Source organism: Vitis vinifera, chromosome 5 (genome assembly GCF_030704535.1).
Source record: "Vitis vinifera cultivar Pinot Noir 40024 chromosome 5, ASM3070453v1".
NCBI lineage: Eukaryota > Viridiplantae > Streptophyta > Magnoliopsida > Vitales > Vitaceae > Vitis > Vitis vinifera.
This window is the reverse complement of record NC_081809.1, coordinates 5,195,202-5,256,149: the sequence shown is the minus strand read 5'-3', so window position 1 is coordinate 5,256,149 and position 60,948 is coordinate 5,195,202. Positions and strand designations below refer to the sequence as shown.

At 36.3% G+C, this 60,948-nt stretch overlaps 3 protein-coding genes and 1 pseudogene across 3 annotated transcripts; 2 read left to right on the top strand and 2 right to left on the bottom strand.

The window, feature by feature from the left end:
* The first annotated feature begins 2,321 nt into the window (after window positions 1–2,321).
* LOC100254587 (G-type lectin S-receptor-like serine/threonine-protein kinase LECRK4) lies at window positions 2,322–4,895 on the top strand. Its single transcript, XM_002278162.4, has one exon. It carries the CDS (start codon window positions 2,476–2,478, stop codon window positions 4,837–4,839), a length of 2,364 nt encoding a protein of 787 aa, XP_002278198.1. The 5' UTR covers window positions 2,322–2,475; the 3' UTR covers window positions 4,840–4,895.
* A 3,478-nt stretch (window positions 4,896–8,373) lies between these two features.
* On the bottom strand, window positions 8,374–11,849 carry LOC100259696 (amine oxidase [copper-containing] alpha 2, peroxisomal). Its single transcript, XM_002278146.2, has 5 exons — window positions 11,045–11,849; window positions 9,693–10,077; window positions 9,487–9,600; window positions 8,738–9,276; window positions 8,374–8,633 (listed from the first exon to the last, which is right to left on the bottom strand). The coding sequence occupies exons 1-5, from the start codon at window positions 11,809–11,811 to the stop codon at window positions 8,435–8,437; spliced, it is 2,004 nt and encodes a 667-aa protein (XP_002278182.1). The 5' UTR covers window positions 11,812–11,849; the 3' UTR covers window positions 8,374–8,434.
* Window positions 11,850–22,838: 10,989 nt separating this feature from the next.
* On the bottom strand, window positions 22,839–27,307 carry LOC104878597 (uncharacterized; annotated as a pseudogene).
* A 20,401-nt stretch (window positions 27,308–47,708) lies between these two features.
* On the top strand, window positions 47,709–50,249 carry LOC100263125 (G-type lectin S-receptor-like serine/threonine-protein kinase LECRK4). Its single transcript, XM_002278035.5, has one exon. It carries the CDS (start codon window positions 47,814–47,816, stop codon window positions 50,160–50,162), a length of 2,349 nt encoding a protein of 782 aa, XP_002278071.1. The 5' UTR covers window positions 47,709–47,813; the 3' UTR covers window positions 50,163–50,249.
* Window positions 50,250–60,948: the final 10,699 nt, after the last annotated feature.

Below are 60,948 nucleotides of genomic sequence, written 5' to 3'. Positions count from 1 at the left end.
ATCAATTAAGTCAACACCTTTCCAAAATAGTAACAATGTTATTTTGTGTAAAATAAGTCCACAATAGATAGAATACTATAGAACTTATGTTAAGAAAAAGTAAGTTAATCCAAAATAACACAAGTATAAATATACATTCGAGTATTTATCCAAAATAATGATATGCAAAATACTAACAATATCCAAAATACAAGTCATATGTAGTAACATCTTCAATGTGTACCGCACGAAGGAGTCTTCTTTTTCCGTTGTGGACGTCCATGATATGCATGCTCCACTATTGGCTCTATGGGGCTAACATGTACCCCTCTAGGAGCTCGACAACCACGTCTCCTATCACGTCCTCGACCACGATCATTCTTTTGTCCTTGTTGATCATCATTTGCTATATGAACTAACTCATCATCAACCAATGTAGCCTCTATAGATTGTGGTGATAATGCAACAAGTAGTACTATAGGTGGGGTGGATGACACCTCCATAAGTGTAATAGGAGTCTCCTCAATAGGTGGCAAGCTAATGTCTATCGATGGTGCATCTCTAAGAACATATGTATGCCTAGTCCATTCATGTGCCTAAAAAGAATCAAATAAAAGATATATAAGATTGAATCAAATGAAATTTATTTTAATTTATCAAAATCAATTTAATGTATTAATTTAATACAAGATAAACTATTTAATTTTAACAAATAAAAAGATAGAATATCCATTTTCATATATGATAAATGATTTGAATATTAATTAAATTTAAATATCGCTAATTAAATATAATAATAATAATTGTTTAATTAAAATAATCCAATACTTCATTATGTCCCAAGCCAAACCTAACCCATATTCGATTGGGTTAGTTTCATTGTTTTCTAAACCCAACCCAAATTACACCATCCATAATCTCCAAAATCTTGTTGGATTTGGTTCCAAGTTGCAACCTAGTGAAGAATCCCATTTTGCCCCATGAAATTGAATTTGCCACCGTTGGTAGCATTTCCTTCACTACATTGGCAACAAGCTTCACCCAATGAAGAATCCCATTTTACCCTCTTGAAAAAGGCCCTATTTTCCTTTGCCACTCTCAATCCTCGCAGGTACTGATCTAATCAGGTTATTATTTTTTATTTTTTTTGCAACCCCAGTTTGATTCCCAAGAAAATCCATCCCCCATTCGATTTCCAGGAAAATTCATCCTCGTTTGATTTCTGAGAAAATCCATGCAAAACCCCCAATGAAAACAAAAAAAAAAAATTGTTTTTTTTTTTTTGCTCCATGTGCTTTCTGGATCTATTCTAGGGGTATTTTTGCTTTTGTGACATTGGATGTAAATTTCACGAACCCTAAATCCATGATTTTTGAGCCAGGCTGAAAAACACAATCTTTCCCTACAAATCATGATCAGATTACCAAATAGCATCTTATGTTTTTTTATAAAAAAAAAAAAAAAAATTAGATAGATTTTGTATCCTGTGCATGGGCTGGACTGGTAGGAAATATCAGGAAATTTCCCGAAAATTACTAAAATTTCCTTCGACTGATAATCGGTGACGAATATTGTGTCAGAGTCGGTCGATAAAAAAATGAAAACAAAATTTTCAACTTTCCCACACTTTCTTGGTAACCAAACAGAATCAAAATAAGTTGAACCACAAAAAAAAAAAAAATGAAAACTCTCCATAATTTTTAGTCTACTTGGTTTCATTGTAAAAAAAAAAAAAAAAACGAAAACTTTATTTTTTTTTTTTCAACTTTCCCGCACTTTCTCGGTGACCAAACACAACCACACCACCAAATATAACCACAAAACTTATAGAAAACACCCAAGGGCAATGGTGTCTCAGATCTGCACTTCACTTCCTTCCTGTTGGCGTTGAGGCAAGGATCTCTACTCCATGATCAGTGTGCGAGAAAATGGGTTTTTGGGCAGAAGACAAAATGAGTTTTGAGGCAGAGAAAAAAACGGGCTAGGGGAAATGGGTTTCCACTTCTTTTCAAATATAAAATAGTATTTTTTTTCCACTCTCATCCTTCGTGTTAAAAAGTGCCGTAGAATTGAAATTATTTCCCGAACTATAACATTTTAAAAATTACTTTCCCCAATAGCCCATACATTTATCAAAAGTTTAGTGGGCTGTGGGGAACCTGCAATTAAAGGTCAACCTGTTTTGGTTCTTATCTAACCAATACCTACCCAAAAGAAAAAGGATTCTCAAGGGACCCAGAGACGGGATGATCAACATCAATACAAAGTTTCCAGGCAATTGCGCTACCATCACGACGAACTTTCAATTTCTATGGAGACCAAGACTTTTAATTTACTTGGAAATTATATTTGGGTTCCGAGAACGATGGATACCCATTCTTTCTCTACAAGTATCCATGAATTAATCAATGAGTTGTATTGGCAAGTCTTTCCCATGTGATAATCATCCTTCTCTTTCTGTTGTTTTAAAATTTGTCCATCTCTCCCAGGCTCAGCATGACAGTGGCAGCTACCATTCTTCTTTTGTTGTCTCTTCTACTGGTATACTCCTTGCTTGGCTCCCATGCCCAAACACCTGAAAACATATCCTTGGGATCTGGCCTCACCACCACCACTGATTCAACTTGGCTCTCACCTTCAGGGGATTTTGCATTTGGATTCTATCCCCTTGATAGCGGCCTCTTCCTTCTTGGAATTTGGTTCAATAAAATCCCTGAAGAAACCCTCGTTTGGTCAGCTAATCGAGATAATCCCGCTCCAGAGGGATCCACTATCAACCTAACAGCATCTGGCTATCTCTTGCTGACATACCCCAATGGATCATTAGATCACATCTACGAGGACGCTGCTGCAAGCTCAGCTTCCATGTTAGACAACGGCAACTTTGTCTTATGGAGCTCTGTTTCGAGGGTCCTCTGGCAGAGCTTCGAACATCCAACAGACACCCTCTTACCGGGACAAACGATTCCTGCCGGAGACACCAGGCTTTTCTCCAACACGAATGGAACCGTGGACTACTCAAAGGGAAATTTCCAGCTGGAGGTGCAGTCCGTCGATGGAAATATGGGGCTGTTTGCATTCCGATTCTCAGATAGTGGTTACTGGTGGTCTAATACAACTCAACAGACAAACGTCAGTCTTGTTTTTAACGAGACTACCGCGTCAATGTATATGACCAATTTAACTTCAATCATCTTCCGGATGACTCGAGATGTGCCTACACCAGTTAACATCTACTACCACCGAGCAACCATTGAAGATACTGGGAATTTCCAGCAATACGTTTACAATAAGGTAAATGGCACAGGGTGGAGAAGCATCTGGAGAGCAATTGAAGAACCTTGCACCGTTAATGGTATTTGCGGTGTTTATGGATACTGCACTTCTCCCCGTAATCAAAACGCTACTTGCAGCTGCCTTCCTGGTTATTCTCTTATTGATCCCAATATCCCTTCCAAAGGATGCCGCCCAGATGTTCCTGTGGAACAGTGCGCAAACACCCCATCTGAGACAGAGTATCGTGTAGAAGTGATCGATGATGCTGATATTAAAAACGATATATTTGCAGAGTTGACTCGATTGTATGGTTATGATTTAGATGGATGCATAAAGGCAGTCCAGGATGATTGCTATTGCGTGGCAGCTACGTATACAACCGACAATGTTTGTCGCAAGAAAAGGATTCCTTTCATGAATGCCAGAAAGAGCATCCCTTCTACTACAGGGATAAAGGCCATCATCAAGGTGCCAGTGAAGATAGAGGATCCAATAAAGGGGACAAACAATTCAAGGCCTCAGGTTGTTGTGTTAGTATGCCTTTCAGTAGTCTCCTTTCTAGCTCTACTATTCGCTACAATTATCATCTATCAGAACCTTGTAGTGCCACGATTCGGATTAAGCAAACTAGCTCCAAGTACACAATCAGCAGACATCAACTTGAGGACATTCACATACCAGGAGCTGCATAAAGCGACAGATGGATTCAGAAACAGACTTGGAAGAGGAGCATCAGGGTCAGTTTACAGTGGGACTCTGCGCTTCGAAGATAAGGAGATGGAGATTGCTGTGAAGAAGCTGGAAAGAGTGATTGAACAGGGCGACAGAGAATTTTTGGCTGAGGTAAGGGCAATTGGCCAAACTCATCACAGAAATCTCGTCCGGCTGTTGGGATTCTGTAATGAGCAAAGCCACCGACTTCTGGTCTATGAGTTAATGAAAAATGGACCTCTGTCTAGTTTCCTATTCAGTAAGGGGGAGAAACCCTGCTGGGATCATAGAGCTGAGATAGTGCTTGCAATTGCAAGAGGCCTGCTATATCTGCATGAGGAATGTGAAACTCGGATCATCCACTGTGACATAAAGCCCCAGAATGTGTTACTCGATCAACACTACAATGCTAAGATTGCAGACTTCGGCCTCGCAAAGCTATTGAGGAAAGACCAGACCAGGACAAGCACCAACGCCAGAGGAACAATGGGATACATGGCACCGGAATGGCTCAAATGTGCTCCTGTTACAGCCAAAGTGGATGTCCACAGTTTTGGGGTGATGCTGCTGGAGATTATATGCTGCAGAAGGCACATAGAGTTGGACCGGATTGAGGAAGAGACTGAAGATGATGACCTCATCCTAACAGATTGGGTGCTAAATTGTCTGAGATTGGGAAAGCTAGAGGTGGTGGTGAAGCATGATCCAGAAGTACTGGGTGATTTCAAAAGGTTTGAGAGAATGGCAATGGTGGGGTTATGGTGTGTTAATCCCGACCCAATTCTCCGTCCAACAATGAAGAGGGTGATACAAATGTTAGAAGGAACAATAGAAGCTGGTGTCCCACCCCTGGTCACTGCCCAATCATTATAAAAACTGTGTATTGTTATCATGTTTAAAATAAATTTCATCATACATCGTGTTTCCAAGTCTTGTTTTAACAACCTTCATAATTGAAAATATTCTTTCGATAGTTGTCATTAATATCAGAAATATCGATATTAGACAAATCAATCTATCAATGAGATGATGGGCCTTTGATTTTCTTGTTTCCACCAATCTTGACATGATTCATAGATTCTAGACATATTTTGAAATCTTGGATCATTTGGTAAATTCAATTTCCAATGTTGCAATTGATATCTCAAATGAATTCTTCTTGATCTGTAAAATCTCGAGGATAAAAATATTCTACATTACTGCAAATTTTATTGATGTTAGATGACCTAAAACCATCCTTAGGGTCCAAAGCAGAGCTAAGAGTTAGTAAATTCATTGGGTGAAAAGATTTATACAATAATGTTAGTGAAATCTTTTTGAAATAATAAAATATTATGAATCATTAAATATACTCAAATCCAATGAAAAGATTTATTTTATTCTTCAATTTTGATTGCTTTCAATACCTCAATTTTCTTGCAATAAATTCACTCTCAAATAAACTTTTGTATTTATTCTTTTGTTAAAAATTATTTTCCAAATTTTCTCTTTTTTCTTTATATAATAAAAAACCTTTCAGTTTATAAGTGTTTTTTTTTAGATATATTATGAGTAATTTGGACTTCAAACTGTTGCTAATGTTCTATAATGTATTAATGTATTATCCAAAAACTGTTAATAATAATCTCAATATATAGTTTAAAATTTATTAATTTTAAATTAACTAAGGTTATGTTTGATTCTCGAAAAAATATTAAAGAAAGAAAAACAAATATAATTAAAATTAATTATAAATTTATATATTTTAAAATTATTTAATGTTTATACCATGAATGAAAATAAATTAAATAAGTTTGAAGAAATATATAAAAATAATTTATTAACTTTAAATTTATTTTTTATTTTTCTTTAATTTTTTTTCCTTCTACTTTTTTTCTCTATTTTCTTTTCCTCACATTTTACCTCAAATTTTTGAAGAACCAAACATAGTGTATGTGTTTTATATAAACTACACTTTTATATATGATATATTGTTAGACTTATATATACAAGTGAGAAGTGAGTTTTTTGGATTGAGAAGTCTGAATCAGTTTTGTTGTACTTCGCTCGAGATGTCGGGAGTCAAGTTGTCCAATTAGATCACGGGTGTCGAGCTCCCTAGTGAGTTCATAGGGATCAAGTTGTCTGATTTGCTTGTAGGGGTTGAAGGGGATAGCAACCCTTGGAGATTTTTTTTTTTTTTTTTTAAATGAGATGAATGACGAGTTTACCCTTATTATATATACCATTTTATGTTTTAGGGTTTTTTTTTTTTTTAAAAAAAAAAAGCGTGGTTACAAATGAGAAATGTTTTCAAAAGTTTCACTATTGTAACTCTTTTTGTTCCTTTTGATTATGGATTATTGAGTGTTGATACATTCTGTGGGCGTAGGGATCAATTAATAGTCGAATCATGTTAAAATTTTTATGTTCTTTTTTATTTTTTATTCATGTATGTACGTGATTTGGTTAATAAGGTCATGATACTAGAATTGTGGAAGTTTGGACAATGCTCACTTACTTTGAAAATATAGAAACTCCCTTAACGGTTGCCTTGCCCCTTTACCCTTGCATTTTTAAAAATAAAAAATAAAATAAAATCTTTTTTCACTTTTGCTTATCATTTTATGCCTTTCTTTACACAAATAACAACTTGAACTTGAACTTCACTTTTTTGTGTCATTTTTTTTCCCACTTTTTGAATTATTATTTTATTTTTGGCATTAAATATTGGAACAGCCCACTTAAAACCATGATATGAGGGAATAATAAAATAAATTTATTATTATTTATATTATGATTTTGATTTTCTCTTTCACTATTTTATTTATGCAATTGTGAATTATGAACATTTAAATCTACATCATTTGCATTATATATGATTTGAGTGTATTAGGAATTGTATAGAAGATTTAAGTTACGGATCCCTGACAAGTTGATATTTCTTTACAACTAGTTCATATAAATATGTAATCTATCTTAAATTGTAGTGTATTACCTCATAATTTGAAAAATGATTTGATTTGATCATCAAGATGAGTTTTTTATAGTGAATATGCACTAATGTGTATAATTAGATATATGATATAACCTTTAGTGAGTCATGACATTTGGCATCCGGTGGTCACAACTTCATTAAACTATTATATTGCATGAATTCTTGACTTTAAGAGAGTATTAAAATAATACTAAAGTTTTCTGTGATTTTGACTTACGGATGAAATCTTAAGGTGGTCATATGTTTCCTATTAATTATGTTATTATTGATTAAAGTAGGTAACAACATGTATTCTCAAGATAAACTAGTACCATGATATTTCATGGATTTGAGACAATGTATTCCCTTGAATGATCCTGAGGACATTCTGATAATGATGATAATTCTTTAAGGGGATTTGATATATGTTTTTCGAAAGCTAAAGTATGTACTCAATCAATCACATAATAAAAAGATTTGATACTTAAAAATTGTAGAAGTAATATTAAGAAATTGATAATGTTTACTTTGTTAGATTATAAACACCAATTCAATAGGAATTTGTATATAATTATTATTAGGTCACAGACCTAAATTTTCTGTCTCGATCTAATATCATAAGATTCTAGAGTATAGTTGATTTATGGTAATAGAATGTTGATTCAACTTTAGAATTGAATTTGAACTAATCCAGTATTATTATTATTATTATTATTATTATTTATGGGTCTTTGTAGTTCTCACTCGAACTCATATTTCTTGGTGATACATTATATTTTCATTATCATATACTAGGAATGGCAACGGGGCGGGTTTGGGATGGGTCGCCCCCATCCCAACCCTGCACCATCCCATTTAACTCTTTTTATTTATTTTTATTTTTTATTTTTAAATTACTTTTAAATTTTTTAATTACATTAAAATAAATATATTTTATAAATAATAAAATTATTATATTTTTTATAACTTATTTTATTAAATTTTTTTATTATTATCTATATATTAAAAATAGTAAAATAAAATTTTAAATTAAATTAATTTTAAAATTTAAATTAAATTAATTTTATTTGTACATGGGGCGGGTTAAGGTTAAGGTTAAAAATATTAAAAGTAATAAATTGAAAAGGAAAACAAAAACAAAAATAAATAAATAAAAAGGGGCATACCGAGGAGGGTTAAGGTTAATCCATCTAAACCCATGTGTCCTGAGAAAACATAGTCTTGGAATTTTCAAAAAAAAATTTAGGAAAAATCTATAATTTTCAATTTTTTTGGGGAGACTATTCTTTAGCCAACCTTCGAAAATTACGTTAAAAATTTTAACATAATTTTAAAATTTCTAAAATAATTATTAAAAAAAAAAGGATTAAAAGTATTAGTAATAGTCATATTTATTCATACCATGAGGGTACTAAATGCAAAATGCAAAACATTTGTCAAGACTTACGAAAGTAGCTGAATTTTTCATATTGCCAACAAGAGTAGCATTCTTGTGCATATTCCATCTATGACCTAGTGGGTGCAATTAGGCCAAGACACAGGAGTAGGCGGTTTTGTTTTCAACACAGGATTGTTCTCAAAGAAATTGGTGGGTCGGAGCTCAAATCCACCACTCAATGTTGGCATGACTGGAAAATCTTCTTGGCAAGGAACATGGTGAAATCCTATTGTGTACCACAACACAATGTCTTTGTTTTCAATCTCCCTATTCCTGTGCATATTAGCAAGAAGTTTGGAAATAATTAATACCAATTAACAACCAACCTCTTAAAATGTCGGTAACACAGCTAACAAATTGAACTAGCAAATATATACCTCTGGCTCCAAACAGCTAAGGTGTCATCCCCTCGACTCTGGTCCATATACAACCCTCCTGCCCATTTTTCAGACTTGTTATATGGAGTGATCCAAACATCATACTTCGTGAAGGCACCACGAATTTGCGGGTAGTCATCATCTGACAGAAGCGGACTAGATAATGACCCTGGAATTAGGCGATAACCAACATAGTTCCCAAGCTTGGTTTTCTTATTAGGATTCACCACTATTTGCTCAACTGGCTTCAATCGTAGTTGAATTTGTGCATCAGATTCAGTTTTAGCAGTCTCACTCACAACCGTCCAATAACTCTTCCTCGGTGAACTATTGTCTGTTACTCTCTTTGTTTCCAAATTGGCCTTGACAAAGGAGTTGGCATCCCCATCTACATCGAGATCAAGACGGTATGTGAAGAAGTGATCATGGTTTACACCAATAGCGTTAGGTGCCAACAGTGTGCCATAAACATCCTCCTTTATCTGATCTGTGTGAGTGTATGATACCCCTTTCACTGCCGGTATACCAGTTAACCCCACCTGTGAGAGGCATAAAATGATATATCATTAAAACTACAACTGACCATATCAATGTTAATGTATTAATAGTTTTTCTACCAAGCTTCAAACTTATATGCCCACTCATTTTGGATCTAAAACTTCCAAACCCAAAACATTACTTCGGTAGAATGTTTAACTTTCATATCATTATCTGACGACAATGGTAAGGTGTGTGTAGGCATACTATACCCCAAATTTGATGGAGCCGCTAGGCTTGAATTCCCAATCAAGTATATAGTCATAGTTGGTGAGTGCCACGACCATCCTTACTACTAGGCTCACTTCTGGCCTCACCTCCTTTATCTGAGACAAATACATATGTATATATAATTCCTATTCAATATAAACCATAATTACATGCTAAAAACATTAAAACATGTTGGAAAATTGTTTACCTCTTCTCCTGGAATGTCAGTCTCAGTATGACGCCACATGATTCTTCCTGCTTCTTGTTCATATACGCAAAAAGCATTTGATATACTCATTGGTTTGCCGTCTTGGCTAGCATAATACCCATCCGTGAATACTGCATTCGGAGGGCAATCTAGCATTGGTTGAAGTGGGACTGTGCATATACCCAACCCAAATTCACCTTCATCGAAATAGGTTCTATAGTACCATTCCTCAGTTGGATCCATATATGGTACAAAGAGCTCGGATACGTGTCCTCTATATAACACTTGACGAAATGTGCCCTTCTGGAGATCATAAATTGATGCAAGTGATATGATTAGACCCGCTCGTGCATCAAAGCTTATATGGAAGTCCCAGTTAGCCCACCTACACATAATCAAATTGAACATTCTTATGTAAGGGTGTAGAAATATTGAAGAGTGAGATTCTTTTTAAAGCCCATGACCCATAAGAATTATATAATTTTAAAATTCAAATTAGACCAAATGGTTGGATCAGTTTTATCCTTCGAGTAAGACCAAATTAGAGTAATGATTTTAATTTTATATAATTTTAACAAATAAGAACCTATTTGATCTGTGTGATTCAAAAACAGTTTTTTATTTTTAAAAATAGAAAATTGTTTTTAAAAATACTTAAGATTGTTTAGTTGTTATTTTATGAAAATAATTTTTAAAAATAACCTATTTGGTCATATTTTTTAAATTTGTTTTTAGAAAATATTTTTTTTTAAAACTTGGAAATAGTTTTTTAAAATAAGTTTCAGAAAACATGATCAAATAAACCCTATTTTTTCAAGACATAAGTTAAGTGTATTCTTTTTATATGAAAATATGCTATATTGCTTATTTTTCTTAGAAATTAAACTTAAATATGAACAAGATATTCAATATATATCCAACCGTTTTCATTTATGTTATGTTTAGTTCCTAAAAAATTTAAGGGAAAATGTAAGAGAAAGAAAACAAAAAAGAAAAGTATAATGAAAAAAAATGATAAAAAAATAATAATAAAATATTTTTATTTGTTACTTTAAACTCATTTTATTTATTTTAACTCATTGATATAAAAATTAAATAATTTAAAATTATATAAATTTTAATTATATTTAATTTTTTATATCTTCTGGTGGTAAAAAAAAAAAAAAAAATCATTTTCTTTTATATTTTTTTTCTTTCCTCGTTATTTTCGGAGAAATAAAAGTAAGCCTGTAATATGTTATACGATCTATGCGAGTCACCAAAGCTACTTCTGACTTTTGAGCAGACGTAGCATGAAGTCCATGAATTCACCCAAAACAAAAAAATACAATGAACAATTAAGCTACACAAACCTGACATTGTGCCCATCGATCTTGAATCCAGGTCCATCTGGTGGCATGGCCGACACACCGTTTAGGGGAGGACCAAATGGGGGATTCTGCTTGGACAATCGGCACTCCGTTCCTTCCGCTTCCGGCACCGGAACCATTAATCTGTCATAGTATTCGATTATCTTCATATCATCAAGATCAACTACTATTGTTACCCCTTCTATCGGTCTCATGTATAAATTAGCTGTCCCGTCCGTGTAAAAACACGGTATTTTCAACACTCTTCTGCTCTTATCTTCTCCAAACCACCCCACTGTAAAGGTAGAACAAACAACATCGGATAACTTGAGACTTCTCTTCGTAATTGAAGCTATAAATGGTGGATAAGTTAGAGGCAGTACGGATGCAGCCGTTTGTTCCTCGCTGGTCAGCAAAGGGTAGCCGTGTCCACCGTAGACTTCGTCGGAGATGATGGACTGAGTTGACAAGTCAACGATGATTTCGTGGGTTTGGCTGTGGAGTCGAGTGATAACAAAGGCTCGGCGAGGTGGAGGTGGGGTTGTAGAGTTGGGGTTCGAGAGCCATGAGAGGACGATGGACTTGTCTGGCTCGTCCAGCCCAACATACTGGAAGGTCATGTTGAGGCTGGAGCCAGGGTTCGACCCCTTGACAATGGCTTGAACTTGGTGGAACTCAGATGGGGTTAGAGAGTCTAGTGGGTGGTACTGGCTGTGGCAAGAGACGAAGAAAAGCAAGAAGAGCCCCAGATGCTGTAACAGAGAAGCCATGGCTTTGTGCTAAGCTATTGCTTCGTTGTACCGTTTATACAGATGCTGTAACAGAGAAGTGGCTTTGTGCTAAGCAATTGCTTCGTGGTACCGTTTATAATAGTGGTACGCAGAGAATTCAATGGAATATTTGGTACACAGAGAATTCAATTGAATATTTGGTACACAGAGAAATTGATTGAATATATGGTACACAGAGAAATGGAGAATTTAATTGAATATTTAATCGAGGTGTCATAGGCCCATGCAGCGCGAATGTAGAAAATTATAAGTTTCAAAGTAGTATTATTTCTGTAGTTTTTTCATAGCTAATTTATTTTCCACGTGATTTATTTTTACCACTATTAGGGGTGTTTGGTATACGAGAATACGAAATAGAAATGAATATTTTATTTCTATTCCTATTTTTTGATAAATCAAAATAAATTTAGTAATTTAATTTCTAGTGTTCGGATGAAATATGAACTTAGAAATTCAATATTTGAATATTGATTATTTGTTTATAATATAATGTTTGATAATAATAAAAAGGAGAATGAAAATGAAATTATACATAGTTTAAAATAATTTTTTATTTTCATTTTAAAAATAATTGAGAGTTTTTTTTTTTTTCTAAATAATAAGACTAGATGAGGAGACATCGAGCTTTGATGAATGAAATCTAAGAGTAAAATAGTAATTTTAAATTATTTTATATTTTCTTATGGTATGAATGTATGGAAATACCACCTGCTTATGATAAATTGAAATCTCAATTATGAGTAGAATTTGATTTCTAATATAATAATTTTATATTGCATTTCTATCTTCGTAAAATTTATTCAAATATAGGAATAAAGGAAAGAAAAAATAAGATGTTTATTCTCACTCCTCGTTCTCACATACCAAACACCTCAGATTTTTCATTGGTCCCAAATTTTTTTATTGATGTCTACTAACTATAAATAACAAATATAACATTAATAATTAAAACAAAAATCATGATTTTGCTTTCATTTTTAGTTTAAACATGATTACATCATGAAGTGAAGAGAAGGATGAATATTTTTTGCAATTATGATTTTAAATTAAATATTTAAAAAAATGAAGAAAAGATTGGAAGTATTATTTTAAGTTCTAGTTACATTACAGGGTATTTTTATATCCTAATGCTATTGAGTTATATCCCTATATTTAAATTTCATTCATTTATATTCTTATTCAATTCTTACCATATATATTGAACCGTCTAAAATTTTGCTACATCGGTACGTACACCATTGGTTGGAATGATGGATTAATTTTCAACTCATTGGCTTGGAAGAATATTGGATGAATAAATAAACAAAAGGGATTTTATTCTACCAATAGCAGAAAAAAGTTTACACCAACCTTTTCAACCACCATCACCTCCTATTACATTGACCAGCCTGTATCGGACGGCTAGAGAGCTTTTGGTATGAATGATAGTAAAATGTTCATCCTCCATTGATGTATGTGCTAAATATTGTAGTGTTTCTAGTCTATCATGCTGGTGCTAGAGAAATTTACTTTTCATGATTACTTGGATAATAGAAATTCCATCACAAAGGGAGGATAAAAACTCTTGGCCTCAACTTTGCAAGGATGGTGCATTCATAATCAATTCATCGATTTGAACCCAAGGATATGAACAAATGGGATATGGCTTCCCCATTGATGAGACTGTGACTAACCTAAGCTAAAGCTATTTTACTGAACCCAATGAAAATCAATACAATATACAACCAAATAAAAAACATTTTATAATACAAAATATAATGGTGAGAATTGCCCTAAAAATTATCATGAATGTATTGGAATTGTAATGGGGCGGGCTTTTTGCTTACCCGTCTCACCTCGTCCCTAATGAGACGAGTTTGAAATTTAAATAAACGAATTTAAGATTTTTTTTTTCTAAAAACTTGGGTCAAGTTCGGGATGGGTTTGGGTATTGTCATTATATATAAATTAATTTAATTTAATTTTTGTTTTCCTATTTTTAATACGTAGATAATAATAATAATAAATATATTTTAATAAAATGAATTATAAAAAATATAATAATTTAATTATTTATAAGAAATATTCATTTTAGTGTAATTAAAAATTTTTAAATAAAAAAATAAAAAAAGTTAAAAAGTAGGGCGGGCAAGTAAAGAATTTCTCTTGTCTATCCCACCTCACCCCACCTTATTTAATTTTTTTAATGGGATGAAGATAAAAATTATTTTGAGTAAACAAGAGAAGATTGAGATGTGACGATCTATCCTGAATCCATTTCATTATCATTCTTATAAATATCATTTAAACTTATAATGAATCTAGACAAGAGAGATAAAAACTTTTAGGGTAAATAATTCTCACAAACTCTTCACAAGATTATTACACAATTGAAAAGCTATTACTTCCAAAAGAATTCGAATTTTCTATGTACAAACAGATTTACTAAGTTGGTAAAAAATTCTTTACTTCTTCTATAAACAGAATTTTCTCCTACCTCTTCCTAAGTTTGATCTTTCTTTTGTAATTGCTCCCCACATTACTACATTACATTCTGCAAGCCTTTTCCCTGCCTTATGTCTGGTGCGCCCAGTTTTTTCCTGCCACGCTATTTTCCTTTTGGCTAAAGTTGTTAGGTTGGGTAAGATTATGGGTTGTGGGGCGGATGGTGCCTCTAATTGCCCGAGGTGGAGGTCACCTAATTTTATGCACCTCTAATGATAATATAAGAAGCCTTCCCCTCAATTGTGCAAGGACACAACCCTCCTAATCAATTCAATGAATTCATTGATATGGTTTTCTATTAATGAAACTATGACTAACCTAAGTTACCCTAGTCCCAATGAAAAATGAAAAAAAAGTCATAATTGGCAACAAGAGGATAAATTGCACAAGAAGGTAAAGAATTTGTTGTTGTTGGATTATCCCTCCTTCCTTCAACATTTCCCCTATTCATATCATGTAAGACCCCCACGATACCTTGCTTTTAGGGTCTGAAATCAACCCATAATCCCAAACTGCCATGTTATATATGTTTCATAGTTAAGAATTTAAGGCTAGTTTGAAAAGACTTTTCAAAAAATCATTCTTAAAAATAATTTTCAAAAGTCTATTTGAAAACTTCAGATATTATTAATTTATTTTCTATATTTTTAATTATTCAATAATTATCCAACGACCTTCAACCTTCATGCTATTTTTTAGGAGCATTATTTCCATATTTTGAACCCTAAAGCAAATTCTCCAACTATTTCCTTAGCTATTGTGGTCTTCTTAGTTTATTCTAAGGTAATTAAATTTTGCTAAAATTCTACTTGGCCCACTCTTCTTTTCCCTTAAAATTTTTTAGGTAATTTATTGCAAATTAACCAAATTACCCTCTTCCTTTTATCTTCTTTACTAACAAAGTGACCTACTTAGTTAAAGCCAACTAAGCTCCCTACCCTATAGCTTTATCAAATTAATCACATAAATTTCCAATAGAGTCACGCTATTTTAGAAGGGGCAATTTGGCCAATTTTGTATTTTGACATTTTTATTTATCCCAAGAAACTATAAAGCAAAGTGTCTATAAATTTAATTTAAAGATGACTCACAATAATCTTTAAAATCAAACTTTGTAACATCTTTGGGAGAATATGATATTCAAATGATAGATTTTATATTACAAATATCTTTTTTAACCAAATAATTTGTTGTTCTATTTGATTTTTTATAAATATGATAGATAATTGTAGATATTTAAATCTTGAGTTAACTTTCAAATACCCTCCATTAATAACATAATAAAAATAGGAATGTTATTTTTTTTTTATTATGAAATATATTACTATTTTTGAGTCACTTTCGATCTCTAGGTTTAAAAACCCTTTGTGCTTTGTTGCTAACACATTATCTCTTAAAGTCATGCATTCTGCAATAATTATTGATGTATTATTATCCACATGTCTACTTGTAATTATTTTTATAATTTCATTAAAAACTCTAATAACCCATCATAATACACTTTTATTTTTTATCCTTGAACTATTAAAATTTAATTTAAATATACCATTAATTAGAAGAACCCAATGAATCTATTTTTCAATCACTCCGAGACATTATGTCATTCATTTTGAAGATAAAGAGTCAATCACATACTCCTGAAGATTTTGAAAGTTTAAGATAACTTTCCCAATTATTACAAAAAGGGTTTGATTAAATCTTCCTAACCATTATCTGATTTTTATGAATTCATACATTCGACAAGATAATAGCAATTTTTTCATAGTTGAAAATTTTGTAATTAATTTTATAGTTTTAAACATCATTTTAATACAAGATAAAAAATCATCTTCATACAAAAGAGGCATAGAACAATTAAACTTGATACAATCCTAAATTCCTTAAATAAATGAGAAATTTTTAAATATTGTCAATATTTTTAATATTTTGATTGCATAGATGACACATGTTTATAATTTTTATTCTTTTAGCTATTAAATACTCGCAAGTATGGAAGACATCTCTAATAATGGACCATACGGAAAAAAAAATTTATTTTTGGCATAAGAATTAATTTCTAAACCCAATACAAAATTTTAGATCTAAAATGCACCAAAGGCTTTGTCATTGCCCAAGTTACTAACTTAAGGGTGAACATACCATTTTCTGAGAAACACCAAAAACCTTATCAGAGATGGAAGAGAATGAGATAGGAATTGCTTTAATAATCCTTTGCTTTAATATTATCTACTAAAACATTTGGAGGAAGGAATGAAGAAATGGAATAGAGATTCCACTCTTTGGAATCCTGATTTATAAAATCATGCACTTTGGCAACCTAATTGATACAATGTAAATGATTTTTGTTAGGAAGAATAGACTAATCCAACCTATGGTAATCACCCTAAGGGGGAGGGGGGTGAATAGGGTGATGGTTTCTTTTTGCAAATTTAAACTATATGAATGTAAGAGACAATTATATCCAAGTATATAATAAACAATATAAAGACAATTGCATATAAATTAAAGAGTAGGGAAGAGAGAATGCAAACACAAGATTTTATAGTGGTTCGGCGCAACTCGGCCTACATCCACTCTCCTCTAGCTTCAATCCCAAGCTCGATGTTCCACTAATTCAAGGCTTCCAAACCAATCCTTCAAGCAATACAATTGGATTATGGTTCCAATCCACCCTCTTGGATTTTTGGCTCCAAGCACCCTTTACAATTCTCAAGAGATATCCCACTCTTGAACAACCCCTCAAGTGATGCCCCACACTTGAGAAACTTCCCCTTAAAGATTTACAAATAAATGATCTCACAAAATCCTAATACAAAAACTTTAAGCTCAAATAATACAAGAAAACTAGGATTGAATGGTGCACTAAAGATATGCAAGTTTTAGAACAATGGTGCACTCAAAAACACTCTTCCAAGGTTCAAATATATTCAAGAAATGTTTGGGAAGGTTAAGTTTTTTAAACAATGAATATTGGAGCCTTTTTATAAAAGAAAAAAGTTAAACTAGTCGTTTAGGGGTTTGATCGATCGAGTTAGGGGTCGACCATTTGACTAGCCATTAGCATTTAATGTTTGGTAGGTGACCGTTGGGCCTCAACCAAACCTCGACCAGACCTTAACCGATTGAGGTTCAACCTTGATCGGTTGAACAACCGTTCTAGAATAAAGAAAAATTTTTTTGCACCCTCGACTGGTTAAGCTAGGGGTCTACCCAGATCTCAACCGGTTGAGTTGGGGGTCAATCCGGACCTCGATCGGTTGAGCTTGCGGTCAACCGGTTCCTCATCCGGTTCAACCGATTTAGCCTTTTTTTTGGCTCAACAACCAACTTTTTCAAATTAAAACCTTTTAAAACAAGTTTGAAAAACATTTAACACAAGGTTTTAGTTGAAAACATGAAATCATCCAATTCTTAAAATATTTAAAACAAAATAACTCTTGAATGATTTTGGTGCATAAGTAAAGAATGTAATGCATGAAAATCCTAGTGCACCAACAACCTTACAAAGTGATCTTATGAAGCTTGGGTCTTTAAAAACACTTATCTTTGAGGTGGTCTTCTTCTTCATGATTTCTCTTTGACTTGATTTGTCTTTGTGATTACCACTTTGGAAATCATCTTACCTAATCACACGTGAAATATAATCATTAGTTCTAAGCATTATTTTGTTATCATCAAAATCAAGATTAACCAAACATTGATTTCACAATTTTCATTCACAAAATAAACAAGAGGCGATATGTAAGCTAGCGGTATGTCGAAAAGCAAACTTTCCTATCATCTCGTATGCATCATTCTAACCCAGCTCCAATTGTTTTTATGTTTCAGTATTTTGAAGTAGCCAACCACATTCCCAACAAGTTAGCATCAAAGCGGCATCACAAGGGATTTAAAGTCCTCTTTAGTCTCGCATATACCCGATATGGGCCAAATGCATGCATAACATAGCCACCACTTGATTGCTTATATTTTATTCATCAATGTTGCAAACAAAATAAAAATATATTTGTAGACCCCCATTTTGGGGCTCAATTTTGCAGGTCATTTTTGCCAGGTGGAGGGCTCTTATAGAGGCACGTGCTACCCCAAGATTGGTTTTTAGAGAATCACGTTAGTGGTTTGAAGAAACAATGAGGTGGCGACACGTGTTAGGGAGATCAGCTGAGGAACGTATTTTTGGTTATAGAAAAAGTGGGGTTGTTAGGGTGGAGACAGACTGGTTGTTTGCTGAAGAGGAAGATATTTTCTAGGTTGTTAGAGAAAGAGAGTATGTGGTTGTTACAGAGAGGAGAGAGGGTATTCTTGAGCTTGAGGAAAAAGACATCCAGAGGGGCGTAGGTTTTTAGAGCAAGAAAAGAAACCAGCTGAGAGTGAAAAATGAGGAGAGCTTGAAGGGAAACGAGGGGAGACCATTTTGGGAGTTGGTGAGAGCTGAGAAAATGTGTGAAATAGAAAGAGTGAACCAATAGAGAGAGATTTCAACTGAGTTTTTCTTTTTTTTTTTCTTTTTTTGAGAGAGTAGGGGAGCAGGGATTCTCTGGTGCGGCTGCTTTAAGAGAGGTGCAGGAATATACTTGATAGGCAAGAAATTGAGTGAAGGAGGAGACCATTCTCAGGTGTGATGCTGTAGACTCCCTGTTTTTTTTTTCTTCATCATCCTACAGTTCCATTTCTTTCTTCCTATTTCTGGATGTTGTTTATTTGATTTGGATGTGGGTAGTTGACTATTTATGTCTTCGGCTGAGATATGAGTTATCAATGGGCTTTGATATTGTTGATCCATGTTTCGTTCATATAAATTTATTTTGATGTCCCACCTGGTTTTCAAGCTCAATGTTGCTTACTTCAGATTATTTGTCTTTCTTTTTTTTCTTTTATGCAATCTCCCCTGTTCTGATTTCTTTTCTTTCTTTCCTTGGAGCTTGTTGCAACCAATACCTTCTTTGAGCTTTTTTTTCTGAGTTGCCACTACCCGAGAAGCTTCTAGACTCTCCCAGATCTGAGGACTATATATCTATAGTCCTTCATCTTGAAGGTTTATTTCTCGAAATGAGTACATCTGAGGCTTGTTGAAATTTGGGATGTACATAAAGATTTGACAGCCAAATGTCAACTTATGACCACTGATAATGCTGCTGCCGTTTCTTATACTGGTTTGACCGCTGCATGCAGTAGTGACCGAAATTTCTCTATTGTACCAAAATACTTAGCCTTTTTACGTAGTAACTCTGGTCAAGAAAAACTAGAGAAAGAGTCACTACGGCTTTTGTAGTATTCCGGGTATCGTTCTCAAGGACTGGCTTATGAAAATTGTCAATACTAGAATAAATGAATTGTTTTTTTTTTTTTTTTAAATCCTTAAGTGAAAAACAATATGTGAATAATGTGAAACTAAGTAAAAGAAATTGGATTAATAAGAGAAAATGAATATTGATTTTAAATTCAATTGATTCAAGTTTGGGGTTTTCCACAATCCAACCTAGGGTATAGAAATTATAGAAAACAAGGGTATTTTAAGTAATATGATCTTAGGGTTTTGGGATCCTTGGCCACTCGCGATCAAGTTGGGTTCTATAACTCAAAATTGCATCCGAAACCTAATTTTTCCTTTTTCAAACAGATTCCTAAAACCATCAAATGAATGAGATTGATTATCAATTTAAGATTTGACTTTTTAACCCTTCCTACTCCTTATAGCTTTGTTTAGGGGCAAATAACGGTAGGGAAAACGAGGATAACTAATGATCAAGAATTACCAAGAATCACTAGTATCAAGTAATAACCTATCGTATCATTCCCTAAACGAACTCACAAGGATAGGATAAAAAAATATAATAATTGTCACCCAATCAATAATTAATCTCATTGTTATAGTAATTTACCCATTGTCCCTATAGGTTTCCTAGCCCTTAGGTTTTCATGCTTCAAGCCCCAAGTTGGCTCTTAGCCTCTCATGGGGGTGATGTCACATTCACAATCCATAGTAAGGTAAAAATCCATAATTTGAATCAAAAGAAACTAAAAACAATATATTCAATAAAGAAGAAGAAGAAAACAAACCAAAGTTCTCGTCTTCTTCCACCTTCAATGTCAAACTCTCTAGAAAAAAATCCAAGATCCCAGATCCCTAAAACCTAGAATTGAGAGGGATTATATAATATCCTCAATTACCTAACATGTGGCACACTCTCATTGGCCACTTATTACAAAATAATTTCCTAAAAAATGATTAAAAAAATAATAAAATGGTGATTTCTAGTCGTGTGGGGTCCACCTAGGGCGGATGGAGTGCTTTAGATGCAATTCCCGAGGTAGAGGAGGCGGAACATCAAAGTGGCAGTGGGTGAATTCGAAATTGGTGTCATTTCGAAGTGGATTTCGAATTCATAAGTTGAATTTCGAAATCATAAGTTGAATTTCGAAATCATTTCGAAATGACCCTCCAGCTTGGTGCAGTTGTCTTCAAATGGCCATAACTTCTTCATTTCAGCTCCGATTTGCAAACCATTTGAGGTGTTAGACTCTTGACTTCCTGAGCTTCGAAACGATATATAGTATGTATATAATGGACTCCAGAAAGTTCTCCAAATTTGTCCTCAAAGTCAGAGTATATAATGCCATCAGATTTTTGAGTTCTAAATTTCCATGCAGCTAAATCTTGCTTCATGCCTCATTTCCCATGCTTCTTGCCTTCTTTCTTACTCCATAATGGTCATTTATCATCCTCCAACCTCATGATATCCTTGTTTTTCCTTTCCTTACGTTCAATGAGTCTTGACTCACTTATTTCCTCATTTAGCCCTTTCTTGATCTTTCAAAATCTAAAGTCATTCAATTTGCACAATTTTCTTCCCTTGAACCTGAGATAAATCTCCAAAGTATAGATTAAACTCATGGCTAGGGCCTTAGCATTGATTTAGGTCAAGTTGGGTGATTTGAATGTCCTTTGGTGCACAAATCATATCGAATATGTGTCATTAGAGCACATATTTTGGCTCCAATCATCCCCCTCAACCTAAACTTTGCTAGTCCCTAGCAAATGAAAAGAATAAAGAAGAATGAAAAATATGTAATGAGATTCATGAAACCATATTAACTCAACATAACATGTTTCACACACAAGATACCCAAGTAGACAAATTTCCTAGAATTGAGCAAGATGACACAAGATATGCAATTTCTTAGTTTTCTCACCTTATATTCGTATACATAAATGTGCATCCATGTTTAGCATTCCCCTTAGTGTCTCTTGATTTTCCCTTGATTGGTTCTTTCCACCTAAACCTCATGTGCTTAATTTTGGTGTCCCCTCATAGTATTTTTCTTAAGACTTTTTCTTAAACTCAAATTTCATCATTCTTTAAGTTAAAGAGGAGGAAATTTTATTTTGATTTTTCTTTCTTAGTTTAGGAAATCTCCTTCTATATGGCTTAATAGGGATCCACCGGCAACTCCCGAGTTTTCACCCAAGGTACCAGGTATTGAGGACCTTTATAGGCCACTTACCCCTCAGGTATCACCCTAGCTCAAGGTAGAACAAGGTCGAATTTCCCAAACATATATATATATTTTTTCATTTATCTTTTTTTTTTTTTTTTTTTTTAAACTGAGTTTAGCTTATGTAACGAGCAAGATACCGATGACTCCTAACCAGTTGGTTTCGGGCACCAGGGCTTGAAGACACAAGGCCATTACCCCCTCAGATAATTGCTCAAGCTTAAATCAGTCATTTTCAAATTTTTTTTTTTTTCATTTCCTCATTTTATTGCTTAAGAACAACTCTTTTTAAGCTAAAAAAATTATCTTAATCAAGATACCATAAGGGTACATGTGTTTTGTGTGTGCTTTGAGTCTTAAATAGAAAATAACCATCAAAGAAAAATTGAAGGTATTCCAAGGATTCAACCTAACTATTTTTGCACTTAAAGGTATATAAAGATAAGGTAAGTGAACTAATACTCTTGCTCTAACTGCATTTTTTCTCAAATTCTAAAGAAATAATACTACTTAAAGCATTCTCATGCCAAATAAACCATGAGTTACCAAGGCAAATCGAGAATCTCATTAGCTAACCAAAGATGACATGCAAACTTTTGAAAAAAATTAGGGCTAATAGGCTAATAGGCCTTCCCCCCTCAACCTAAATTACACATTGTCCCCAATGTGTAGAATAATAGGTCAAAAGAAAGGAAAAAGGAAGATATTACCTTAAGATCATCAAGTGAAAAGTGTGTTATGAGGACTTCATATAAACTGTAGGAGCTTTGTCACCTTGAACACATGTGAGGCTTACCTTTTCACTCCCTTGAAGTTCGCATTTACCTATATCACTCGGATGTTTGCAAGCTAAGTTGCTACAACTCATAAACTCATTAGTAAGTTAAAAACAACTAAAAAATAAAAAATAAAAAATAAAATAAAAAATGCTAACCATATTGCTAATGACTAATTGAAAATGCAAAACTAAATAAAGAAAAATAAATAAATAAAATAAAACAAAATAAAAGTTTTACCTACTGGATTTTCAGAAAATGCTTCAACCCTTTTGAACATCCTCATCAAGAAAATGGAGATTCTCCTCTTGTGTCTCAAATCTTTCAATGAAATGCTTTAGGCGCTGACCATTAACTTTGAATTCATTACCTGTCCTCGGATTTTGAATGGTCACAGTGCCATAAGGGAAGACTTCCTTTACCACATAAGGGCCATTCCACCTTGACCTAAGCTTTCCTGGAAAAATGTGAAGCTTGGAGTCGTACAACAACACTTTTTCACCTTGCTTGAACTCCCTTCGTAAAATAAGCTTGTCATGGTAGAATTTGTGTTTTTCCCTTGCATTACATAGGCATTCATAACTCTCATTTCGATATGCCTCAAGTTCATTCAAATCATATTTCCTTTTAGCTCCAGCTTGATCCGAATCAAAGTTCATCTTCTTTATAGCCCAATATGCACGATGTTCGAGTTCTACAGGCAAGTGACATGTTTTACCATAAACAATTCGGTACGGTGACATGCCAAGGACAGTCTTATAGGCTGTCCTATATGCCCAAAGTGCATCACTCAACTTGGTAGACCAATCTTTTCTTGTAGTATTGACTACTTTGGTGAGGATTCTCTTAATTTCCCGATTTGCTAGCTCAGCTTGCCCATTCGTTTGAGGGTGATATGGGGTGGACACTTTATGCCTCACTCCATATTTCTGCAAAAGAGTGGAAAAAGGCTTATTACAAAAGTGTGAACCTCCATCACTAATGATTGCTCTCGGAATGCCAAACCTAGAGAAAATATTCTCCTTTAAAAATTTGAGCACCACTTTGTGATCATTGCTCTTGCATGCCACTGCTTCTACCCATTTAGAGACATAATCCACTCCCACCAAAATATAGAGATTACCAAAAGAAGGAGGAAATGGTCCCATAAAGTCCAGGCCCCAACAATCAAAGACCTCAACAACACAAATATGATTTTGAGGCATTTGATACCTTGTGTTGATTTTCCCCAGTTGTTGACATTGTGGACAACTTTTGCAATGAGTGTTACAATCCTTGAACATAGTTGGCCAATAGAATCCACTCTGTAGAATTTTTGCTGAAGTCTTCCTTGAAGCAAAATGACCTCCACAAGCTCCTTCATGGCACATTCGCAATATGTCTTGTTGTTCATCCTCTGGAACACATCTTCGCATAATTTGATCTGGGCAAAACTTATACAAATATGGATCATCCCAAGCATAGTGTTTTGCCCGTGAAAGAAAATACTTCTTTGTTTCCATGTTCCATTCTGATGGAAGCTCTCCGGTTGCCAAGTAATTGACTATATTTGCGAACCAAGGCAACTTCTCCACTGCACAAAGTGCATCATCAGGAAACTCATCATTAATTTGTGCTTCCTCGAAATGTGACTCTACTTTAACTCGGGAAAGATGATCAGCAACCACATTCTCTACCCCTTGCTTATCCTTGATTTGAATGTTAAATTCTTGAAGGAGAAGGATCCACCTGATAAGTCTTGCTTTGGCATCCTTTTTGTTGAGTAGATATTTCAAGGCCGAATGATCAGTAAAAATTACTATTGAAGTTCCCAAAAGGTAGTTCCTGAATTTATCAAGTGCGAACACCACTGCAAGGAGCTCCTTTTCAGTAGTTGTGTAGTTCTTCTGAGCATCATTGAGGGTTTTACTAGCATAGTACACCACATATGGTTTTCCATCCTCCCTTTGACCTAGTACAGCTCCCACTGCATAGTCACTAGCATTGCACATCAACTCAAATGGGAGAGACCAATTGGGAGATCTCACAATTGGTGCACTAGTGAGGAGTGACTTTAGCCTCTTGAAAGCTTCTTGACATGCTTTAGTCCATATGAATTCTGCATCCTTAAGTAGTAAAGCACAAAGAGGTTGAGCGATTTTTGAGAAGTCTTATATGAACCTTCTATAAAAACCTGCATGTCCCAAAAATTGTCTCACCTCTTTAACAGTAGTAGGCGAAGGTAGCTTTGAGATGAGCTCAATTTTTGCTGAATCTACCTGAATGCCCTCTTTAGAGATGATATGACCAAGTACTACCCCTGAGGTTGCCATGAAGTGACACTTTTCCCAATTTAGGACCAAATCATTCTCAATACACCTTTTCAAAACTTTTTTCAAATTTAAGAGACAATCATCAAAGGTCTTCCCATAAACAGTCAAATCATCCATGAAAACTTCCATGATTCTCTCTACCATGTCACTGAAAATACTAAGCATACACCTTTGAAATGTGGCCGGTGCATTACAAAGACCAAAAGGCATGCGTCTATAAGCATAAGTGCCAAATGGGCATGTGAATGTGGTTTTCTCCTGATCCTCCAATGCAATGGCAATTTGAAAATAACCTGAATAGCCATCCAAGAAGCAATAATAGTCATGACCAGCTACCCTTTCCAAAACCTGATCTAAGAAAGGTAATGGAAAGTGATCTTTCTTGGTGACTGCATTCAACTTCCTAAAATCAATGCATACTCGCCAACCTGTAGTCAACCTTGTAGGAATGAGCTCTCCTTCATCATTTTTCATCACAGTTATCCCGCTTTTCTTAGGTACTACTTGAGTGGGGCTCACCCAACTACTGTCAGAGATAGGATAAATAATACCTGCATCTAAAAGCTTCAATACCTCATTTCTGACTACATCTTGCATAAGGGGATTTAGCCTTCTTTGTGGCTGCCTTACTGGTTTTGCATTCTCTTCCAAATAAATATGATGTGTGCAAATCAAGGGATTTATCCCTTTCAAATCTGAGATGGACCAACCAATCGCTCCTTTATTCTCTTTAAGCACCTTCAAAAGTTTCATTTCTTGCTCTTCAGTTAATGTAGCTGAAATTACCACAGGTTTTTCTTCATTTGCCTCTAAATAAACATACTTTAAACCATGTGGCAGGGGCTTTAACTCTGGTTTGCTGATCTCAACCTCTTCCTTTTTGCTTTCTTCATCATTCTCAACACTGTTCAAAGATTGAATCGTATATTTTTCTTTCCATTCTGTAGCAACTTGAACACATTCTTCCTTAACGATTGTAGAGAAAAATTCATCTATATTTTCTTCCATTAACTTTTCTGTGTGTTCTTGCACCAAAGCCTCTATAAGGCATGCTTCCTCATTTTCCACATCATCATGGTCCATTGGTTGCTTGCATAAATTGAAGACATTCATTTCCACTGTCATGTTCCCAAAAGATAATTGCATCAATCCATTTCGACAGTTAATGAGAGCATTGGCTGTAGCAAGGAAGGGTCTCCCAAGAATAATTGGAACAGAATTCATACCCTTTTTCAATGGTTCTGTATCTAACACCACAAAGTCCACTGGGTAGTAGAACTTTTCAACTTGCACCAAAACATCTTCGACTACTCCTCTAGGTACTTTAATCGAACGATCTGCTAAAGAGAGTGTAATGGTATTAGCCTTAAGCTCTCCCAATCCCAATTGCTTATAGATTGAATATGGAAGCAAATTCACACTAGCTCCCAAATCTAACAAAGCCCTTTCCACAAATGAATCTCCAATCTGGACTGAGATGGTAGGACAACCTGGATCTTTGTACTTCACCATTGCTTTATTCTCAATGATGGCACTGACTTGCTCGGTGAGGAATGCTTTCTTGCTTAATTTAATCCTTCTCTTTACAGTGCATAAGTCTTTGAGGAACTTTGCATAAGCAGGAACTTGCTTGATCATATCAAGGAGTGGAATGTTGATCTTCACTTGCTTCAAAACTTCCAAAATCTCTAAAGTCTTATCCCCCACTTTGTGTCTCTGCATAGCTGAAGGGAAAGGTAAATGATTGGAAACACTCATTTTATTTTTGCTCACAATGACTTCCTCATATTTTTCAGACGCTTTCTCATTTCTAACATTTTTCTCCACAGTTGGTTCATCTCTAGCAGGAATATCTTCTTCACTTACAGGTAACTTGGGCCCTTCGTATTCTTTCCCATTTCTGAGTGTGATAACGGCATTGCAATCTTCCTTTTGCACTTCAGAAACTTCATTTACTCCTCTCGGATTTTTCTGTGGTTGAGCTGGGAATTTTCCTTTCTCGTGAGATAAACTTACAGCAAGTTGGCTCAAAGTGGTTCGAATATCTACTAGTTCTTGAGATGTTTGAGCATTTATCCTATTTTGATCTTCATTACGCTTGTCTTGCTTCTGTATAAACTCTCTCATCATGTCTTCCAGGCTTGAGTTAGATGATGAGGCTTGATGTTGCTGTTGAAAATTCTGAGATGGCATACCTTGTGGTTGAAAACCTTGCTGCCCATTAGTCTGATTACCCTGAAATCGGTTTCCTTGCTGTTGAAACTGGCCATTGTTACCTCCTCTCCATGTTAGATTTGGATGATTCCTCCAACCCGGATTATAAGTGTTGGAATATGGAGAATTGCTAGAATATTGCTTGTATGTCCCTAAGGCATTGGCTTGCTCCGTAAACATATCTTGCACTGCAGGTAGAGTGGGACAAGATTGCACACCATGTTCCGTAGACTTACATATCAAGCACAATTGAGTTACCCCATCATTGACTATTTGTACCTCTTGAACTCCCTTGGTTTCCAAATCATCCAACCTTCTCATAACGGTTGCTAGCTTTGCTTGGACATCTAAACCCTCTGGTAAGGTATACACTCCACTAGCTCTTGCCCTGTTCATTGTTCTATCTCTAGATGGTTCCTTGACGATTGGTTCATCCCAACTTCTAGATACCTCAACAACATAATCAAGGAATTGAAATGCTTCATTGGGGTTTTTATTCATGAAATCTCCTCCACACATAGTCTCGAGAAGTTGTTTCATTGGTGGTGCCATGCCTTCATAAAAATACGAAACTAGCATCCAGTTGTCAAATCCGTGATGGGGGCAAGCCGCAACAATCTCCCTGAATCTTTCCCAACATGCAAAAAATTTCTCATCCTCCATAGCCTTGAAATTCGAGATCTCCTTTTTCAATGCACTGGTTCTATGTGTTGGAAAGAATTTCTGCAAAAACACTGATTGTAGATCACCCCAATTTCTGATACTATAAGGTCTAAGACTATTTAACCAAGTCTTAGCTTTATCCTTCAATGACAAGGGGAATAGCTTCATGCGAAAGATCTCCAAAGGAGTGTTGGCTTCTCGAAAAATTGAAACGATGTCCTCAAATTCCTTGATGTGAGAGTATGGATTTTCATTTTCTGTCCCCCTAAAAATGGGTAGTTGAGACACCACTTGAGGCCGAATGGTAACATGATCATGATTTTGAGGTAGCATAAAACACGATGGTGTGCTCAACCTGGGAGGATTTAGGAGCTCTCTCATAGTTCTTTGGCCCTGCACAGGTGGTCGTGGCCTGTTGTTATTACTGTTGAATTCTTCAGTGTCCTCCATATTTGGTTGAGATTCCTCAGTTGTTCTTTGAAGTCTACCTGAAATATCTCTTTCCCAACCAAGCATAAAATAGAAGAAAAAATATGTATAAAGATAAAAAAAAATAAAAAAAAATAAAAAAAATAAAAGAACTAAAACAAAGCAATGCACTATATCCTAGTTATGACGATTGCCAATCCCCGGCAACGGCGCCATTTTCTTGACCGAAATTTCTCTATTGTACCAAAATACTTAGCCTTTTTACGTAGTAACTCTGGTCAAGAAAAACTAGAGAAAGAGTCACTACGGCTTTTGTAGTATTCCGGGTATCGTTCTCAAGGACTGGCTTATGAAAATTGTCAATACTAGAATAAATGAATTGTTTTTTTTTTTTTTTTAAATCCTTAAGTGAAAAACAATATGTGAATAATGTGAAACTAAGTAAAAGAAATTGGATTAATAAGAGAAAATGAATATTGATTTTAAATTCAATTGATTCAAGTTTGGGGTTTTCCACAATCCAACCTAGGGTATAGAAATTATAGAAAACAAGGGTATTTTAAGTAATATGATCTTAGGGTTTTGGGATCCTTGGCCACTCGCGATCAAGTTGGGTTCTATAACTCAAAATTGCATCCGAAACCTAATTTTTCCTTTTTCAAACAGATTCCTAAAACCATCAAATGAATGAGATTGATTATCAATTTAAGATTTGACTTTTTAACCCTTCCTACTCCTTATAGCTTTGTTTAGGGGCAAATAACGGTAGGGAAAACGAGGATAACTAATGATCAAGAATTACCAAGAATCACTAGTATCAAGTAATAACCTATCGTATCATTCCCTAAACGAACTCACAAGGATAGGATAAAAAAATATAATAAATTGTCACCCAATCAATAATTAATCTCATTGTTATAGTAATTTACCCATTGTCCCTATAGGTTTCCTAGCCCTTAGGTTTTCATGCTTCAAGTCCCAAGTTGGCTCTTAGCCTCTCATGGGGGTGATGTCACATTCACAATCCATAGTAGGGTAAAAATCCATAATTTGAATCAAAAGAAACTAAAAACAATATATTCAATAAAGAAGAAGAAGAAAACAAACCAAAGTTCTCGTCTTCTTCCACCTTCAATGTCAAACTCTCTAGAAAAAAATCCAAGATCCCAGATCCCTAAAACCTAGAATTGAGAGGGATTATATAATATCCTCAATTACCTAACATGTGGCCCACTCTCATTGGCCACTTATTACAAAATAATTTCCTAAAAAATGATTAAAAAATAATAAAATGGTGATTTCTAGTCGTGTGGGGTCCACCTAGGGCGGATGGAGTGCTTTAGATGCAATTCCTGAGGTAGAGGAGGCGGAACATCAAAGTGGCAGTGGGTGAATTCGAAATTGGTGTCATTTCGAAGTGGATTTCGAATTCATAAGTTGAATTTCGAAATCATAAGTTGAATTTCGAAATCATTTCGAAATGACCCTCCAGCTTGGTGCAGTTGTCTTCAAATGGCCATAACTTCTTCATTTCAGCTCCGATTTGCAAACCGTTTGAGGTGTTAGACTCTTGACTTCCTGAGCTTCGAAACGATATATAGTATGTATATAATGGACTCCAGAAAGTTCTCCAAATTTGTCCTCAAAGTCAGAGTATATAATGCCATCAGATTTTTGAGTTCTAAATTTCCATGCAGCTAAATCTTGCTTCATGCCTCATTTCCCATGCTTCTTGCCTTCTTTCTTACTCCATAATGGTCATTTATCATCCTCCAACCTCATGATATCCTTGTTTTTCCTTTCCTTATGTTCAATGAGTCTTGACTCACTTATTTCCTCATTTAGCCCTTTCTTGATCTTTCAAAATCTAAAGTCATTCAATTTGCACAATTTTCTTCCCTTGAACCTGAGATAAATCTCCAAAGTATAGATTAAACTCATGGCTAGGGCCTTAGCATTGATTTAGGTCAAGTTGGGTGATTTGAATGTCCTTTGGTGCACAAATCATATCGAATATGTGTCATTAGAGCACATATTTTGGCTCCAATCAAGTAGCAACATAGGATAAAAATATGGCTTTGAGGAGGGGTTTCCTGAGATGGAGAGTTTTCTACACATTATGGTCTTGAAGTCTTGGTAAGTTATTAATCATGCTCATTGTTCGCGAGATTTTCCATGGAAGACTTTGTAGTGATCAAACTTGCAGTGAAAAAGCTAGTGAATTGCGAACGCAGAACTGTCATTTGAAAGAAGTGTTTTGGCAAGTTAATTAAGACCTTCAATCAATTAGAGATCATTATGAAGCAAAATTGCAAGGTTTCTCCAACCGATTGAATTTGAAGGCAAGCCAGTTAGAATGGCCTCTGTTGGAAACTGAGCATGAATCTCAACAGTTTGAATGCCAAGAAAAGCATGAGTAAGGATTTCATGTGGTTCTCTCACAGAAGTTCATTACACCCACAACTAAGATAGAAAGGTTCCTAGAAGTGATTGATTCAGTTTCTAAACTGGTAAAATAGAATGAAGACTTGAGAGCAGAGTCGAATTATCCAATAATGTTTATGTCCCCACTACCAGTATTGAACTATCTGATGATGCTTTTGTCAGTGGGAGCATTAATTCATATAATCCTAGGAATTTGCTAGACCTAAGTATGATGATTTGGCCACGCTTGAGATAACTTCTAGTGTTATCAACACACATCAGGTCGAGTCATTCTCTCCATAGTCCATTGGTTTGGTGGCAGTTGATCCTTGCCATAGGTGTGAATTCAACCCTGATGGCATGTATGCCCTTCCGGAGGCCTCATAGATGAGCCTGTTTGCCATTCTTTCTTGCATTTCCTTTAACTCAGCACCTAGTGCAACACGCAGCTTGTCACCGGCTCTAGCATAAACAGTTTCTGACAATGCCCTTCAACAGCTCTCAAGGACAGCAACTGCACTTGTAAGATCACCTTGTTCAGTAGCGGTTCTTACCTCTACCATTCCTGACTGCTGATACCAACGCCTCTACTCGTCTTCTCATTTTCAGGCCAAAGCCACCGTGAGACCATGGCACAACCGGTGACACCAGTGACACCGACATTGAAGGACGATCTGGGCATAGTGATTCCCACCATCTGAAACCTGGATTTTCTTAGAGATGTAGAGGTCGTTTTTCTAGCCACACCATCTAATAACAGTACAAGATGGAGATCCAACAAAGATGATTCGGGTGTCGGAGGGGTTCAACTATGAGCTCTATGATCGGAATGACGTGAATCGAATCTTGGGATCCAAGACAAGCCGTATTTCCTTCAAGGACTCCGCTTGTTGCTGCTTCGGTTTCCTCGTTTCCAAAAGGAAGCACATCTTCCCCATTGATGATGACTGTTTTATAGCTAAGGATCCGATTCGGAAAGAGATTGTTGTATTTGGCGCATGGTCCTGCCAATAGGCCTGCAATTGAAGTTGGCCTTGTGCAGGTTCATCCTACATCTGATGGGATTCTTAGGAACATAGTTGATTCTATTCATTCAAACTCCCCTACTATTGGGCCAGCCCATGGTTCTCCAAAATACTCTACCAAACAGAGCATTCTCCCACCACCTACCTTTGGATCATCACATAATCTTGAGGCCCTTGCAATTGAAGCAAACAATTCTCATGTCCAGGATGGGGATGGAGATGATTCTGTACATGCTAGTGCACAGTATTCTCGGCCCATGCATGAAATCACATTTCCATTAGATGACAAGCCAAAACTCCTGAGTCAGTTGACTTACTTGCTTTTTGAGATAGGGCTCAACATCCAAGAAGCACATGTCTTTTCCATAGTGGATGGTTACACCTTAGATGTCTTTGTTGTGATGGATGGCCATATGAGGAAATAGAGCAGTTGAGAACTGCATTGAAAAATGAAGTTTTTAAGATTGAGAAGTAGTCTTGGCCAAATCATCATTCCTTATCTCCTATGGGTGAGCAAGAAGAAACAGGAATCAAATGCGAATTTTATTTTGTGACAATACCTAATGATGGGACTGATGTCCGGGAAATCGATGTTAGGTAGTTGAAATTTGAGAACAAAGTTGCATTAGGTTCATATGGTGATCTGTACAAAGGTACATACTGTAGTCAGGAAGTGGCAATTAAAGTCCTCAAGCCTGAGTGTATAAATTCAGACATATAGAAAGAGTTTGCACAAGAAGTCTTTATTATGAGGAAAGTTAGGCACAAGAATGTGGTACAATTCACTGCCGCATGTACAAGGCCTTTAAGCTTATACATTGTGACATAATTTATGTATGGTGGAAGTGTGTATGACTATCTACACAAGCAAAAGGGTGTTTTTAAGCTTCCTCCATTGCTCAAAGTAGCAATTGATGTTTTCAAGGGAATGAACTACTTGCACCAAAATAATATAATCCACAGTTGGATTTGGCCTAGCATATGGAGGACATGGTGCTATCTTTTGGAGTTTGTTGGTAAGGATGACTTCATCATGGGTGGCCCATGTGACAGGGATGATACAGTGCATTGCTGGCTATTTTCATATATGTCTGTGCATGATGATTGCAAGTTAAAGTTCTAGAATTGAAGGTGTAGGGACCCCTCCCCTTGAGAAACACGTGGCACGCAGCTCATGGTGACGCGTGGCACGTATTATCAGCCGGACCATCATCATCCGGATTCCCTTAAGGATATGCATGGTGCAGTTATCCTATCCGGACCGCCTCAAGGAAAGGCAAATGACGTTTCAGCTTCTCCTATCCAAGGAAGAGCAAACGACGCTGTCAGAGCATAGACATCCGGATAGTCTCCACAACACGTCCGGATAATCAGCATGAGCCATCCGGATATAAATCGACTGGATGGTCAATTAAAGTAAAGCGAGTCTTACACGCAATCACAACAAGCAGCCATGGCCCACATCTTGTCACCTGCAGAGTGAGAAGACAAGATGAAGTGATAGCAAGTCACTTCCCACGATCATTCTACATGATCACCTTCCCACGACCTCTAACAGCCGCATCACCTACCATGGTTTCTGACAGTCGTTCATAGAGTGATAATACTCCTACTGACACCTATTGTCATCATCACAACATAAAATATCTCCTCACCATTAATGAGAGGAACAGTACCCCTGAAGCTATATATATATGCCTTCGCACGAAGAAGGGGGGGATCTCCTGGTAACCTCTTGATACCTAGTAAAAGGCCAACTGATTTATATTCCTCTTCCTCACCATGTCTAACAAAACCATCGGAGGGTGCGTCCGGACACCCTGTTCGGATGTCTTTTTGCAGGAGCGACCACTGAATCAAGAACCCTTTGTGTGTTGAGAATCGCGTGTTCATCCATCTAGCAGCAACTTGGACCACCTGATACGCGAGACGACAACATTGGCGCCGTCTGTGGGAAACTTTACTTTTTATTTTGGTTCAGTCACTAGCAAAGATGGCCACACCTTCCCAAAGTCGATCATCTGGTAGAGGGGAGGAAGATAATCTCGAATGGCGTTAGGCCATCGAAAAAAGACAGTTGGCGAGCGAAAAGCAGCTAAGAGCTCTCCTCCGGGAGACGGAGAGGTTAAGGGAAGAAAACGCGGTGTTACGTATTCAGGCCTCAACGTCAGGTCCTCCTCGTCATCAGCGTTCAAGAGGCCAGGTGGCAAACTCAAGGCCAGAGCCAGAATCAATATATCCTGGGTCAACAGGAGCTGTCCCAGGAGCATACAACGCAAGGCCCCATGAGCCACGTACACCTATGCCTCAAGCCCCCGTGAGGAAAGCTCAGATTCCACTCATTTTTCAGCAAAAAGACAACGTGATAAAAAATCACAGTTGTCAAGTTCTATGCGCGCAAGACTAGGCCCACAGGAGCCTGGGAGATCAAAGCCACCAGTAGCCACAACCCGGGCACCACGCCTCGATCCTATGATCACTCCCATGGTGCAGAACGTACCTCCGCATCGTGACCCCATGGTCACCCCAGCGATGCGGAACGTTCACTCACACCTAGCGGAACGACCAGCTGGGAGAAACCTCCCAAACGAGTCACCCATTGGCTCCATCAGCAAAAGGCTGGATGACATGCTCTCCACGCCCTTTTGCTCTCATATCACCCATTACGAGCCCCCAAGGGGATTTCTCGTACCAAAGTTTTCCACATACGATGGAACCAACGATCCCTTCGATCACATCATGCACTATCGACAGCTTATGACGCTCGATATTGGCAACGATGCATTGCTATGCAAAGTATTCCCCGCCAGCCTTCAAGGGCAGGCCCTCTCATGGTTTCATCGCCTACCTCCTAACTCTGTTGACAATTTCAGGGACCTCTCTGAAGCTTTCGTGGGACAGTACTTGTGCTCTGCTCGACACAAGCAGAATATCAGCACCCTCCAGAACACAAAAATGAGAGACAACGAATCCTTGAGGGAATTTGTGAAACGATTTGGCCAAGCCGTACTTCAAATAGAGGCTTGCAACATGGATGCTGTCCTACAGATCTTCAAGAGAAGCATCTGTCCGGGCACTCCATTTTTCGAATCGCTGGCCAAAAAGCCTCCTACAACGATGGACGATTTGTTCAGACGTGCTAACAAATATTCAATGCTCGAAGATGACGTACGCGCAGCCACTCAGCAAGTTTTGGTTGCCGGACGGGCTTCTAGAGATGGCGCGGACAGACATGCCAAACCTCCGGACCGACCAAAACTAATTGACCGGAGGCAGGACGGGTCGAGTCGTCCAGATAAACCGCCCATCACACCCCTATCCGTGTCATACGAAAAACTTCTCCCAATGATCCAAGGGTTGTCCGACTTCAGGTGGCCTAGACCCCTCGAAACGGACCCATCCATGAGAGACCGCAGCAAGAAATGCGCCTTTCACAAAGACCATGGTCATACAACAGAGACATGTCGGTCCCTCCAGTATCTAGTTGAAAGGCTCATCAAAGCAGGACATTTAAAACAGTACCTCCGCTCAGAAACTGGAGGTAGGGACGCATCTCAACATCATAACTCTGGGGCCCCGAGGGCCCCAGTCGCCCCCAAGGCCGTCATAAGCTATATCAACGGGGGCCCATCTGACGAGGAATACTATTCCAGGCGGAAAAGACAGAAATTGCTGCGAGCCGCGTCAATACGCGAACGCATCAATTCCATCCGGCCGGGTCTCACTGGAGAGGGCCCTCGCCCCATAGATGGGACAATCATTTTTCCACCAGTAGATCCCACCCGGACGCTACAGCCACATCGCGACGCCCTCATCCTCTCCCTAGAAATAGGAGATTTCGATGTAAGACGTATCTTGGTCGACCCAGGCAGTTCAACCGATCTGGTGCAAGCATCAGTAGTTGGCCATATGGGACATAGTCTCGCGGGTCTCGAAAATCCCGGACGAATCTTATCCGGATTCAACGGGTCATCAACTACATCCTTAGGAGATATTATACTACCGGTCCAAGCTGGCCCAGTCACTCTCAACGTGCAATTCTCGGTGGTACAAGAGTTATCACCCTTCAATGTCATCTTGGGACGCACATGGCTTCACTACATGAAGGTCATCCCTTCCACATATCATCAAATGGTGAGTTTCCTCACCAACGACGGACAAACTGACTTGTATGGCAGCCAGTTAGCCGCTTGACAGTGCTATCAAATAGCACGAGAAGCGGGAACTGGCCAGGAGGATGCATCTCCCCCTGAACCCAGCCATACGCATGACCAATAGCAATTATTGGGTCCGTCGGACAAGGATCCCCCGGCAGCAGATCCCTTACAAACAATCCAAATCTCAGAAGAGAATGATCACCTCACAAACATCAGTTCCCTCATGACACAAGAAGAAACTCAGAGCATGCAAAATATCCTTCGAAGCAACCATGACATCTTCGCATGGACACATTCGGATATGAAGGGAATTCATCCCTCTATTGCCTCTCACAAGCTTAACATCTTTCCAGCAGCCAAACCCGTTCGACAGAAGATTAGACGCTTTCATCCGGATAGACAAAAAGTTATCCAAAATGAAATTGACAAATTGCTGGAAGCCGGATTCGTCAGAGAAGTATCTTATCCGGACTGGTTGGCAAATGTAGTGATGGTACCAAAAAAAGAAGGCAAATGGCGAGTCTGTGTTGATTACACCAACCTCAATAACGCATGTCCAAAAGACAGTTTTCCCTTACCACGAATAGATCAAATTGTGGATTCCACTTCCGGGCAAGGAATGCTCTCTTTCTTGGATGCCTTCTCCGGATATCACCAGATTCCCATGTCTCCGGATGACGAAGAAAAGACAGCTTTCATAACACCACATGACCTCTACTGCTACAAAGTCATGCCATTCGGACTCAAAAATGCTGGCGCCACTTATCAGAGATTAATGACTAAAATCTTCAAACCTCTAATAGGCCACACGGTAGAAGTGTATATTGATGACATTGTGGTTAAAAGCAAAACCCGAGAGCAGCATGATCTTCACTTACAAGAAGTTTTTCACCTCTTACGAAGATATGGCATGAAGCTAAATCCTACTAAATGCGCCTTTGGAGTAAGTGCTGGCAAGTTCCTGGGATTTATGGTCAGCCAGAGAGGCATAGAAGTCAGCCCGGAACAAGTTAAAGCAGTCATGGAAACACCCCCTCCCAGGAACAAGAAGGAGCTACAACGACTCACAGGCAAGCTCGTCGCATTAGGGCGCTTTATAGCCCGCTTCACTGAAGAATTGCGACCCTTCTTCTTGGCAATACATAAAGCTAGAGCACAAGGATGGACGGACAGTTGTCAAAATGCTTTCGAAAAAATTAAGCATTATCTTATGCAGCCACCCATCCTAAGCAGCCCCATCCCAAAGAAAAAGCTATACATGTATCTGGCTGTCTCAGAATGGGCAATCAGCGCCGTTCTATTTCGCTGCCCTTCACCAAAAGAGCAAAAACCTGTCTACTATGTCAGCAGGGCATTAGCAGATGTAGAAACCAGGTATTCAAAAATGGAGCTAACAGCCTTAGCTCTCCGAAGTGCTGCCCAAAAGCTCCGTCCCTATTTTCAAGCCCATCCAGTGATTGTACTAACCGACCAACCCCTTCGTAGCATTCTGCACAAACCAGATTTAACCGGGCGAATGCTACAATGGGCCATCGAATTGAGCGAATTTGGAATCGAATTCCAACCCAGATTATCCAAAAAAGGCCAAGTAATGGCCGACTTCGTGCTCGAATATTCACGAAGACCCAACCAGCACCACGAATCAAGTGAACAGGAGTGGTGGACACTACGAGTTGAAGGAGCCTCACGCTCATCAGGCTCTGGAGTGGGGCTCTTACTACAGTCCCCAACTGGGGAACATCTGGAGCAAGCCATCCGGCTGGGATTCTCCGCGTCTAACAATGAAGCAGAATACGAGGCCATCCTGTCCAGATTGGACCTCGCCCTTGCTCTATCCGTCTCCAAACTTCGGATCTACAGCGACTCGCAGCTAGTGGTAAGGCATGTCCAGAAAGAATATGAGGCTAAGGACTCACGCATGGCGCGATACTTGGCCAAAGTAAGAAGCACCTTACAGCAGTTCACCGAGTGGACAATCGAAAAAATTAAGCAAGCTGACAATAGGCACGCTGACGCTTTGGCCGGCATAGCTGCCTCCCTCCCTATCAAAGAAGCCATTTTACTGCCCATACATGTGCAAGCCAACCCCTCTGTCGCAGAAAATTCCACTTGCAACACCATTGAGGCAAACCAAACGGATCATCAAGAATGGACGCATGATATTGCAGAATATCTCCGGACAGGCACTTTACCTGAAGATCCTAAACAGGCGCACAAAATTCGGGTGCAAGCTGCCCGTTTCACCCTGATTGGGGGCACCTGTACAAGCGATCCTTCACAGGGCCTTATCTTCGCTGTCTTGGGCATTCAGAGGCCCAGTATGTGCTAGCTGAACTACATGAAGGAATATGCGGAAATCATACGAGAGGACGATCCCTGGCACATAGAGCTCATTCACAAGGGTACTATTGGCCAACAATGAAGAAAGACGCGGCAGCATATGTCCAGAAGTGTGATAAATGTCAAAGATACGCTCCCATTCCACGTGTGCCATCAGCAGCGTTGAAATCGGTCTCAGGCCCATGGCCTTTCGCGCAGTGGGGTATGGACATAGTGGGACCCCTCCCAGCAGCACCTGCCCAGAAGAAATTCCTCCTTGTCGCCACTGATTACTTCAGTAAATGGGTAGAAGCTGAAGCATATGCAAGCATCAAAGATAAAGATGTCACCAAATTCGTATGGAAGAACATTGTTTGCCGCTTTGGAATTCCCCAAATCATCATAGCTGACAATGGTCCACAATTTGACAGCATTGCATTCAGGAATTTTTGTTCAGAACTGAATATCCGGAATTCATACTCCACGCCGCGTTATCCTCAAAGCAATGGGCAGGCGGAAGCCACAAACAAAACTCTAATCAATGCCTTAAAGAAAAGGCTTGAACAAGCCAAAGGGAAGTGGGTGGAGGAGCTACCCGGCGTCCTGTGGGCCTATCGAACCACACCCGGACGGCCGACAGGAAACACTCCTTTCGCCCTCACATATGGAATGGATGCAGTCATTCCTACTGAAATAGGTCTTCCTACTATCCGGACCGATGCAGCAAAACAAGAAGATGCCAACACGGAACTAGGAAGGAATTTGGACTGGGCAGACGAAGTCAGAGAAAGCGCGACCATCCGGATGGCAGATTATCAACAAAGGGCATCAGCGCATTACAATCGAAAAGTCAGGCCCAGAAACTTCAAAAATGGTACGCTAGTACTTAGAAAAGTTTTTGAAAATACCGCTGAAATAGGCGTAGGAAAGTTCCAAGCCAATTGGGAAGGACCCTATATAGTGTCTAAGGCAAACGAAAATGGAGCCTATCATTTACAAAAGCTAGATGGCACTCCGTTACTCAGACCATGGAATGTGTCCAATTTAAAACAGTACTATCAATAAAAAGTAGACACAAGTGCAAATGAGAAAGAAGTATGTTTTTATTGATATGAATAAATGTAATTACAAAGAGATCTCCGGACCACAAAAATACAGAAGGAAAAATTACAGCAGAAAAATTGCAAAAAGAGATAAACTATCAGGGAGCGGGCTTCTCATGGAGCTTCTTTTCTTCACCCGGAGGAATTGAAGGGGTATCTCGCCTTATACCATTCTTCTTCATGCAGCAGCGATACCCAAAGATAAACGTATCATCAACTTGTTGCTGGTAATCCGCTGCAAGTTCCTCCATTTCCACAGCAAACTCCCGTTCAAGTTCTTCTTTTTGCACATCCAGGCGCAGCTGCAAGTCTTCCTTCTGTTTCTTTTCATTCGAAACTTCTTTCCGGAGTTGACTCACTTCATCCCTCAGCCAGGCTGCCTCACCTTCCGCCTCCTGTAGGTGGCCCGCAGTTGATTCTTCTCGACTCTTCACCTCAGCCAACTCCACTCGGAGGGCTTCATTTTCCTCTCGCATGGTGGATAGATTGGCTTCAGCCTCCTCCATTCTCAGACGCAGCTGATTTTCAATCTCTTGGCGCCGAGAGGAGAAGGTCCTCATATAGTCTGCAGTCTGCAGCAGCTGAGTAAAAAGATCGTGTTGTTGAGCCATGCCGCGGAGGCCCCTCACCAGCTGACACGCAAACAAGAAAGGCAAAGACATAAATTGTACTACAACAAACACATCAGTGCAACAGAGAGTCAAAAAGCAAAAGCGCAAGACAACGGTATACCGTTTCTATCATATCAAACATCTTAGCAGTGGGCTTGATGGCTTTCCAGTCGGGTGTAATCTGTTTTAGCTTAACTTCCAACTCCGCATAGCTGAAAGGGCTAGCAGGAGCTGCATCGTCAGCAGGTTCCTCCTCAGGTGAGGAAACAGAAGGTAACTCTTGTCCCGGATTCGGGACCTCCACGTCTTCGTCCGGAATTATTACCGGGGCGGCTGAGGTCTCAGTTGCCATCTCCACCTCGCCGCCATCCGGATGAGCGTCATGAGCAGAAGCGCAGCTAACTTCAATCTCTTGCTGCCGCTCCTGAAGCCGCCTAAGGAGTCCAGACCGTAGATCGCGCGTCGAACGCGGCTTCTTTGGAGGAGGCCCTTTCACCAGGACTATGGCCAAGCGATCCGGGTCGTCGGAAGGCTGACTTTGGCTTTCTGCTCCCGCTTCCTCCAACGGGGCCGTTTCAGCTGCATCAGCATCCGGATTAAGGTTGCCCGGACGGTTGATAGATGCAGCTTCCTCAGCCACGTTAGCCAGACGGGCAGCCGCGGCTAAGGAAGGGCCCGAATGATTCAACCCTGACATGCGTCCGGGGCCACTTGAGATAGAGTGCGGAGCAGCGTTTACTGGCTCCTCTATCATTACTTCCCCCTCATAGTTAATTTGTGGAGGAGGAAACTCCTTGGGAGGAGTGGGTTCCTTCACATCCTTCCCATGCTTCTTCACCAGTTTCCCCCTTTTTCCTGAAGTTTTCTTTGGAGGAGAGTCCGGACCCCGCTTCCGTCCGGGAGCCTTCCGGATAGTGCCTTCAGTTTTTTTCTGATCTCGATCCTCCAGGAGCTTTCGCCGTTTTTCAGCATCAGCTTCTTTAGCTTCCTGATAGAGGGGCAGCTCCTTCACAGTATAATGCTCCCCAGGCACTATCTCATCCTTCGCCAGTTTCCTGGGGAGAATATGGATAACATATTCCCGGGGCTCCCGGACGACTGCTATCAAATTCCGCGCGAAAAGCAATGTCTTGTAGGCCCTCTCCTTGGGATCTATCTCGAATAATTTGTAGACACAGGCGAAGGACGCCTTTTCCACCCAATCCACAAGGTGGCCCCTCAATTCCAAACCTGCATTGACAGCAACAAAAGGTGAGAATTCCGTCCGAAAAAATCAACAAAAAAAAAAAAAAATCAGCAAAGTAAAAACCGGACAAAGAATCGCAAAACAAGATTACCCGGAATTTTTAAGGTATAATTTGGAGAAAAAGGCCTCGACGCACGCTTCGATAGCCCCGCCCATACACCCCGGACCGCCACCAGCCCCTTCGCCCCTCCCTTTGTCGAATCTGGCAGCTCTGTCACCATTTGAAGGGAGGGCAGGTGTGCGGACATGCTGAAGATATCATTTTTTGCTTTCTTCAGGGAATAGACAAAGAACACTTCCAGTAGCGTAAGGTCGAGGCTGTACAGCATGTTGATGATGCTGCATCCCATCAGCACCCGGACAAGGTTGGGATGAATGAAGATGGGTGGAATCTGAGAGAAGTGGAGGAATTCCTTAAACAAGCCGGCAGAGGGAACCGGAGCCCCGCGTTGAATTGTTCCTTTGTAAAGAGGATAACGTTTTCTTCACCTTTCTCAGTAGGCATAGTCGCCTCCTCGTTCACCAAGTCTATAGATACGCCATTTGGGATGCAGAACCGCTCCCGGAATTCCTCCACATCTAATTTGTCTATCGCCTTTTCGCCAGCCTCGCTAACCCGGACAGATGAAACAGTCTTTTTTGGAGCCATTTCTTACCACAAAGCCAAGCCCAAATCTACATACAAAAGCAATGCAACGGCTCAAACCAAACAGTCAGAAAATACACAAACCCTAACCCAAAGCAGTCAAAAAACACCCCCCCCCCCTAACACCAACAACGTACCAACATTCAACAGCAATTGCAAGTGTCTTGTCCAAAACAACGCCCAAACAAGCCAGAAAACAAGTTTAAAAGAACCAGCAAATGCAACCAAAGGAATGGCAGTAGCAAAGAGGTACGTACCAAATAAAGCTCTGAAGAAGAAGAACGGTTACTGCCTCGGTACAAAATCACCAGCAGCAAACAAACAAAGTCGCGATACAAAAACACCGGTACAAAAGAGCTTTCGAAGTTTTTCTCAGAGAAGCAAAGGACGCAGGAAAAAGCAGTAAGAAGAAAGGCTCTCAAGAGAATGCAGTAGGAAAAACTACAAAAAGAGGTACAGTGCCCTATTTATAGCAGGACAGCCCCTCGGAAAGCCAAACCAACAGCCATGTTATTATTGAAACGACATATTGCCTGGGGATACACAGGGTCGGCGGCTCATCATAAATGCCTTTTTTGGCTTCCGCACCCCCACTCGCCACGTGGCCCAGTCAGACTAAAGGACTTCTTCAATTTTCAAAAGCCAGTTATTTTTAACCCGCCCATTTTTTGGGCAAAATAGGCAAGTTAAAAAGGGGGGCAATGTAGGGACCCCTCCCCTTGAGAAACACGTGGCACGCAGCTCATGGTGACGCGTGACACGTATTATCAGCCGGACCATCATCATCCGGATTCCCCTAAGGATATACATGGTGCAGTTATCCTATCCGGACCGCCTCAAGGAAAGGCAAACGACGTTTCAGCTTCTCCTATCCAAGGAAGAGCAAACGACGCTGGCAGAGCATAGACATCCGGATAGTCTCCACAACACGTCCGGATAATCAGCATGAGCCATCCGGATATAAATCGACTGGATGGTCAATTAAAGTAAAGCGAGTCTTACACGCAATCACAACAAGCAGCCATGACCCACATCTTGTCACCTGCAGAGTGAGAAGACAAGATGAAGTGATAGCAAGTCACTTCCCACGATCATTCTACATGATCACCTTCCCACGACCTCTAACAGCCGCATCACCTACCATGGTTTCTGACAGTCGTTCGTAGAGTGATAATACTCCTACTGACACCTATTGTCATCATCACAACATAAAATATCTCCTCACCATTAATGAGAGGAATAGTACCCCTGAAGCTATATATATATGCCTTCGCACGAAGAAGGGGGGGATCTCCTGGTAACCTCTTGATACCTAGTAAAAGGCCAACTGATTTATATTCCTCTTCCTCACCATGTCTAACAAAACCATCGGAGGGTGCGTCCGGACACCCTGTTCGGATGTCTTTTTGCAGGAGCGACCACTGAATCAAGAACCCTTTGTGTGTTGAGAATCGCGTGTTCATCCATCTAGCAGCAACTTGGACCACCTGATACGCGAGGCGACAACAGAAGGCAAGAAGAATTTATCGCCCCATAGTTTTTGAGATCGAGGAGAAGTAAAAGTAAGTTGTCGTTGAGAAGGTGGTGAGAGCTGCAACACTAAAAGAACCTTCAGGCCATCAGAAGTTTGCATGATTTTTTTTTTCACTGAAGGTGAGCTACTGACAGAGTGAACACAGTAGCACTCCGGGCTTAGCTCCTACATGGTCATCCCTCACCATATCTCCCACTTATGCACCTATGCATGGCCACCTTTGGGCCACGTGTCATCTTCTTTTCCTTCATCTCTGATTTAATAAAAAAAAAAAAATTTCCAAACCCTTTTCTTCAAATAATTTTCTAGATTTTAGTTCTTTAAATAATCCCAACTCCACATTTTTTCATCCTTAGAATTTTTAGGTTCCAAAAATCCTTCCATTTTCAATAAAATTTGTTATCATTTTCTTCTACAAGCAATTTTCACATTTTCCTTAATTTTAAAAATGTTTTAAAATAAGCGTGAATTTATTTTTGTAATTCCAAGTGATGAAATTTACAGAATTGATTCATGCAAAAATAAATTGAGCTTTGATGAGGGCCCAACATCAGTGAATGTTTACTTTGAAAATAAAGTTGAGTGAAGTGTGATATCTGATGATTTCTTACTCTTTTTAGTGACATGTGCGACTTATTTTATGCTCATTATTGTGTATTAATCTCATGTCATGATAGTGCATTATGGTTTGCTGCTAAGGTACGCACCCACTCTCACTCTGACCATTCTCCATGTATGTTTGGCTTATAGTGTAATATCATTTCGGGTATCCATGTTTAATCAATCGATTGTTATACTTGTTTCATCTCATTAGTAGAGACCCATTTTTAGGGACTTAGAGGGGTGCTACGGTTTTTACCATACCTTCCCGCTAAGTAACCTGATCTTTGAGCACATGGCACATTTTCCCAAATAATGAGTCACACTTATAGATTTCTTTCTTATTTTATTTACCTTTTAAAAATAAAACAAAAATAAGTGACGACTCCAAATCATTTTCTTAATAAATAAAATCATTTTCAAATAAAGAGCGAATTTGTCATTGAGTGGAAGTGCATGAGCAGAAATGCGAGGTCTACAATATTCTTTACAAAAAAAATTGTAATATTTATATTTAAATAATATAAGTAGAATAATATAATATTTTTAAAAATATAAAATTAGGATATATGACTTTTAATATATAGTTAAAGTTAAATAACTCATTTTTTTCATTTTCAATATATTTATTATATCAAAAGAATTTATTACAAAATTTCAATTTGGGAACAAAAATGATTTTTACTTACTTTTACTAAAAATGAATGAATTTTTACAATTTTATTTTAAAAAGTATTTTGATTTATTTTCATTTAAGAAAAATGACTTTTACAAATTATTAAAAAAAATATGACTTTATTTGAAAAAGAATTTGTAATTAAAAAGAAAAAATGTAAATTCTTTATTTCTAAAAATTACTTTTAATCCCATTTTAATTAAGGAAAAAATTATTTAAAAAATTTAGACAATTTTATTAAAAATTAATTTTTGGGACAACTTTATTTACAAAACAATTTTTGAACAATTATTATTAGAAACAATTTTTTTTTAAATTTTATTAAAAATGATTTTTTAGATTTTTCCTAAAAACACTTTTCTGATTTTTTATTAAGAAAACTAACTTTTATTAAAAAGAATAATTCTCAACTATTATTTTATTAAAACATGTTTACTAAATTATTTTTCTTATTTAAAGAAAATTTATGGTTTCTTCAATATCAATTCTGTACATACTCAATAAATATATACAAATAAATATTTACAAAAACCAATAAAAATAAAACCAAATAGTAGTGGGAAATAAAATATGTAACCAAATAAGCTTACAACAAACTTAATGTCTTCCTACAACTTTTCGAGTCTCACTTTCTTCCATGAAATTTCATGTTTCACGTATCATAAATTTATACTCAATCAACAAAATTAAAAAATAATTCATAAAAAAAAAAAATAACCCAAACACAAAAACTGGTCACTGTGCAAATCAACACAAAGGGTTTTACCCCATGTTCTTGAAATCACATGAAGAAGGGTGGCGTAGTAAGAAAGTATCCATAGTAATCGATAGCAGCGTTGACATCACATGGTCGATAGTGGCGGTGGTGATTGTCGGTGATGGAAGGTGGCATGTGCGTGGGTAAGAGAGAAATGGGTATGAAAAAGAAAAAAAAGGAAAGTAAGAAAGAAAGAAAGAGAAGCAAAATAATAATAATAATAAAAATAATAATAAATAAGAGGAAAAATAGAAAGAAGGGTGTATGGAAGGGATATTGAAACGGAGAGAACAAGAAAAAAAACAAAATAAGAGGAAAAATAGAGAGAATGGTTTATGGAAGGGATACTGAAATGGAGAGAACAAGAAAGGAAAGGAAAAAAAGAAAAAAAGAATGGAAATAGAAGAAACCAAGAGGAAATGGAGGAAAAAAAAATATATAAGATGGATGGTTGGGTGAAGGAAGGTGTGGTCTTTAGGGTTTTGATTACATGAAGATGGAAGCAAAAAGGAAGGCAAAGATTTAATCCTACACATGGGTATGAAAAATTAGGCCAGAATTTTAAAAGGAATTGGACATATTTGGGGTCTACAGGATAACATCTTTTATTGTTTTTAATTGTTTTTACTTGAAAGGCTGTTTTAAAAATAATTATAAGAATATGAAGAATGATTAAAATAAAATACTACAAATAAAAACTATTTTTAAAACATGTTTAAAAATATAAAAAGTTAAAAATATTTTAAATAGGCTTTATTCTATAAAATATAATAAGATAATTTTCACAAACAATTTTTAAAAGTTATTAAAAAAAAACTTTTTAGAACTGTTTTCGAAAATGCTTAAAAAAAATGTTTTCCTTTCTTTTCTCCTCTTTAATTTCTCTTTATTTTTATTCCTTTAAACTTTTTTTTCCTTCTTATTGGCCTAACCACTATTTCTCATTTCACTTCTTCCGACAATCACTCCGAGAACAAAAGGTCTCCTTTGATGGTTACCATCATGGTTCCCACTATACATGTCAAGCTTGACAGGACCCTTAAATAAGTTGTGCAATACTTTATAGTTTATACTTCAGACAATTATAGAGCATTAAATAAAATATTAGTAATTAATAAATAAATTATTTTTATCTTTATTACCAATATTTACATAAAAATATTTAATATTGTACATAATAATTAATAATTATATTTTATAAAAAATTGATAAGATTTTATTATATCACAATAACATTACCTTAAATTATATTATTCTTTTCAATAATTTATTTTTAGGATTACAATTTTTTATGCATGAACTAATTACCAATTGTTAAGGCTACAATGAATTATTTAAGAAAAAGTATTGTACATAATATAATAATTATTTAAGAATATTATTGGAGTTCAGTTTGGGTGCTCAAATAGATTGACTACACCCAACCAAATAAATAAAAGAAATAAAGAGAGTAATTACGAAAAAATTTAAAACAGTTCAAAAACTATTACTATTAAATAATAATAAAAAAATCTCTTTCAATTAGAACTCTTTCTCCATTAAATAAACTTAAAAGAGTAAAAAAAATATGTTTTATTCTTTTCCCAAAAATAAAGAAAAAATAATTTTTTTCTTTCTATAAAAACCAAAGTTCTTTTCTTTTATTTATTTATTTATTTTTCCCATCTTCTTACCGAAAACGAAGTTAAAGACTTGTAAAGTGAGAAAACGAACTTTTCTAATTACAAGTCAAGGTCAAAACACGCGTTTGCTCCAGGACCACACTATTACTAGTCCTTTAGAGTAATGTAATGATTCCTTTTTCACACTTGTAGCCTAAAGTGGTTGTTGATAATATTTTTTAAATATATTTTAAAAATAATTTTTATTTTTATTTTAATTATTATCCAATTTTTAAAATATATTTTAAAAATAAATAAAATAATTAAAATTACTTATTTTTAAATATGTTTTAAAAATCATTTTTATATACAATGTCTTTATATTTAATTATTATTCATATTTACATGATTAATTTTTAAAATATTTTTTAAAAAAATAAGTAAAAATAAATGTATTTGCGAATATTGATGGTCATGTCTTCCTATTTTATTGTTTTGAAGTGAAAAAACCCATTTTTAAAATTAAAAAATAGTTTTCAAACAGGATCTTATATTCTCCATTTCCTATCTACATCTTTTCCAACTTTGGGAACCATGTGTGGGGCCTACAATGACATTAATTGTAAATTTTCCATGTTCCTACCCACAACTTAATTTTCAAACTTTTGGAAATTTTTGTTCCTCCGCGTGGAAGACCAAGTCTTTTTGTGGACATATTCTAGTTCAGTGTATGGACTTGCGTCCCATATGCGAAAGAGGATGATTCTGATCGTAGACCTTTTCAAAGCTGGAGATATTTTATATCAATGAATTCTGTGGAAATTTCATTGGGAAGGTTTTTCCTACATATAATCATCCCATCTGTTTTTCTCTCGTACCAAATTTTCCTATCTTCCCCGGCAAAAAAATGGCAGCCACCATACTTCTTTTGCTGTCTCTATTACCGGTACACTTCTTGCTTGGCTCCCATGCGGAAAACATAAGCTTAGGGTCCAGCTTCGACACCAACACAAATTCGTCTTGGCTCTCACCCTCAGGCGAGTTTGCTTTCGGGTTCTACCCTCTCGCTGGTGGCCTGTTTCTTGTTGGAATTTGGTTCGATAAAATTCCTGAGAAAACCGTTGTTTGGTCAGCAAATCGGGATGATCCAGCCCCTGCTGGATCCTCCATCAACTTCACGGTCGCTGGAAGCCTTGTGATGACGGTACCCAACGGAACCGTCACCCAAATATACAACGGCGACACCAATGCTGCAAATTCAGCTTCCTTGCAAAACAATGGCAACCTTGTCTTATGGAGCTCTGTTTCGAGGGTCCTCTGGCAGAGCTTCGAACATCCAACAGACACCCTCTTACCGGGACAAACGATTCCTGCCGGAGACACCAGGCTTTTCTCCAACACGAATGGAACCGTGGACTACTCAAAGGGAAATTTCCAGCTGGAGGTGCAGTCCGTCGATGGAAATATGGGGCTGTTTGCATTCCGATTCTCAGATAGTGGTTACTGGTGGTCTAATACAACTCAACAGACAAACGTCAGTCTTGTTTTTAACGAGACTACCGCGTCAATGTATATGACCAATTTAACTTCAATCATCTTCCGGATGACTCGAGATGTGCCTACACCAGTTAACATCTACTACCACCGAGCAACCATTGAAGATACTGGGAATTTCCAGCAATACGTTTACAATAAGGTAAATGGCACAGGGTGGAGAAGCATCTGGAGAGCAATTGAAGAACCTTGCACTGTTAATGGTATTTGCGGTGTTTATGGATACTGCACTTCTCCCCGTAATCAAAACGCTACTTGCAGCTGCCTTCCTGGTTATTCTCTTATTGATCCCAATATCCCTTCCAAAGGATGCCGCCCAGATGTTCCTGTGGAACAGTGCGCAAACACCCCATCTGAGACAGAGTATCGTGTAGAAGTGATCGATGATGCTGATATTAAAAACGATATATTTGCAGAGTTGACTCGATTGTATGGTTATGATTTAGATGGATGCATAAAGGCAGTCCAGGATGATTGCTATTGCGTGGCAGCTACGTATACAACCGACAATGTTTGTCGCAAGAAAAGGATTCCTTTTATGAATGCCAGGAAGAGCAGCCCTTCTACTGATGGGATACAAGCTATCATCAAGGTGCCAGTGAAGACTGATGTTCAAATAGCGGGGAAGAAAGAGCCTCGTTCTCAGATGATTCTGAAGGTATGCCTTTCCATAAGCGCCATTCTTGCTTTCCTATTCGCTGCCGCTGCAATATATAATCACCCTATAGCTAGACGATCCAGAGCAAGAAAAGTCCTTGCAAACCCTGCAGAGATCAACCTGAACAAATTCACATATAGGGAGTTGCATGAGGCAACCGATGGGTTCAAAAACAAAATCGGAAGAGGATCATTCGGGACAGTATATAGTGGGATTCTAAATTTAGAGGATAAGCAGATCAAGATTGCTGTGAAGAAGCTGGAGAGAGTGATGGAACAAGGTGACAAAGAATTTCTGACAGAGGTGAGGGTAATAGGCCAAACCCATCACAAAAATTTAGTCAAGCTGTTGGGTTTCTGTGATGAGCAAAGTCACAGACTTCTAGTCTATGAGCTGATGACAAATGGGACTCTGTCTGGTTTTCTATTTGCCGAGGGTGAGAAACCATGCTGGGATCATAGAGCTCAAATAGTTCTGGCAATTGCACGTGGGCTCTCGTATTTACATGATGAATGTGAAACCCAGATCATCCACTGTGATATAAAGCCCCAGAACGTGTTACTTGATAGTCAATTCAATGCCAAGATTGCAGACTTTGGCCTGGCGAAGCTACTGATGAAAGATCAGACTAGAACAAGCACCAATGTGAGAGGAACAATGGGATACATGGCACCAGAATGGCTCAAAAATGCTCCAGTGACGGCCAAGGTTGATGTCTACAGTTTTGGGGTGCTGCTGCTTGAGATCATATGCTGCAGAAGGCACATAGAGCTGAACCGGGTTGAGGAAGAATCGGAAGAAGATGACCTTATTCTCATGGATTGGGTTCTGACTTGTGTGAGAAAGGGTAAGCTAGAGGCGGTGGTTAAGCATGATCCAGAAGTGTCGGATGATTTCAAAAGGTTCGAGAGAATGGCAATGGTTGGTTTGTGGTGTGTTCATCCGGACCCAGTTCTACGTCCAACCATGAAGAAGGTGATTCAGATGTTGGAAGGCACAGTGGAGGTGGCCGTCCCACCCCTGGTCCATGCCCCAACATTCTGAATTCTACATCTTTGAATTTTAAGTCTTAGCCAGCAGCCCCTGTATCACATTTGAAGCTTGGAATTTATGTCTTGTTCTTCTTTTCATTCATAATGGTTTGTTTTTCGTTAGGATATTCAGTCAATTTTTCTTTTTCTGGTTTTTTTTTTTTTTTCCTTGGATGGCTAAAAAAATTAATTTTGAGACAACAAGATCAGAGGTTTGCATTTAGATTCCACCCTATTCTAATAAAATCAAGGAAAATAGGTTCAATTATATAGCCATTATGAACCAATTTTTATCTATAAATATTTTATATTAATAAGTTTATTATTTGAGTTTTAAATTATTTTTAAAATTTAATAAACTTATTAATGAATCCAACACATTAAGTTTTGTTTAATTTGAAGTTCATTTTCCTAGTAAAAAAAAATAGAAAATAATGATTTTATGTAGAAGAGAAACAATATAATTATTTTAAACCAATTTTTATTCATAAATTTTTTTTATATTGATTGGTTCATTATTTGAGTTTTAAGTTATTTTTAAAAATTATCAAATTTATTAATGAATCCAACATATTAAGTTTTATCTAATTTGAAATTCATTTGCCTAGTACAAAAAATTGGAAAGTAATGATCCTATGTAGAAAAGAAACAATAAAATCGTTATAAACCAACTTTTGTCCATAAATTTCTTATATTAATTGGTTGGCTATTTGAATTTTAAATTATTTTTAAAAATTACTAAATTTGTTAATGAATCCAATGCATTAAGTCTTGTTTAATTTGGAGTTCATTTGTCTAGTGAAAAAAATCAGAAAACAATGATGTTATATAGAAGTGAAACAATAAAGTTATTTTAAACCAATTTTTATCTATAAAGTTCTAGTATTAATCGATTCACTATTTGAGTTTTAAATTATTTTTAAAAATTATTAAACTCGTTAATGAATTTAATGCATCAAGTCTTGTTTAATTTTGAATTTATTTTCCTAGTAAAAAAATAAAAAAAAATAATAATGATTTTATATAGAAAAAAAACAATAAAATCGTTCTATACCAATTTTTATCCATAAATTTATGGTATTAATTAATTCATTATTTGAGTTTCAAATTATTTTTAAAAAATATTAAATTCATTAATGAATCCAAGGGATTAAGCATTATTTAATTTGGATTTTATTTGTCTAGTGAAATAAAAAATAAAAAAAATAATAATTCTATGTAAAAAAAAAACAATAAAGTCGTTTTACACCAATTTTTATCCATAAATTTATGGTATTAATGTCAATGCATAAAAAGGATAACAAAAAGATAATTAAGTCTAATTTTGTTATATTATGTCTTACTTTTAAGAGTTTAATCCAAACAAACTCCTATTAGCCCCAAAAGTAGACTAGGCTTTGTAGAAATAAACCGTTCCACAATCACATCACTTTTTTTTTTTTTCTAGTAGTACTTTAGTTCTTTAAACCATGTCACTATCCCATAGTTATAAAAAATAGGAACTTGGATGATACAACCAAGGAAACTATCATTTATTCTAATAAGAAACATCTTAAGTCAAATGACTTCCTTTGTTCCTTCAGAAGTAACAAAAACCACTTAGAGCGTACACATACCTAGAGGTAGACCTGTGAGAGTCTTCATCAAACTGAAAGTCTAATTCCTAGTACCCAAAGAGTACCAACTCATCACAAAGAATCACAAGTATATATCACCTCATTCTCCTAAGATACTTGAGTATATGTTTAACATTCATCCAAGATTTTAATCATGGATTGGACCGATATCCACTCACCATTCCTACAACAAAGAAAATATATGGTTTAGCACATAGAATCACATACTTAAAGTAACACATTACAGAGGCATATGATACTGCTTTAATGTAATATTCCTTCTTAGATGTCCGAAGACATTAATCCTAAAAAAAACAACTTCAAACTCAAAGGGTAGCAAACCCTTCTTGGAATTTTGCATCATGCACTTAACCAAATGCTTATCAATGTAAGTGATATAGTAGAATTTCCCTATTCTTATAGTCCCAAAGGGTCTTGGGCATGATGGTAACTATATTGAGAATACATGTTGCCATCAATGATCATGCAGTATAATAGTTTGGTAAATCATGACAATTGATAGTCTTACGTCATTATTCATCATAGGTCTTATCTAATGTTCATTACATATACTAGTGCACTCACCATGAGAAACTCATCCCGACGGTCAAGACAAGTCATCCCTTCAATTCAGATGTGGTGCATGAACTTATTATGGACAATTTATCTGCATTTACAAAGAACCCATGACTTGTATCTTGTGTGCAACTCCTAATACACCCAAGTTATGTACAATGTAAGATATATAAGTTGAATGCGTAAATTAATGGAAATACATAAAAATGATAGCAAGGGGACAATCAAGTCTAACTTAGTTACATCATGTCTTACTTTTAGAGACTCAATCTTAACAAACTCCTACTAGCCCCGAAAGTAGACTAGGTACTGAAAAAAGAATATGTTTCACAATCACATCACCATTCTTAACTATTTCACAAGAAAATAGTACTTTCTCTTTATGTGTTTTCTCTTATAGTGGTACCTTGGTTGATCTAAAGAACATGTGATCATGAAATCTATTACTATAGTAATTTCTTTAATGGAATTTAATATATGCTCCTTAGAGCTATAACATGTTAGTTGATCACATAATAAGTGAGATTTGTAACTCAATGATTTGAGAGGTTATTTTAATAGGTGATAACACTACCTTGTTATATTACAAACACTAGTTCATAGGAAGTCTACATGCAATGGATGGTAAGTCATGAATCTGAGTTTTGTCTAATTGTTATTTACATAAGGTACTAAAGTGTAGTTAATTTTTTTATAGTGGGATGTTAAATCAACTTTAAAATTAAATTTTGAAAGAGCTAGTAAGTATATTTTTTGTGTTATGCCAACTGGATGCAAACCCTTCTAGCTTCACCAAAGTTAGGCAGATAGCTTTCTTGCACAAAAGAATGTCCGGACAGGTGGTCCAAGCACGGCCCTCCGAAACTTAAGTTAGAATCTAGTGAGAGTGAATCCAACTTTTTTGAATGACTATGTGTGTGTACATTTTTTTATGCTTTTGGAGGGGTTTTTATAAAACATATGGCGTCATCGTCGCAGCGTTGATCATGCATTCATGCCTTTCTTGCACTGATGATTGCCATCGTGGCGGATACTATGCCTTAATAAGGTAGTCAATGTCATTATCTTAGCGCGGATTCGACAATCACACCAAATAAGAGTTGTTGATTGGCGCCATTTGTTGTCTGTTATGCAATAATCTCAGACCATGTCATTAACTATGCATTTATGTTTGTCAATGTCATTGATTGTACGTAACAACTTAGGTACATTGATTTTTGGATGTAAATATTTTTTTTTTTATTGTCGCTTAGGCATTGGTGGCGGTAAATCATCCGCCCAATGCTTGGAATTTCCGACTAGCTTGGTTTGCCCGTTTGGAAGTTCTCAATCGGCTCGGTCTGTCTATTTCATCTAGCATTAGGGAATAAGGAAATTTTTCTTTCCTTTTGCGCTAGACGGAGCTTGTCTTAGTCCAGACAAATTGCTTTCTTGCACAAAAGGATGTCCAGGCAGGTGGTTCGGGCATGCCCCTCTTAAGCTTAAGTCAGAATCTAGTGAGAGTGAATCTAACTTTTTTGAATGACTATGTGCGCATACCTTTTGCATGCTTCTGGAGGGGTTTTTATAGAACACATGACGTCATCATTGCAGCGTTGATCATGCATTCATGCCTTTCTTGTGCTGATGATTACCGTCATGGTGGATATTATACCTTAATAAGGTAGTCAACGCCACTATCTTAGTGCGGATTGGGCAATCATACCAAATAAGAGCTATTGATTGGCAACATTTGTTATCTGTCGTGCAAGAATCTCAGACCATGTTGTTGATTGTGCATTTACGTTTGTCAATGTCATTGATTGTGCGTAACGACTAAAGGACATTGATTTTTGGGTATAAATGTTATTTTTTATTGTCGCTTAGGCATTGGTAGCGGTTAATCATCTACCTAATGCTTGGAATTTCCAACTAGCTTGGTTTATCCGTCTGGAAGTCTCCAGTAGGCTCGGTTTATCCATTCTGTCTTGCATTGGGGAATAAGGAAATTTGTATTTCCTCTTGCGCCAAACGAAGTTTGTCTTGATCTAAACGAATTGCTTCCAGATGGATTATCCGTTTATCTTGGACAACCAAAGAGTCTTGAACCTATGAAGGACACGTGGAGGAAAGCTTCCCACATATATGAGTCCCAATGTTCCCCACTTTAGGTTCATATAACATGTTGGCATGGTTTATAAGGGTTGAAGTGGCTCTTGATTCACTCTTATGCATAAGGGTGTTTTGGTAATTATACAAGCTTGCATAGAGGACTATGAACAAGGTTTCTGGATTTGGTTAATTGATTAATTACATGGTTGTGTGTGGTTAATTAATCAATTAGGACCTGTTTTGGGTTAAATTAAATGAACCAAACCCATGTGGACTCAAGTCACTTAAACTTAATAAGGGAACCATATAAATACCTCTTAAAGATTAAAGTTAGTGTTTCCATGACTTTAGTTAGTCATCTTCCACCTTTAAAGAGAGAAATCCAAAGTTTTTTCCCTTTCAAAGTCCACTTTTTACAGTGCTATGGCCAAGGTTCGAGTTATCAGGAGGAAGAGTTTGGGTGTACAAGACTTCCAGGGTAATCAGGCACATTCATCGAATGGATTCCGATTTAGAAACATTCAAATCACAAGTATAAATTTTAATTTCTAGATTTGTATTATTCTATGATTTTTGAAGTTATTTATTTTTGTTACGTTAATTCTAGAGATCACAAGGGATAAATACATGCATCCTATAAGATCGAAGGCATGAGAACAAAGTAATTGGGGTTCCTAGTAATTTATAATAATTTATTAAAAACATAAATAAGAATTCATATTTTTTTTAAACTGATTTTTTTTGTTTAAATAATGAACTCGTTGCCATTTTTTTCTTTAAACTTTTTTTAAGTAAGTCCATAGTATTTTACTAAAATATAAAACATTTTTTTTAAGTATATAAAATAAAATTATGATCTCATTTTGTTAACATGTAGAATTTTTTTTTAAAATTATTAGTACTTTTTATTTATTTATAATATATCTGGAACCAATTTGCTTAAAATATATGAAATCATCTTTTTTTAATAATAAATTTGAAACCATTTTCCTAATAAATAAATAAAAACTATTTTTATAAAATTGAAGTAATTTTTATCAAATAAAGTAAACTAAAGTCATCTTTATTTTTACAAATTCGAAAGCCTTATCCCTGAAAAGTGGAAGTTTTGTTTTTAATAAATATCTTCTTAATTTTTAAATAACGAATCAATTGAAATCAACTTTCTTTTTTATAAAATTAAAATTTTACACATGAATTAATTACCAATTGTTAAGGATACAAATATTTTTACTTAAATTCAGTTCAAATAGATAAATGAAAGCACTTCTTTAAAAAAAATATTAAGAATTGATTTAAATGGTAAAATTGTAAATTTAATTAAACATTCATTTTGAACGCCAATCTGCAAAATTTTGGTTAAAATTTTAATATTCTTATATATTTTGGTCATTGTTCATGTGCATAGTAATTTCACAATTGTATCAAACACTTAAGATGTGACTTTTAAAACTCACAATAATTTTTAAAATCATAATTTACCAAAGGCTTAAATGCTTTAAATCAAAAGTGAATTTTCTTTTAACATAATTATAAATAAATAAATAACAAATTTGTCTATAACTTGTATTTTTCTTTGAGGGGAAATAAAGGTTATGTTGGGTTCTGGAAAATTTGAGGAAAAATGTAAGAGAAAGAAAACAGAAATGAAAAGAAGAAATGAATGAAAATAAAAATTTAAAATTAATAAATTATTTTTATTTATTATTTAAAAATATATAAATTTTTAATTAATTTTAATTATCTTGTTGTAATTGTTCTTGACACGAGTTACTGTTGTTGGTAGGCATCATGAGCAGTTCGGAGAATATATAGAAAATAAATCCCCTAAATTTAAACTATGCATATATCACGCCCCAAAACCCACTCTTAGAGCATGACGGTCATTTCACACCTCAAGCCCAAGGAATCAATATACAAATAATACAAACATTCATATTGTAATTGAAAATTTACCAATTACCAAATTCTTGTTCAAAGTAGTAAAACAAAATTCTAAAATCTCCAAGTATCAACTTTAAAAAAAAAAATTAACACATCAACTAGAGTATTATTGTCCAAATAACTCCAAATTCAAATAATTTAAACATGAATTAAATCTTAACATCTAAACAATGTCCAAAATAAAGTTTGAACCAAAATCCTAACAAAGAAAAATTCCCCAACCTAGCCATCACTCCTCGCCCGAACTGAAAGTACCTGAAAAATTATCAACGAATGGGCATGAGCTTAAAGCTCAATAAGGAACATCAATGCAATTTCATGGATCAAACATTTTCAATCATACTTGCAAATAGGATATATAATATATACTTATTTTCATAAAAACTTTTAAGTTCAAAATACTAATACATTCAAACTTTTCAACAAAACTTTTTCATATCCATTTCAAAACAATTTTTCATCAAAACCAAATTGAATACATTCAAAATAATAAATGGTGCCCAATTAAGTGGGACTTTACAAATGAGTGACTAGTTTCAAATTTGTTTCATTTAAGGTGAACAACACCAAATGTCAACAATTATAGTCCATTGACTAGGGTCATAAGGTCAACTATTATAACACGTTGATTAGGGCCAAAAATGTCAACAATTATAACCCGTTGACTAGGATCATATAATTCAAAGTCATACACTTTATTTCATTAATTCAAACTTACAAAACAAAATATCATATCTTCTTAATTTTTCACTTTTCATAAATAAACAAAGAAAATTCTCAAAAAAAATGATTTCCATACAAAACACATATTTGATCCATGCGAAAAAATAAAAATTGTTATAAAACAAAGTGAGAGAAAAAGAAAACAAGAAAGAGATAATAGAATGTACAGAAAAACCCTTTTGAATTTCATTAGGGGTTTCTTCCTTTTAAAGGGAGTTACACAAGATATTTATGGATGATCATCCACAAGTTACCATAATGGTAGAGAATCTCATATTTTATAACACTCCCCCTTGGATGATCATAAGATTATGTCTCGTTAAAACCTTACTAGGAAAAACCCTATGAGAAAAACCCTAGTAAAGGAAAAAGAGTACAATATTCTTTTGGATTACTATAACTGCCTCGTTAAAAACCTTGCCAGTAAAACTCAATGGGACAAAATCTGGATGAAGGAAAAAATAGTGCAGTATATTCATATTATCATTCTCCCCCTCATGTAAACATGATTATGATTTCTTCAACATTTCAAATGGTAGACTTCTCAATCTTCGTATTCCAAAGTCATACCTTAACTTTTCAATGTGGTCGAAGGTAACACCTTTGTGAATAGATCTGTTAGATTATTACATGACCAAATTTGTTGAACATCGATCTCACCTTTCTTTCAAAGCTCATGAGTATAGAAGAATTTAGGGAGATATGCTTAGTTCTATCACATTTTATGAATCCTCCTTTAATTTGTGCAATACAAGCAACATTATCTTCATGTAACTTGGTTGCATTGCCTCTTATGGAAGGTAGTCCACATGTTTCTTGAATGTGTTGGATCATTGACCTTAGTCATACACATTCACTATTTGCTTCATGAATTGCTAATATTTCTAAATGATTTGATGATGTGGCCACCATTGTTTGTTTGACAAATTTCCATGAAATAACAATACCATTGCAATTAAACACATACCTTGTTTGTGGCCTACCTTTATGTGGATCTAAAAGATATCCTGCATCTGCATATTTAAGCAATTGTTACTTTGATTCCCTTGAGTAAAATAAACTCATATTAGTAGTTCTACGAAGATAACGCAATAGATGTTTGATACCATTCCAATGTCTTCGAGTTGGAGCGGAACTATATCTTGCTAATAAATTGATAGAAAAAACAATGTTTGGATGTATACAATTGGTCAGATATATAAGTGCACCAATAACACTAAGATATGGTACTTCAGGACCAAGTAATTCTTCATCTTTTTTCGTAAGGACGAAATGGGTCATTTTTCACATCAAATGATCGGACAATCATTGGAGAGCTTAAAGGATAGGCTTTATCCATATAAAAATGCTCCAAAACTTTCTTAATGTATGTTGATTGATGTACTAAAACTCCATTTCGAAAATGCTCGATCTATAGGCCAAGACAAAATTTTGTTTTTCCAAGATCTTTCATCTCAAATTTTCTTTTTCAAGTAATTTGTTGTTCTTGTGAGCTCTTAAGGAGTTCCAACAAGATTTAAGTCATCAACATACACTGCAATAATTGCAAATCTAGATTCTAATTTCTTAATGAAGATGCATGGGCATATAGGATTATTCATATACCCTTCTTTTAGCAAGTATCCGCTAAGGCGGTTGTACCACATGCGTCCAGATTGTTTTAATCCATACAAGGATCGTTGTAACTTAATTGAGTATATGCTACAAGGCTTTGTACAATTTGCTTCAAGTAATTTAAATCCTTCAGGGATTTTCATGTATATATCATTATCCATGGATCCATATAAATATGTTGTCATAACATTCATGAGACACATATCTAGTCCTTTTGGGACTGCCAAACTAATTAAGAAATGATATGTGATTGCGTCCATGACGGAAGAGAATGTTTCTTCATAGTTAATACCAGGTTTCTGTGAGAAACCTTGTGCTACTAATCGCACTTTATATCTTATGATCTCATTATTCTCATTGCGTTTTCGTACAAATACCCATTTGTATCCAACAGGCTTTACATCTTCAGGTGTTTGGACTACAGGTCTAAAAACTTCTCATTTTGTTAATGAGTTTAACTTTGTCTGTATAACTTCTTTCCATTTTAGCCAATCATTTCTATGTCGGCATTCCTCCACATTTCGTGGTTTAGGATCTTCATCATTTCTTATGAAGGCCACTTGGAAGTGAAAATAATATTATTTTGATCTCATTTTTCTCCCGTGTATATATAACTTACTGATATCTCACAATTTTCAAGTACCTGTGCCTCTTCAAGGACTTCTCGTTCAATATGTGTCTCTTTAAGGGCTTCTTGTTCAATATTTGTGCCTCTTCAAGGGCGTCTTGTATTATTTATGCCTCTTCTAGGGCTATAGATTTATCAATTTTAAATTGATCAGTTATTTTTTTATGGCCTCTTTTAGAGTGATAAATTTTTCTTGGGTTCTCATCTTCTAGGGAGTTACATCATTTGAGCCGACAGATCTACCATGCTTCAAGCGTATCTTAGATTAATTTGTTAACTGTCCTACAGGGACATCAATCCATGTTGGAGTATTTGTAGCCGGGATATATGACTTTGTCACTTTCTTTGTATCAATGAATGCATCTTGTAATTGATTTGCAAGATTTTGTAAATTATTGATTCTTTGAACTTCTAGTTCACATTGATTTGTATGAGGATCAAGATGAGTCAAAGTCAAGGCATTCCAAATAATTTCACGTCGTTCTTCTGAAACGGGCTCTTCTCCCCCTAACGGCGAGAAAATTGTCTTATTAAAATGATAATCTACACAACATGTCATTCTACCTTTTAAGTGTATAGGTAGACTAGTCACCAAATAAAAACTTCTAGTTTTGTAATGTACATCAATATGACCTTTTACCCCGGGGGACCAAGTTAGTCTTAAAAGATTCTTCTGGATCTATCATATAAAGTGTCATTCACATGGAATCAAATACCACTAGTGACATAGTATAAGCTCTTCTGGAGCCTTTAATTAGGTTTCTATCACCTGATGTAGTATTAACATTGTTTGTCATCAATGTTGTGCAATTATGAGACAAGAGTTTCATCAAAGTAACAAGTCATAAAACATTGTCATAAAGACTTCATCTTTGTAGAGTTTAATAAATATTATCATAGAGAAAAAGTTAAAATCAATGGAAAAATATTAGTTATCGATGATAACTTAATAAGTTGTGTAAAAGCAATGAGAGCATATATAACACAATAAAACAAATATAAAAAGATAATTTAAAGTTATATATTTCGTAAGTATCTCACACATTTGATTTTGTAAGTGTATAGCAATTTATACATGAAATAACTAGGAAGTATTTCAATAATCAAACTAATTGTAGTGATGGATCAAGGTATGAGAGAGATCCATGTATCTTCAAGTATAAATAAAGAAAAGAATTTAAATGATAAATAATAAAATGTGAAATAAACTATAAAAGAGGAACAATAAACAATGTGTTCAAAGATGATAACAAAATAAACCTATTTTCAAATAACTAAATAAAAACATAATGTTTAATCATAACAAACATTTTCATCACCAATTAGATGGTCAATTTTCCCATTAGGATTCTCAAAGAAATCCGAAACATCTAAATGGGTTAGATCCACTTGGTCATCACTATCAATGAAGTTCATGTCAACTTCCTTTCCTTTTATTGATGCTTGGTAAAGGTCGATCAAATGTTTGGGCGTACGACAGGTACGTAATCAATGTCCCTTCATACCACATCTATAACACTTATTCTCATGGTTCTTAAGAGATTTATCTCGTAAACACTTCCCATTTTCTTGTTTTACCTTAGTATTATTCCACTTTTGGTGGTGCA

Coding starts and splice junctions, on each gene's coding strand:
- LOC100259696 (XM_002278146.2), bottom strand. CDS start 11,811: ATGGCTTCTCTGTTACAGCATCTGGGGCTCTTCTTGCTTTTCTTCGTC. Junction 10,078..11,044: donor ATCGATGGGCACAATGTCAG/GTTTGTGTAGCT, acceptor GATTATGTGTAG/GTGGGCTAACTGGGACTTCC. Junction 9,601..9,692: donor CTGACATTCCAGGAGAAGAG/GTAAACAATTTT, acceptor TATTTGTCTCAG/ATAAAGGAGGTGAGGCCAGA.
- LOC100254587 (XM_002278162.4), top strand. CDS start 2,476: ATGACAGTGGCAGCTACCATTCTTCTTTTGTTGTCTCTTCTACTGGTA.
- LOC100263125 (XM_002278035.5), top strand. CDS start 47,814: ATGGCAGCCACCATACTTCTTTTGCTGTCTCTATTACCGGTACACTTC.